The sequence below is a fragment of the Calypte anna genome, chromosome 2 (genome assembly GCF_003957555.1).
Source record: "Calypte anna isolate BGI_N300 chromosome 2, bCalAnn1_v1.p, whole genome shotgun sequence".
Classification (NCBI taxonomy): Eukaryota; Metazoa; Chordata; class Aves; order Apodiformes; family Trochilidae; genus Calypte; species Calypte anna.
The window spans coordinates 99,357,791-99,429,146 of record NC_044245.1 but is presented as its reverse complement, the minus strand read 5'-3'; the positions used below and the strand labels follow the sequence as shown (position 1 = coordinate 99,429,146).

At 42.2% G+C, this 71,356-nt stretch overlaps 1 protein-coding gene across 1 annotated transcript; it reads right to left on the bottom strand.

Annotated features, from left to right (window-relative positions):
* Positions 1-10,632: 10,632 nt before the first annotated feature.
* Positions 10,633-40,850, bottom strand: APCDD1 (APC down-regulated 1). Its single transcript, XM_030444321.1, has 5 exons — positions 40,787-40,850; positions 31,634-31,817; positions 29,737-30,268; positions 15,130-15,451; positions 10,633-11,712 (listed from the first exon to the last, which is right to left on the bottom strand). The coding sequence occupies exons 1-5, from the start codon at positions 40,842-40,844 to the stop codon at positions 11,264-11,266; spliced, it is 1,545 nt and encodes a 514-aa protein (XP_030300181.1). The 5' UTR covers positions 40,845-40,850; the 3' UTR covers positions 10,633-11,263.
* Between the last annotated feature and the right edge of the window lie 30,506 nt (positions 40,851-71,356).

The window sequence follows — 71,356 nt, the reverse complement described above, 5'->3', positions numbered from 1 at the left end:
CAGGCAACACTGAGGATGCTGTTGGTTTGTAAAATTTGTAATAATGGCCCAGAGTTTTCTTTTTCTGTTTGGACTCCCTGGGTGTTTATGCTTGAATTGAGTTGCCAGGGCAAACACTTGCTTCAGTCTGCAGCAGAAGATGGAATGAGAGCTATGGAGTTACAGAGCAACTTTAATAAACATTTACTGTAGTATTGAAATGCCCTGCTCTCCATATTTACAGCTGGGATGAAATTCTGTAGCTTGGGTTTGTGGTTGGGTTGGTTTGTTTTGTTTTTATCTACTTTGCTGTGAGCATAACAACAGTTCACTGCTTTTCTTCCTATGCTGGTTCTTGTTAAAGGGCTTTGTGAAGTGTGCCCTGCAAGGCATATGGGTGTGTGTGTAGCACTGACCACTGCTTTGAAGGAGACTCTGCTGATCTTGAGCTTTTGTGGCAGTGTGGCACATGCTAAATGTTGTACAAGAGGGAAGGGTAAATATGGGAGTCAGTTTTCATGAAAGTTTGAGCTCCTTTAGGAAGAAACTAAATTAATGATTATTAAATGAGACCAATTTCTTTATTTCCTGTTTGATTTTTTTTTTAGGGGCACTCATAATCTAAGAGTATAAAAGTTGGTCTGTTGTCTTTTTCCCTTTGAATGCAGTTTGCACGTTTGAGGAAAATTCCTGATTCTGGCAGCTGCATAAGCAGAGGTAGTGGTGGTGGTAATGCCTTTTTTTACCTCTTGGTTACAAATAGCTTAGGTAGAAATTTGCAAGGTAGTCTTGCAAAAGCAAAAGAGTTGATTCTTCTGTCTGGCTTTCTCATGTTTGCTAGATGATGAGGTTGGTGCCTCTTTTTTTCTGGGACAAGGGTGGATGTATTGGCATGGTGATAGATCTAGGAACTAATTTGGATGAAACACGCTTTGTAAGAGATGAAAAATGTGGTTTTAGTTCAATTGTGGTAGAACCATCACACACCATGTTAAAGTGCCATTTTATAAGGATGGCTTATCCTGGCTTTAGGTGAGGGGAAACTTTCCAATCTGATAGATTGGAAAGGGATGGTGTAGGCACAGCCCATGTTCTCTAGCACACACTCCTCATTTTCCCGTTTCTTACCAAGCCTTCCTTGAGCCACGTCAGAGTCTGTTTGTTTTATGATTTGTTCTGTGTGGTGGTTTTTGTTTTTGTTTTTTTTTAATTATTTCCAAGATAATTGTTCATGTTGCTTGGTAATCTTTTATAAGCTTCAAAGCACCTTCACAAGGGCTTGGCTGTTGCCTTGTGTGTTCCTGAAACCCAGTGTTGAACAGGCAGAAAATGTGGGTGTTGGAGAGGTGTTAAGCAGTGGGTTGTGCCCTGTGATTGTAATGTCTGACCTCTGCTAAAGGTAGTAGGGGGGAAAATAGATGCTAGGCATTTGGTAATGTTTTGTTTCTAGTCTTGGAACATGAAAGTGTGTCTGTATAGGAAAAAAATAAATATATGTCGAGCCAGTGCTGTTACTTTTCAAGTAAAAGGAAACAGTCCTAAATCAGTGGAACTACAGTATTACTGGAGGTTATATATTGCTGTGCCCATGGGAGTGGCAAAATGTCTTTCTGTTGCTACTTTGACCATCTAGATGCAGATGATAGACAGCTATGCTCTCATTTTCAGAGGGACTTCAGAAGAGCCAAGCAGTTTTTTAAAATGTAAGCATGCTTGATCCCTGTTCCAGCAATAGTAGACTCTTACAGAGGTTAAATCCACTCAAATGTTTTCACTCAAAATGAGGAAATGTTTTGCTGTTACTACTGCTTTTCAGACTGCAGTATGCTTCTGCACTGAGGACTTGTTTGAGGAATATTAATGATAGTCTAGTAATTAATTACAAAGTTGGTGCTCTGTTTCTTAATAGCTGAGAAGCATTGCTTTAAGTCATTCTGTAGGATAGACTAGTTTATAGAACCATGCTTTGGAAAGGCTTAGGAGGAGACTCCACAGAAAGGGAAAGTTGAACCCTGGGTCAAATGGAGCCCTTTAGAGCTGCAATTAGAGACACTAAAGTGCAGCTTCAATAGTGAAGTGAGTGGTTCACAAAAGTTGGAAGCTCATGCAGTGGCTAATTTTCCTTGATTGCTGTAATCACCTCGGTAGTTTAAAATTCTGAAATTATAAATAGGAGAGACACCTGACCCACATGCCAGGAGTAGTTCACGTCCAAGTAAAGAAAAAATGACTGTGGTAGTTAAGAGATGTTGTGAGAAGAGCAAGATGGATTGCTTCAGAGGGGGCTTTGTCTTTGGCTGTGTCTTCCCATGACAGCTGGAATGTCGTGTTCCTATGACATGAGAACATGCTGCTTTCTCCCCACACTTTGGAAACAGCTGTGGCCTTCGCCAGGAATGTGGATTTGTCTCCAGCCCTGGTGTAAAGCCTCAAACATGGTCACCTGTCTTGTAAACAGGAGAGTGCCAGGAGAAGGATTTTCAGTGTATTCATGCCCAGGATTGACTAACCTGGGATTTCCAATGCATCCTTCTAACTGCATGACACTTCTTTCAGACTTCACATTCTTGTGTAATACCTTGAAATACTTCAGCTATTGGGTCTCTCATTTCATGTCCCACCTTTCAATAAAATTCGGACAACTTGCTTTCCTGATGAGGTGGAATTAAGTCTTCAGCTTGCCTTCACAGCATCCAGATCACAAAGGCAAAGGAAGGGCTGTGCATTTGTGGAAAAACTGAACTTCATCAAAGAGACAAGGTTTATGTGATTGCATTATTGTGCTGCCTCTCCCTGGGTGAATTTTTAGATCTAATCCAAGCCATAGGTTGCTGTTTCACAGATACCAACTACAGGAAATGCAGAACTGAAAGACTTCTAGATGGTGCTGCCACCCAGGGCAGGCTTTTGCATAGAGCTGATACTTCTGCCTGCTGCTGTTTGGCATGGTGCTTGCCAAGCTGCCAGCATGGGCACAGATCAAAGTCTGGCAGCTGCTGGCAGTAGCCCAGCACTTGCTAGCAGTGTGGGTGAGAGACCAGGGTGTTCAAAGGGAGCAGGTTTGCAGGTGTGGAGGGGAAAAACAGGAGCTTCATGGGAGCAGGCTTCTGGAGAATGTGTGAGGTGGGACAGGAGCTGGATTTTTACCTGGGGACAGGAAGGAGGTGATGCAAAAAAATGTGAAGTAGTGGGGTGAGAAATGCTAAAAGCTGGAAGAAAATAAAACCCTGGATGTGTGCATCCTCACTGCCTCGGGCACTTAGGGGGTACTAATGGTTTAATGGTTGCAAATGGGATTCTGAACTTCAGAGGAGTTGTTACATTGAAACCTAGTCCAGTAATTAAAAATAAGCTAACTATGGTTTTATGAGTCCATTTCTAGAGCTGTATAGGAGTTGTACTTGTGGAAGTAGAGGTGTAGAAATAAAGCAGATAATGAGAAGTTCTTTTCAGCAACACAACGAGCAGCGTAGGGACAGGGACCTCCTGATCTCCTTGGCTGTTGCTCAGAGAGTACAGTGGGAAAAGAGGAATGCATGAGCAGTGCATGTGGAGCCACATCAGCATAGATTTCCCTGTGGGCAGGCATAATAGGGTTTTGGAAAGCTGTTGTGTCTCTCATATTTAAACATCTGTAAATAAATTGGTATTTACATCTGATCTGTGAACAGGAATCTTTCTGGGGTGACTGCAACCTGGTGGTTACTTGGAGACTGAGTTACCATAGGACTTGATGTTGCATCCTGTGTTTGTAATGACTTCAGTTGCCTCCACTAATCCATTTTCATAATTTAACTTCTACTAATTTTTGAGCTACTTGAAAATTGCTAATTTTCAGGGCGAGTGTGTGCAGAAACATTTCTTTCATTGCTGCCAAACGGAAGCTTTCTTGTCCAAAAACCTCTCTTCAGTGCAGCCTGAGCCTCTGCAAGTACTAATTTGAGACTACAGAGAAACAGCTTAAGCTGAGCATGCTGACATAAGGTGAATTTCCAACATTCAGAGGCATTTGCTATTGCTTTAAAACGGAAAGCTCTCAGCTGTCAATGCCAAAACTTCTTTTAGATGTAAAGAAATGAAGCTATTTTTATAGGAAATCCTTCCCAGTCTCATGCCTGATGGCTGCTAAGACCTGTGCTGTCCCTTTTGTGTAGCTCTACGTTGTAGTTACCTCCCAGTCCTAGTTAGAATTGTGGAAGCTAAAGCACTTGCTCTTACAGTAGGGTGAGCCAATAATAGTTTTGCAATTTAAAATTAGACTGTCAAAATGTAGTAGTATTTGCTAACATATGTAGCATATTTCAGAGTTCATGTAAGTCTTAGAACAGTGTCAGTACTGTTTGATGTCATGCATTAAAAATGTTGATAATTCTGTGAATAAAGTACTTGCATATGAGCTGCAATATATTTATCTTATATATATATATGTATATATAATGTTTTCCAGTTGCCATATATAGATACATACATCTTTTGAGAGACCAGAACATGCTGAAGAAGCACAAATTTTACAGTTTAGTAATGATATTTTCTGTCTAGTATTAATTGAAAGCAAGACATGCAGAAAGGATGCATACAGCTTAGACCCCATACTCTCATTTCCCCAGTATCCCTTACAGAACATGGGGAAGAGAATCCTTCAGTGCATATTTTATTGTGCCAAAAAAGTTTTGCCCTGGTTATATGGCCCTGGGCATGCAGAAAGGGCTGCAGGGGCAAAGCTTAATTTTGGCATTTTGACTGTTGAAGTATGTGCAGATGTTTTCTGAGTGTAGTTCCTGTGATTTCTTTTAATGCTGTCAGTTCCAGGGATGATGTGCCCTTCTGATAAGGAGAGAGCATCAGGGAGACTGAAACTGTAGTGTTGGACTGATCCTCAGGGAAAAAATACCTTGTGTAAGACGTGTATATTTTTTTATTATGATAAAATTATGATGGTATTTTTTATGATGATAAAATTTTATTATGATACTAGTGTATTATGGTATATTTATCATACCATGAGCCTATGGTGTGATAAAACCATAGAGAAACTCAATAGAGAAACTGCTTTAAAGGCCAAAATGTGTTCCCTGTTAATTTACCCAGTTGCCTCTCTGTGATGATAGTGTCACCCTCTTACCCTGGTGTAGTTGATGCCCACCTGGTGTAAATTAATTGCTACAGTCAGACCAAGGGTCTGTATAGACCCTTGTATAGTCAGACCGCCTCTGTACAACTTCAGTTCTCTGCTTATTGCTCTTGATAGAGAAGACTGAACCTCAAAGCTCCCTTAGCTGGATTACGGTTGTTTTTTGGGAGGGGGGAGGCTGTCAGAGGAGTTAAGGCTCCGCAGGTTGTAGCCAGCAGATGGCAATGTCCCCCCGGCCCACGCCGCTCCCGCCCGCCCCGATGCAGCCGCCGGGCTCCGGCTCCGGCTCCATCCCCGGAGTTCCTGGAGCCACCGGCTGCAGCCACCGGGGCCTGATGGAGTTCGGGTTCCCAGCTCAGCCTTGGACCTGAATATTTGAGTGTTTATGTCTCTCTCTCTCTCTCTCTCTCTCTCTGGGTATTTATTTAAAGAAATTCTTAGTGCACATGTTCGGCTAGCGAGCGTCTGTCCCCTGGATGAAGGTGCATGGGTCGGTCTGATCTAGGGCTTTTTCTGTGTATGGAATTGCTGAGTTAATTTAGGAGATCCTAATTCCTAACAACTCCCAACATTTCCCCCCCCCCCCCCCCCTTTTTCATCTCTGGGGACAGCACCGTTTTTCTCTGTTTTTGTGTTCCTCTTGGACAACTCTCTCATTGTCCAAGAGGCAATCTTGGGAATGGCAGCAAAGACAGATGGGATGCCCATCAGAAATGATGTTGGGAATCATGTCTGTCTGCTTTCAGGAGGCAATCATGGCTCCTGCTACTGGAAGACATGCAGGCTTTAATTGCTGCCCTCAGGGCTTGGTAGCACCACAGGTTAAATCCATCCAATTGACTGGTCTTATTCCCTGGAGCAGTCTTGTGAGGAAGAAGGGGTGGGGAGAGGATGCTTGATAATAGTTGCAAAGGCCAACAGCAACAGCTATTTCCTTAGCTATTGAGGGTACTTGTGATTTGATTCCTCACAGCCATAATTTTTGTTTATTTCCTTATTTATTTTCCAGCAGAAAATAGCAATTAAAAAGTCAGCAGTGATTTCACTGAAGAGGGGAAGGCTAGAAGGAAAAAATTGTTTGCAAATATTTGTAGTAAGAGGTAAAATTATGGAAAATCAACAGAACTTCAAATTTCAGAATTAATAGTGCTGGTTTTTATTATGTAGCCTTCCCTCTTGTATCAGGAGTGAGCAAATTATGCCATGTAGAATCTATTTATACCTGAATTCATCCATACCCACCACCACTTTGTGTGCATGGGAGGTCGCTTCTTCACAAGCTGTGGCTACTGCATTCAGCGTACTTTGTAATTTAGGGAATGCTTTCTGAAAACTGAAGTCATCTTTCAGGAATCTCCTGAGTTACTTGTCAAAACTCAGGAGCTAGTCAACTCCAAAGCTTTTGATAGTGATGGTGGAAGTCTCATTGACTGCATTTCACCTCTGCCTTGTGCAAGTAAGGCAGGAGCAAAACTGCACAACACTGAATCATAGAATCATAGAATCGACTGGGTTGGAAGGGACCAGGGATCATCAGGGACTGCTGCAGTTACCAGACCATGGCACTGAGTGCCACATCCAGTCTCTTTTTAAATATCTCCAGGGATGGAGAATCCACTACTTCCCTGGGCAGCCCATTCCAATGCCTGAACACTCTCTCTGTAAAGAAATTCTTTCTAATATCCAACCTAAGGAAAGCTGCTTTTATTATTCTGTGGCTTGCTTTCCCTTCTCAGTTCATATCAGGTTTTTTTCCTCCTGAAGTGTCCTTCATCTAATCCCTTGCTTGGGCTTGTAGCCCTTAGAGCAAATGAGGTGGAAGGGCAGAACAGTAATTGTAGTTTGCTTGCTCACAGCTCACTTGCAAAAAACCTTTAGTTTGTAATACAGCTGCTCTGACCGAAGTCCTCTATCAAGTCAGTGCTGTCATTACCTGCTGGCCACTTCCCCACCACTTTTTATTCAGAGAACCTGAAGATGTGTTTTGAAACCCAAATCATCTCAATTGTATCCATCAGAGCTGTTTTTAATGATGTCTTTTCAAGGAAAAAATGTTTTCTTGTGTATATAGTAAGAAATGAGCTTTTCTGTGCACACATTGCTTAACAGAGGGATTTTTGGTTATGGCTTTTTGAGACAGCTATCATATTTTTAAAGGTGGAAAGTCAACAGAACAGAAAGTTAGCATGCATAGGAGGCAAAGAAATCCTTACTTTTTTCTGTTAGGCTTTTTATTTCAATCAATAGTTTAACAAGTGCTTAAACTTCCCCAGCAGTTTAATCTGGAACATAGTTGAGAAGAAAAATATCTTCTATAACTTTAAAAAAATAAAAAGTTTGGTTTTTTGGTTGTTTTTTTTTTTTTTCTTTTAATCCTGCACTATAAGCAAGCACACTCCAACTCAAGCAAGACAGACATTATATCTTAAAAGACAGAATTCTGTTCATAACAATTACATTCAGGCAGCAGGCACAATATGTGAATGGCATAGAAACAGAGCAAGAACACTTGTTTTTCTCTGATCCCTTTTGTCCTGTTTCCTAAACAGAAGTTGTTAAAACAGTTTGGCCAAAACTTTTTCTGTTTACCATTTCTTCTGTCAAAATGGCTTTTTGAGCAGGGTATTACAGTGGTGCCGAGGGAAATGCTTCATCTTTCCTGGTGACATTGGCAGTTATTGAAGATACCAATGTTAATTGTTTTGCTTTTTAAAACTTTGGCATTTTAATAGGGGACAGATCACTCAGTTTGTAGGTCTTCCACTGCTAAACCACTTGTGTTTAACTGCTTTAGTAGCCAGGGCTGCCAGCACATGAGGTCAGGTTGGAGAAATAAAATGAATGGAATATATTGCATCACAAATGTAGAGGGGGCTGTGCAGCAGTTGGTTTAGTGTGTGACGAAACCAAAAGATGAAGGAAGCTTAGCTCCTAGTTCTGTGCCTCTAACCTAGGAGAAGCCTTTCAGAGAACACAGATTGGCAAATAAAGTGTGCACCCTGAAGACTTGTATCTTTGCCCAACTTGGCTTTTATTGGCTAATAGTAAAAGAGAGGAAAAAAAATATATAGGCACAAGGAGGGAAGCTGGTGTGACATATACTAAAATTGTATTTGTGGTCAACACAAAATAAACCAGAGGAGCCCCAAATCAGATTTCTGGCAGTGCATTATGAAGGCCTTTTCCAAGTGCCCTCTTTTGAACTATTTGTAGGTGACAGAATGGAAAAACAGAACAATTTGTACGTTGGGTCACATTTATGTTTGGTGTAAGTCTTGGAAAAGCTGGATTGCTGCAAGTCTGTGATGCAAAACACAAGTCGAGATATGAATGAGCTGCATGGAGGTAAAAACTAGACAAGTCTTTCTCTTGAAACTGCTGTAATGTTTCTGACATTATCCACTTTACAGAATAGCCATGAAGCACTAATAAATTGTAGATTATTACCCTGATGATTACAGAACATTGTGCTGCAGAGCAGTTCTTTGCTCTTGGCTTCAGTCCTGCATCGCATCTGTAGATTTCATCTGAGACTGTGGTGTGCATGGCACTTGCACAGGGAAGAAACAGGGTCTGACAACTCCAAGCCATTGATGTCTTTGCAGAGATGAGGCCACCTAATGGGGGAATAGCCAGTGGTGGTGGAAGAAGCTTGTGATTTGATGAACATCATGCTGTGCCCATCCTCATAAATAAAAACTAACATGGATTCACTCCTGCTGCTGTGTCTTCAACAGAAGTCACAACTGAAGCTAGGATTTGAAAAGATTTGTTTTAACTATCTTGTAATAGCTCAGTAATTCAGTTGTAAACATGCTGGTGTAAATCTGCTGAATAAAAAAACTAGTCTAGCTAAAGAAAATCAAATACCTTCTGGTTCCAAGCTTCTCTTTCAGAGGCATCATGTCTCCTTAATCTCTACTTAAAACGGCTCCTGATGCCTTCCTACCAGCAACTGATCCTGAGCTGAACCTTCAAGTAGTTTTGACTGTGTGGAGCACAAAACCTTCAGGAAATGCTGATCCGAGCAGCTGCTCATAGGGCTCAATTGATCACAGGGAGTTGGCTTTCAGCTCCTTCTAGCAGGCTGAAGGAGGATTTGCTATCAGATGGATGAATGAACACTTTCTCTAGTGACTACTGAACCTGCCCAAGCTCTGTTTGTAACTCTTAATGAGTTTTCTGTAACTTTTCATCTGAGGGAGAAACGTGAGGTGTGCAGTGTGATCTATCAGGGAGAATCTCTGTTCCTTCCCCCCCTTCCTCCTACTGTTTTAAAACCACGTGAACCAGTTTTGTTCCCACTCTGTGGAAATGTTCATCCAAAGCTGATCCCAGCTTGGAAAAACTGTCAAGAACTCATGGACTGAGGAGGTAGAGAGCCCGAGCATAACCATTTGCTACTCTAATGGCGTTTGCCTGCAATTTTGGTAGTGAGGTTCATGCAACCAGTTTTCAAATAATGCTTTTGGTACAGCACACAGTATGGAGTCTCAGCTCTGTATGGCTGAAGGACTGTCATTCAAGACACTTTTCCTGTGATGCTGAAAGTAACTTTCCCCCAAAATACTGGACTGGGCAGCTACAAGCTGCTCTACATTGATGAAGAAACACTGTGACCTTACTCCTGTTTCTTACACAGGTTCCACTCCTCTTGTCAGCCAAAATGAATGTATATCAGTAAAAGCCATAGCCTAAATACTTCATGGTTAAGCCCTGCCCTCATCTCACTCCACATTTAAGTGGGGGGAGCATGGTTCATCCATGAATTCTACTTCCCTGCTGGTTTTAAGCATCTCCCCTTCTGCCTCTCCAGAGTGACATCAGTGTGCACACAAGGATGTGTTTGTCACAGGGGGAAGCCCAAGGGTTTCCAAGGCAGGCTCTTGTTGAACAATGCTCTCTGAGGGCTGTGCCTGTCCACCTCCCCAGCAGTATCTCCCCAAGCCAGTGCTGATTTAAGCTTGGTCAAACCATGGCATGTGTTAGGACAGTCCAACAAGGAGAAAGGGGAAGGCGTAGCTGCATATGGGCTGTATTTGTGCAACTCTTGCTCTGCTCTCTGGTAAGACTGGGCCTGTCTCCCTCCACCAGCTGGATGTGGGGCTGTTTCCATCTGCTTTCTTGCCCTAATAGGGGCCACGCTGTGCTTGTCACCAAAACCCTTCACTTCTTCCTACGTGAGGTTGCTTCACTGAAAGTACACTGCTAAAAAGGGTTGCTGAACATGCTATACACTACGTGCTCCTTTACTTTGCCCCACCTGGCTGACACAACATCCAAGGCACAAATACTGCACGTGGAAAACAGAAGTTGTCCCTGCAGCCTTGTATTGGCAGCTTACCTGGACCATGTGCATATGGCAGAAAATAATGTTGCTTCTGTCTGGTTTATGGGGGCTTGGTTGTAGTTATTCACTAGATAAAAAGGAGGCCTTTAGAGCAATTGCATAGCTAAGGAAATTGAAGAAGAAAATACTAAACCACTGGTTATTTTTACAACTTAATGATTGTAAAAATAGCTTAAATTACTTGGAATATTTTTTTAATGAGAGGTATCAACTGTTTAGCACTATCTGAATAGAGGGCTGTTGATTTGCTGTTTCTTTTTTGTGTAACAAGCTACAACATACTGACAAGACAAATCTTTGTGGGTTTCCTCCTTGTATGCAATATCTACATCAGAGCTGTGAAGTCAGAAGGGGGAACCCACTCTCACAGTACTGGCACAACACTGAGCCCTTCCTCAGAGCTAAATTCTGATGAGAAACCAAGCGTTGGGGAGAAGAGTACCACACTGGTAAGATGGCAGAGACAACTGAAGCAGGATCATAACTTTCACCCCAGCAGCTGAAAAAAAAAATATAAAAGGAGACCCCCTTCCCTCCCCCCAGAAGTCTGCAGTCCTAAAGTGCAATTACTTTTGTGCAGTCATGTCAGGCCAGGGATCAGACTGGATGAAGTTCAAAGCACAAACATCAAACGAGTGCTGTTCAGGATTCAAGGAGGAGGGGGGAAGTAAGGAAAAGAACAACAGTTCTCAGGCATTCAAGTGCATCAAGAAAATAAACGTCCCTTTCTTTCAGAAGAAAAACAACCCCCAGTCTGGTGGAATCCTGGCTTTGTAGGAATGAAAAACCAGTTTTTTTCACTTCTAGCTGAGAATGTCCCAGTATGATACAGTATAAATAAACAACACTGAAGCAAGAGCTGAGGCGATGGGATATTTTCCCGGTGCCCTGCTATACAGCCTGATTTTATTCTCCTCTGGTGACTCTTCAGCTCTGGGCACTGATGAAGCACACTGAATTAAAGGCATCTGGTAGGAAGTGGCTCTCTTCTCGGGTCGGTCAGGGCTGGACCCGTCGCTGGGTCTCTGGCCATTGTACAGCAAGTACCTGCCCCAGGCATCCTGCTCCATTTTGAAGATCTCGTACTCGGTGTGAGGTAGGCGGATGCCGAGGGCGATGCAGCCGTTCGTGTGGGTGACATCTTGCTGAACCCCAACTTGCCAGGACCCCTGAGCTCCACACTCGTTCCCGTTGAAGACGTTGAGCAGAGAGGCCGTGGATATATCCATGGGAGTGACCTTCATGTGGTTCACTGCAAGAGGAAAAGAGGAGCTGTTAGCAGAGGGACAAAACCAAAAGCAAGGACAACGTGAAGATTGGGCTGTACCAGTCAAATCAGAATTGCCTTTGCTTGTTTCCTCTAAAATCTCATGGATTTTATGATGGAATCTAGATGGAATCTAAAATCTTCTCATATTGCAGGTGTGGCCAGTGAATCTATTTGCATCACTCTACATCTCTGACATAATTGCTTCTCTCACAGAACACGCACACACACAAACTCAGTTGAAGAAACCTGATGGCCACGTATTGCAGCCAGGGATTAAGCAGAGATTTTCCTAACAACCCTGTACAGATAAAGCCTGGTTGGTTATATCAGGAGATAGGTAAGAGAGGAAACAATAAAATTTTACTCGTGTTTCATTACCATTTGTATTAATCCATAAGTAGGGCTGTTTAAAATGTATTTTTCATGAATTTTTGACCCTGTTACCTTGGAAGGGTAATAAAATAATAAATTTTATTTGGAAAATTTGGAAAGTACCACAGCTGGGCTGTATTTCCATATTACCCATCCTTTTTTGCATGAATTATAAAGTATTGCTGAACTACAGGGAGCTGCTTTTCCTCATATCAAAACAGTGGCTGCACCTTGCAGTATATATAAATGCTTCAACTCCTGTAGCTCTAAGTTGCCTGTATTTCAAAAGAGGTTAAAGAACATAAAATTTTATTTTTCAGCCAAGTTTAAAAAGTTGGTAAAAGCCAAACTGAATGGACCTATGAAAGCTTAATGGAGATTTTCCCAGGTCAGCACTTGACACTGTGTGTGAAGAAAAGGGGATCTAGATGGATTGGTGCTAACCAAAACAGAAGTAAATGACCAGCCCCCATGTCTCCCAACACACCAGAATCTCAAATTAACTTGCAGGTCATTTTATATCAAGATTTGTTGGGAGTTTTATTCTGAGATCTTATAAATGGATATTTGACTCAATGGCTCCACAGTTCACATTATTTGTCCTACCTGGTGTAAAAGGAAATCTATAAAAAGTGAAGCCAAAATTTTTACCAAAAGCATATTAGTGACCTTGATCCGTGAGGTAAGCTGGCATACCATAAACCAGAAATTCAAGCAAAAACTGGATTTCACCCCAGAAGCTGATCTGGGACATGCTGCATGCAGCTGTAATGAGGAAAAACTCTGGGAGGCACAGGCATCTCCCACTTCCTATGAAAATCCCATTTCAGTAAATTATTTCTTACAGTTAGATGCTTTCTTAAATTGGAACCGTGCAAGAAGCTGAATGCTTCTCACATGGTAATTGAAATGAGGAGAAGAGCCTACGGAGTGCTTTGGGCTTCCAGAGGCTCCGCTGGGGCTGGCGCCATGGGGGGATGTTGTGTTTCTGAGATGTTTGTTTGTGTGAGTGGTTTAAGCCACTGAGCTCTTTCTAAGCAGGGTGCTATGGGATTGTTTGCATTGAAAAACTTCTCAGCAAGAGGAACCCAGCTGGCGTCACCACTGCGTGCTGCTTCCCAGAGTTCCCGAGGGGTTTTGCTTGGATGCATCTAAACTTCAGTGTGGTGGGACTAATCAGAGCTGTCCTTAGGGACATCCTTACTTGCCCTAGGGCCCTTTGGAAGCTGATGAGAAGACACGTGCTGCTGCTTGTATTGGGCTTGTGTGGCAAGATTTTGGTAGCAGGGGCACTACGGGGGGAACTTCTGTGAGAAGCTGCCAGAAGCTTCCCCCATGGCCGTCAGAGTCAGATGGCTCCAAACCAGACCTGCTGCTGGCCAAGTATAAGCCCATCAGCAATGGTGGCAGTGGCTCTGGTTTAATATATTTAAGAAAGGGGAAAAAAACCTGTGCAACAGCACCTAGAGAGAGGAGTGAGAGTATGAAAGGGAGACAGCTCTGCAGACACCAAGGTCAGTGAAGACAGCAGAGGTGCTCCAGGCACCTGAGCAGAGATTCCCTTGCAGGCCCCAGTAAAGGCCATGGTGAGGCAGGCTGACCCCCTGCAGCCCATGAGGGACCCCATGCTGGAGCAGGTGGATGCCTACAGAATCATAGAATCATAGAATCATAGAATAGGCTGGGTTGGAAGGGACCTCAGAGATCATCGAGTCCAACCCTTGATCAGCTACCGCCACAGTCACTAGACCATGGCACTGAGTGCCATATCGAGTCGCTTTTTAAATGTCTCCAGGGACGAAGAGTCCACCACCTCCCCAGGCAGCCCGTTCCAATGTCTGATCACCCTTTCTGTGAAAAAATTCTTTCTAATAGCCAATCTGAACTTCCCCTGGCACAATTTAAGACCATGCCCTCTTGTCTTTTTGAGAGTTGCCTGGGAAAAGAGACCAACCCCTGCCTGGCTCCATCCTCCTTTCAGGTAGTTGTAGAGAGCAATGAGGTCTCCCCTGAGCCTCCTCTTCCTCAGGCTGAACAGCCCCAAAAGCCTGTGAACAGAAGCCTGTGATCCTGTGATTCCTGTGATCCCACGGGAAGCCCACACTGGAGCAGACTTCTGGTAGGACCCACGGAGAGGAGCCCACTCTGGAGCAGGTTTGCTTGTAGAACTTGTGACCCTGTGGGGGACCCAGGCTGAAGCAGTTCATGAATAATTGTAGCCTATGGGAAGGACTCACATTGGAGAAGTTCATGGAGGACCATCTCCTGGGGAGCAGGAAAAGACTGTGAGGACTTCCTCACAGAGTAGCAGAGAAAATGTGTCTAAACTGACCATAACCCTGATTCCGTGTCCACCTGTGCTCCCTGTGGGGAGCAGGTAGAGAACTGGGAGTAAAGTTGAGAAGGGAGGAGGTGGAGGGAAGGTGTTTTAAGACTTGATTTTAATTTCTCATTACTGTAATTGAAAAATCTAATTTTCCCCAGTCAAGTCTGTTTTACTTAGTTAATCGGTGAGTGATCTCCCTGCCCTCGCATCCACAACTCTTTTGTCATATTTTCCCTCTCCTGTTCCGATGAGGAGGGGAGTGATGGAGTGGCTTGTCAGGCATGTGGCATCCAGCCAGGGTCACCCCATCACACTGCTGTATCTATCTTTGCCAGAAAATTATTTATACCACTTAGAACCTGAAGTGCTTTCTGAAGATGTTTTTTTCCTCTCTGCTGGAAGAGCCCTAGGACACAGTTCTGGTCTCAGATACTCTGCTTAGATGCTTGGATTCTGGCCACTGGACTCCAAGACTTATTTTCTTCTGTATTTAAAGATCCCTGCCTCAGTGGTGCAAAATCCTATGCAGCTGTTCAGTTTAGCTGGGCATTCACACAATGCCAGTGAATTTCCCAAGATACGACCAACTCCAGAAAATGACAGAATGAAATCATCAGCCATCAAATCATTACGAACAAACGCTTCTCTGGTCCATTGCTACGTGGCCACCTCCTCCCCCTTAGTGTTGTGACCCACTCTACCTTTGAACACAAACTCCGTGCCACCCATCACTTTGGAGGAGTGCACTCCCCGGCTGTAGCGTCCCTTGGCGTAGATGGTGAAGGTAGGGTGCTTGCAGATGGGGTCGGAGTAGTGGTAGTAGTGACCTTCCCAGGTGTTGTTGTTGTCGTGGAAGATGAAGTGGCGAGTGAGGAAGAGGACCTCGGGCCGCACCTCACAGCGCTGGCTCACCCACTCCCCGTGAAGCCCTATGGTCAGGTCTGCCTTGGGGGGTAGGATGGGAGGGTGGTGCTCATCGGAGCGGTAGATGATTCGGCATGCAATGCACGTGCGGTCGTGGTTCTGAAATGAAGCAGAGAGAAACCCTCGTTAGGCACTATCTGTGGCAGAGGGCAAGGCATCAGGCTGTCTGTTTCATCTTGAAATGACACCAGGTCAGCATTTTAAGGAATATGCTTATCTTTTTAATGCACTCTTGCAGATTCTCAGAGCACCCGAAACATGGCGCCTTTTATTTTTTTATGTGGAAGACAGCACAGCAAAGTTAAGAGATTAATTCCCTCATCTGCATTTCTCTGAAACAAACATTTTAGTTCAGCTTTCTATTTGAGCTAGAAAGGGCTGCCTTAATCCTTCAAATCATACAAGAAGCTGGCAGATGGTAGGGACTTGGCAACTCTTGTGTTAGAAATTGGTATGTTTGCTGACCTCTTATATTTCATCCTTTCAGTTGTCAACGTTGGGTACTGCAGGGGGATGTGGGTGTTATAAGTACATTTTTCAGTGAGGTAGCAGCTTGGGAGTACAGTAACCAGCAATTTTAACTTTTCTAAGCCCTAATACAAGCCTGTGAAGCATATGATAAGGTTGGCTGTTGCTGGACGTGGTGAAAGCTTTATGGCCCTCTTCAGAAGGAATGGTGGTGGTGGTGCCTCCCATGCTCTGAGGCAGCTCATTGCCAAGCACCAGCCCCACGAATTTATGATAAATGATTAGATCAAGAGGAAGAAATGAAAACCCACAAGGTAAAAGCAGTGCTTTCTCTTTAGCCAGTGCCCATTTGGGGCTGGTGATGTGCTGTTTGTTTACATCTTGGGATCTCTAGTCAGCTGGAGATGTGTGGGGCAGCTGTTCTCTCAGTTGTGAGCAGACTTAAACTGAAAGGCAAAGACCACACAAAGAGTTTGTACCTTCAGCTTTCAAGAACAAGCAATCCTTCCTGGAGAAAGGGGGATGTGCTGAGTGGGTTACTTACCTCCACTTTACTCAATTCAGAGTGCACCAAGTAAAGAGCTGAAGCTCTCCATGCAGCTATAAGGGAGATTTATACAAATGGTTTCTCTTTGTGCTCCATTCCAGCTCTCTTTTCTGACATCTCTGAGCTTGCTCCATAACTTAAATACTCATATTCATTGCTTGTAAAGTCCACGTGAGCTGCTATGGAGTCAGCATTTCTCTACTCACTACCTCCAATTCCCAGCACACTTTGCAGGTAACATTAACACAACCTTCATTAGTGCCCTGAGTTTCTCCAAACATACGACTATAGGTGATAGCTTCAGAGAATCAATATACAACACCCACATTATATCCCATTTACACATTTTGAACAGGATTTATATTTTTCTCCCATCCCAGACCAGACAGACACCAAAAGTCAGTGAAATAATGGGGAGTTCTCCTGTTCTACATCCCTGGAATGTAGAATAATGCTCTACATGCAAAATAACCACAAATGATGCATTTATAAATGCAAATGATGCATATAAATGATCTGGTTGATCTGAACCAGTGCTGGCCAACAGCCTTGCTCTGAAGAGAAAGGAAGTTGGATTGGTGACCTCCAGAGGATCCTTCCACCCCAAAACACATGGTCTTCTGGGAACATTAGTCATCATGCTATTAAAGTGGATGTGGTTTTTTCCCACTGTGGAGCTTGTTAACTAATTTTAAGATACATTTTTCTGCTAAATTCTGCAAGCAGGTGCAAGGGCCATTAATGTCTTAGTGAAAATACACAGAGCATTTAATTGAGTAATTCAACTGCAAATGGTGAAGTAAGCACAGATTTGTGCCATAGTAACTGACAACAGAGGCTGGTGAAAAACATCTGGTTCCCCTGAACACTGGAAGCACAGATAACTTATAAAGACTGTGAAACTGAGCAGTTTTCTGAAACTGCAAGTTTTAGTTTGCATTTCCTGATGGTCAAGAGAAGAGTGAAGATGCAGTTATGTTTTCTATTTTGCTCTAGATTTCTTGTGTGACCTTCCTGTGTGATTTAACCTCATTTCAGAAAATTACAACTCTTCTGTTTGAGACAGGACAGATAGCTAAATGGAGCCACTGAGCTGTCAGAAAGCAGTCATTACAAGGACCTACATGTGATTTAAAAGATAATAATAATAATTATTATAAAAATGTGTGTAGCTCTATTCCTGGAACAAACCTCCAAACACAATACCACAGAAGTCCAGTGTCCACCTTCCTCTTGACTACAATAACATCTCAGGAGGTTTCACCTGCAAGCTTGTTTGGGACTTACAAAACCGGTCTGCTGAATCCCTAGCTCCCTTCAGAGGGTGTCAGTCATCTGACCAGGGCCGGTTTACTGAGTGCTTTGTGGCTCAATCTTGCTGGCAGACAGATGACTTATGAATGGCTAGGAAACATGTTGGTGCTGGGGAAAGAAGGAGACTGCCTTGGCATGCCCTGGGCAGCGGCAGAGCCACCCCGTTTCACTTGAGCTCCATCTGTGAACAAGGGTGGAGAAGCTGAGCAGCCACCCTATCATGGGCAGTACTGCAAGAAAACTGCTGGAGGAGGTGTACAGTTCTGCTTGCTGCCAACAAAATCAGCAAAGGAACAAACATTTTTGAAGTGCAATGGAAAGAAGAGTTTGTCTTCTTGGAGATCAGCATCCAAAAGATGCCACCACACATGCAAGGATCCAGCAGAGGTTGCACTGTGGAAGATGCTGGTGTCTGCCAAGCAATCATTTCTTCATTGTGGTGGCTGTCATACTGTGGGGCAGGCTGGCATCACTAACACGTTAAGGGCTAATAAACTGCATCAATGACAGTAACTTTATTGCTGTCTCTGCCCCACTTGAATAATGTGAAGCAAGATAGCCAAGAAAGTGAGTAGAAGACAGTATTATAAAACTAAACGTAACTTAGATAAGCTGAATTGGTGAATAGTAAGAAACAGCATGTGGGAAAAAATTCACGGCTACAAGCAGCCCCTTTCTCTTTATCAGGGACAGGCTCATATCTTGAGGCACAAAGAGGAGTTCCTTCCTGAAACTTATAAAATTCATGCAACACGACTATGCTAGCTACCATTATCCTTCAAGTGGAGGTGACTCCATGGGCAAACTCAAGGAAGGTCCAAGGTAACACAAAAATTGAAGCTTAGCAGTATAAACACTCAGAATTCTGGAATAATTTTGGTTGGAAGGGACCTCTAAAGGTCATCTAGTCCAACCCCCCTGCAGTAAGCAGGGACATCCTCAACTAGATCAGGTTATTCAGAGCTTTGTGAAGCCTCACCTCGAATATCTCCAGGGATGAGACCTCATCTACCTCCCTGAGCAACCTGTTCCATTTTTCCACTACCCTCATACTTTTGTCTGTAGCTCATCTGGTTCTTTGACCTCTGTGGTCCATATCTTGAACTCCTGTAACTCTGTGAAGCCCTTCTAATTCCAAAGGCTTTGCACTGGCTCTGAAGGACTGACCAGTTGCACTGGTAAGAAAAGTCCAACCTCCTGTCTTCTCATTATTGATGATGTGCCCAGACAAAGGGACTGTGGTGAACAGGCACTTTTTGGAGAGACAGGGTGTGGGACAAAGAGAGGTTGGGGTGGTGAGAGGAAAACAGAAGTATCCCTTTCACTGGCTGGTTCAGGTGCCTCACAGAGAAGTATCTGGAATGCATTGCTTGAATCTAAGCTAAGCATTCTGCATTTTTTTTTTCTTTTTTTTTTTTTTTTTTCCTTTTTTTAAAATTCTTTTCTGGGTTACTAGCTTTCAGAGTTATGAACTGCTCAATGGAAGAACATGCCACATGTAAAATCCCTCAGTCTGACTTTTGTCCAAGCAATGGATGAAAGGTCTAGTTTTATTATGAGGCAATTGGACTTAATTATGGAGTAATTTATGGTTAACAATTGGCTATATTTGTCACTGTTACTTTTGCAGGTTGGCTGCTCTCGGATCTTAATTACACTAGCTAAGGCTTTGCAGACACTCCCTTTCCATGTGTCTCAGGGAAAGATGATTTTCTAAAAACAGATGTTCAAAGAAAATAGGGAACAGAGACAGAAGACAGCTGAGTCCGAACACAGTTTAGTTCTCTCTAATAAAAAGCTCATTTGGGCATGACATAAACTAAAAAGCAATAAAATGAGCAGTGGACAGCTTTTAACATATATTCTATGTTTTGATTACCTTAGGTGTACAACACAATATTTTAATAGTAGGATCTTACTAGGAGGACCAGCCCCTGAAATGGCTGCTGCCCAATGACTGGAAGATCCCATCCCATGTAGGATGTTTCCTTGCAGATCTGCAATGCTGAAGCGATGGTGCCTCAGCTCCTCATCCTCCTGGGTGTTTCTTTAAAGCCAATTTCTGAATTAATCCACGAGGCTTGAAATAAGCCTGGATCTCTGTCTGGAAACTCAAGTTTTTGTAGTTAGGGAGAAAGGAGTTTGTGATCTGAACATTTCCACCAACATTTTTCCTTGTCCCTCCCTCCTGCCTCAGTTGAAGTGGTAACAGGCCCAAAGAGCTCTGGAAGCCAAGCAGAGAGGTTTTTAATAATAATAATTAAAAAACCCCCAAACAATCAAAGATGAGGTTCCTTGATCTTCTTCCCAATTGCTCTGGATAGTCAGAAATATAAACCCTCTCAGCATAGTTTAATTTTCTCTTAAGTTCTAAGTGATCCTAGGGCTGTCTCGGACTAATTTGCCTATAATCAATTCATAGTGTTCTTTATGGCCCAGTCCAAAAAACTATCATGGAACTGGGATGCTCTCTGAGCAAGGTGAAATGAACTTCAAATAACATGAAAAAAGATTTTTTGGAAGGTGTTCTAGTTTTCTTCAAACACCTTTGTATTTTTTGATGCTGTTGGTACAGAATGAGACAGCCATGGACCAAACCCTTTTCAAATGTACAGAAAACCTGCCCTTTCTTTATGGTTCAAGCAGAAGCTGAAATTAGTGCTTACTATCAAGGAGAGGACCTGCAGGATATTCTGCGAGTTGTGTATTTAGTGCCAAAACTAATAAGCACTAATATTAAAGAGGAGGCTGAAAATATAATTATTTTCAATGAAACGCCTTATTCAACTGTATTTGCTCACTTCCATATCTATCTATCTATCTACCCATCTATCCATCTATCCTTTATACCCTGAACACGTCTGTATTCTTAATCAAAAAATCTTAAATCAATATTTGTCTGAAATAGAACAAATTTTAATTCAACCCTTCTCTTGTAAAATTACAAGAGGTGACTGTTCTGATATTTACATATTATCTGCTATTTACATAATGAAAACATAATAATATCTCAACTATAACTTACTAGTTTTTAAGTAAAGATTCATTGCTCAGACTACTTAGAGTCTGAGAGATGCAGTGCATTCTTAGCAGAACAGACTGAAAAATGAATGTGACATTTTAAATTAGATTCTTATTTTAAAAAGGACATGGGAAAATATTTAATTGGGTATATACAGACAGAAAGAAGAGACACAAAGCAAACTTTGCTTTCTGGCATTCAATTTTTCCCTGCAAAGCAAATGTATCTCTTCAAAAAAATGAGTAAAATGTTTTAAAGGGATTTTTTGATATTTTTAATGGAGATTTTTTTACCATTTTCTGACAGACTCTCTTCGTCATCTTTTATAGTTGCAAATAGTTGGTATTTATATTAAGAACACAAAAGCACTGACGGTAGTGATGTGTAGAAAGCTCCTAAACCATCCCAAAACATGGCATCTCCTGTTGGAGGAGGCCATGTGTGAGGGCAGATGTGGGACTGTGGCTGTTTGGAGCTCATCCAAGATAAGGAAAGGAAATGGACAATTCTGAGAAGAGTTGAACCCAATTAGTTTCCTCAGCAGCCATTCGTTTCATGTGTGCAAGGTCTTTAAACTTGCATGAAATCACACAGCATTTTCCCAAAGGAATTTTGGAAATCACTTCTCTTTTTTTTGCCTGGAGTCACTGTACAGTGGATGCATCCTTCCTGTATCTTAGCCTGGTTCAGAGATTCAAGCATCAGCTCTGCCTCAGCAGGACTGGAAAGCACAATCAGCTGTGCCTTTCTTGGCCACCTCTTTGGCCTCCTCTCTGCCCCACAGCAAGCCCAGTGTCAAACCAAAACCCAACCCCAAACCCTTGGCAGGGCAGGGACTTCTTTCTGTGACATATCCACTGGGGCTCAGCCCTTCTAGCTGTCACTTTATATTCAAAACCAGATATTCCATGCTACTCTCAGTTCACCCTTCCCTCCCCATGCCCTACACCGTTGCCTGGTCCACCACCCTGCTCAGTTACAACAACCTCAAAGCTGGTGAAGTCACTTACATCAAATTTCTGTAGCAATATCCTGCCTTATCAAGTCAAAATAATATTTCTACAATTCACTGCTTGTGCTGTCTGAGCCCCTGGGTCTGTGCTGGTGGCTTGTTTGGAAGAACCAGGATCTCAGCTGATACAGAACTACCTTTGGGCACCCTTTATGTGCACTGGTTATCAGTGTATGGCAAAAAGGATGGAGAACAGGTGGCATCTGTGTGGTATTGCAACAGCAATGGCTAGAACCCAGCCTTACTGCAGAAGTTTAGTGGTGGTTTAGTGAGGTTCCCACTGAGTGGAAAAGAGGAAACATAACCCCCATTTTTAAAAAGAGAAAAAAAGGAAAGCGAGGGAACTACGGGTCAGTCAGTCTTACACCTGTGCCTGGCAAGACCATGGAACAGATCCCCCTGGGAACTGTGCCAAGGCACATGGAAAATAGGTCATTGGTGGGAGACAACATGGCTTCACTGAAATCAAATGGTGCCTGGCAAATTTGGTGGCTTTCTTAAGATGGGGCTACAGCATTTGTTTTGGCAGGCTTGAGAGGGCCTGTGCAAGCTGCATGAAGTTCAGCAAAGCCAAGTGCAAAGTTGTGCACATGGATTAGGGCAATCTCAAGCATATTACAGTTTGGGCAGAGAATGGATGAGAACAACCTGGAGGAGAAGGACTTGGGAGTGGTGATGGCTGATGAGAGGCTCAACATGTGCTGGTAGTGTGCACTTACAGCCCAGAAAGCCAGCCCTGTCCTGGGCTGCAGCAGAACAAGTGTGACCAACTCCCAGGTTGAGAGGGGGTGATTCTGCCCCTCTACTCTGCTCTTACGAGACCCCACCTGGAGCACTGTGTCCAACTCTGGAGCCCTCAATGTAAGAAGGATGTGGAGCTCTTGGGGTGAGACAAGAGAAGGGCCACAAAGATGATCAGAGGGCTAGAGCACCTCTCCTATGAAGACAGGCTGAGAGAGTTGGGGTTGTTAGCATGGAGAAGAGAAGACTCCAGGGAGACCCTATAGCTGCTCTTCTGCACTACCAGGGGTCTACAGGAAAGCTGGGAAGAGAGGGACGTTCTACTAGGGCATATAGTGATAAGGTGGAGGTAAAGTTTTTTAGCTGAAAGAGGGTAGGTTTAGGTTTAGGTTAATTGTTAGGATAAAAACCTCTACTGTGAGGGTGAAACACTTGAACAGGTTGCCCAGGGAAGCTGTGGATGTCCCCTCCCTGGAAGTGTTCAGGGCCAGGTTGGATGGGGCTCTGAAAAACCTGGCCCTGTGGGAGGTGTCCCTACCCATGCAAAAGAGTTGGAACTAAATGATTTTTAAGATCCTTTCCAATCCAAACCATTCTGTGAGTCTATGATTCTCTGAGGTGTGTGGTTGATGGTCCAGGCACCAGGTTCCTTGAAAAGCTGGTTCAGGCCTGAACCATGTGTGCAGTACAGACCTAACCAGAGGTCTGGCATCTGGTAGGGTCTGACAGTCACAAAAGCTGTCATGTGAATGCATGTACCATCATGAGGGAGAGTACTGAGGAAGAGGGGAAAGAAAAGATGTGCTTAGTAATGATCTTTCACACCCTCCTGAATATTGTGTGTCAGCAGCAGGGCTAGGTGGGACTGGAATGAGGCATGCCTGGTCTGGATGCTTTAAACATCACCCTGCGAGAAAACAAGGTGCCAGCTGCCTGCTCCCAGCATGAAGACAAATGGAAACCCTTGGGAGAATATTAATTCAAGGAAATGCTTCCAACTCGGACAAAAAAGGTGGGATGTCTTTGCCTCAAATTGCCAAATAGCTAAGTCCACAGAAAGGACACTTTTACGAATTGCTCAGTATAGCATCAAGCTCTGCTTCTCCACCACTCCAGACAACTGCAGACCAAGACAACACTCTTACAAATGGCTGCAATCTCTCTCTACCACAAAAGTGATAATTTGCAGGCTTTCCATGACCTCATATGAAGCTGGGTTGGCTAACGTATATTATGCTGGCTCTGGGGAGTTGACATGCACGGTTGACACAGTGATAATTCAGCTTGCCAAAGGGAATGAAGAATAACAAAGATTTAAAACTTTAATTAAAAGTCTTGAAGCGAGTGAAATGCTGCAGAGGGTGGTAACTCCTTAGCAGGGTTGTCTGTTTGGGAATTTCTTATGGAGGGGAACAGAGGAGTTGCAAGAAGGAAGGAGGGTGAAAATAGGTTCAGATTTATGTACAAATGTGTACCATATATTTTAAGATATTGAGGAATGGTTTTTATTAACTGCTCCCATGAAGGGAGAGATAGTGAAGGGAAGGAATCCAAAGGCATTTGGATTCATTACATCATTACGGCCATTACACAACTGTCTGATCTTCAGTGTTGATTGTGTTGTCCAACCCTGCACAAAACTGAAATAAACACAACTGTTTTGAAATGCAAATGTCTTCTAGTTGTTCTTTTCTGATATGAACTAGGGCAGAAGACAAGAACAAAGAGAAAAGTGCCTTTGTTCTCAGATGAATGTGTTTCCATGTCATCTATCCTACTAAAACAATACACATTTATGGTGACATGGATATTTTGGGAAGTATCAACAAAAAAACCCTGAACCCTGGAAAACTCAAATATGAATGTCCATTTTAAGGAACAGAGTATTCCAAAACAAAGCATCACCAGGTGTTTATTGCTTTAAAAAGCAATCTATACATCCCTCTGAAACATGTACCAATATTACTCACAAGTCCTCCCTCCATCTCTAAGAAAAGATGAAGCAATTGTGGCTATATACCACCAAGAAAGGTGTCAGTAGTTCAGATACACGTGTATCTGAACATTCTGAAGGCCCAGGTTTTATTTTACTAGGCTAAAAGGCTCATTTAGATCTGTGGTGACATATATGTGTCAGGACAGGCTTTTATTTTACTAAGCTGAACAAAGGGTGAAGTTAACAAAAATGAAGAGGGTTTTATCAGATGTCTCTAGTGCTGGTGTGGACAGTAGATGAGTTCCAAGGAGCTCTCTACTGCCAGGCCACAGCCCACAGTGCTGCTGAGAGTGTCAGGGATCAGCCTCAGCAGCAACCTGTTTGCCTCTTCTTATGTCTGTGGTGCATCACATGCACAGCTGAGTGTTCATAAACCTGGAATTAAACTATTTGAAGACTCTCCTTAGTGTTCTTTCTTCTCTCTCCTGAAGATTTCTCTAACCAAGAGTCTTTTGCCAGTTACAATGAACAAAAGAAACCCTTCAAGTGTTGGCTTGATCTAGAAGTCTAGTGGCACTACTGACAAATAAGTTTTGTCCTCCAAAATTACACTTTTTGGTTGAGATAATGCTTTGCATATTTCTCTGAGGCACTTCACATGTTTAACACCTATTTATTAACTTATGCTCACATTTGCCTGGAAGCTTCTCAATTACACAACGTTCCCCTACAGATGAAGTCACTGAGGTTCAAAGAGATGAAGACTCAAATTCTGAAAAGCACAAAAAAGACCTAGTGCACTTTTTTTTTTTTTTTTTCACCACCTGGCTAAAGGAAAGGCCAAGCACCAGCCTCTGTATGTTGAATCTGTTAGCTGCAAACTCCAGGTACTGCTGGAAGTCAGTTTTCAGTGACAAACAAACTTCTAACAGAGAATCAAATAGGGAAAAAGTTCCACTGAAAGTGTGTGGCCAATAAATGTCTGACCATGGCAAAGGCAGAAAGAAGGTTATCCTAGCATGCTTGAGGCTTCTTGTGATGTTCCAGACCACCCAGTTTTATTCCTAAATAATGTTCTAACTAGAAGAACAGGTCACCACAGCCCTGCTCTGATCTTCCCTGCTACCCTGTCAGATGACAAAATAGCACAAAGAGCTTTTTGTTTACCAAATACTATTGCTGAGGCAATTAGATGAAAAATAAGTATCCCAGTATTACTGCTGTACACATTTCCAGTAGTTTGAGAGAAGATATCTCTGGAAACATCTTCTGTCCTTCTGCATAGTGAATGAATACTGCATTCAAGCCTTCCTTTGTGCTACACGTCCCTGAATGTAGTTGGAATTAAGGTATGATTTTTATGGCCAATCACTCAGACTTCTTGCTGCTGTCCTAACTGGGAATATTTCATAAAATACACTTGATGATGGCCAACCAGCTTCCCCATCCTGCCCTTTCCACCCAGGTGCTCTCTCACACTGCCTAAAGAAGCTGCATGTGCAATTTCTTCAATCTCTTGATAAAATTGCAATGTCAAGAGACATCAAAGATGTTCAGCCCTGCTCAAGCAAGTCCTAATGGATATTTTGAGTAACGTTTCAGAACTGGCAGGATAACACTACGCAGTGAACTGTTCATCAACTGCACACAGGAGCTGCCACATATTTTATGGGAGGAATTTGTTTAAGGTATGCTCTTATCTGAGAACTCATAAAGCCAGAGGAGATGACATATTGTGCATTTTTAAAAGCTCTCTGATTTTATATGAACACTTGAGATACGGTAATCTGTGAAGTTATTCAGATTTGTAGCTCAGTGTAAAGTTGTCTGGTTTTGGACAGCCCTTTTGATTTACCATCCTGTGGTGAAATCACAGCAGGAATCTGGAGAAAGTCCAATTCTATTTGTTTAAAGTCCTGATCATGTGGCTTTGGCATTCCTAGCATATCCAGCAATCATTTGCTTTTAATTACCATTCATTTCAACCACATAAGTAATGAATGTGGCTACCACATCCAACTTATGGGCTGTGTAAACTCTTGAGCTGGGTGGAACTTTCTTCTATATAGAGACTTAACTATAAATTTAACTCAAAATGTGAATCCTCTTAACTTATTTTAGACAGGCTTTTATAAGTTTAAAATAAAAATAAATAAAAAGGAAATGAAAAAAGCCTTAAATGAAAGATTCCACACAATACACCTGATTCACTTCAGAAGCAATTTCCTGGCCTCCTCAGCCTCTTGGTATGACTGTAGAAACCTTAAAAAAACAAGTTGATTTAACGTTTCTATTTATTCATGGTGTCCAGTTTCCACAGGAGTCTGTGACTTGTAGTTTTAAACTCAATTTAGCATTTAAACTCATTTTCAGCTGGGTCCCAGTGGAGCAACAATTAGAAAAGGAAAAGAGTTCAAAGAAGAAGGGTTATAACCTTTCAGCAGTATGTTTGCCTGGACTTAAAAAAAAAAAAAAAAAAAAAAAAGCACCTCTGTTACTACTATTCTTCCTACATGTGGCAAACACTAGGTCAGACAGCTGGGTTGCAAACCTATTGGTGTAGAGGACTTAATGGGTAAGTACAAACCAGCTCCCAGAAATATTTCATGGCAGCTAGCAAAGGTTCATCTTCTAGGGGTACTGTTATTTATATATTGCTGAAAACCTGGTATCAGCAGGCCCCACTTGTCCTGAGAAAAACAAACAGTCTCACATCAAATCTGAGCAAGAGGAACCTACCAAAACAAAAAAAAAACCCAAAGAGAAGCTGTGCTGTTGCACACTTAATGTGTCCTACAACCATGCATCTTTTGCTGTTGAAGGCTCCAGCTGAGCCTGGTGTCCCAGCAGTCCCCATGCTGTACATACACATTGTGAGAACCAAGCAGGTCTTGCAGGCAGTGGCTGGAGGAGAAACAGAGGTATCATAAGTCTCTAGAACTCATAACTGGCCAAACTGGCAGTCAAAAACTGTCCTGCAAGTCAGGACCTCAGGGTCCTGCTTATTAATCTACAGTGGTTTCAGCACAAAGAGCTGGAATCTGAATGTATTTTGGTGTATCCATAGTTAACCTGTGCTTTCTGTAGCAACAGCACTGTCTGTAGCCAACAGTGTTCTTAAGAATGGGCTTCCTGTGTCACAAATTCAGCCCTGAGGTTCAGCCCCTGCCAAGACCCAGCTACCAAAAAATCTTATGCAGAAGGACTGTACTTCATCAATATCTAACTGGTTGTTTTGTTTATTTTTCCTCTCTCCAAGTTCTCACAAATATACGATATGGGAGTCTTCCCTAGGATCCACAATGTAGGCTCTCCCCAGTCAGAGTGCACAGGTGGTACCCCTGGGCAGGACCCCTGGGCAGGACCTTCCGTGTGGGAATGTGGGATAATGGCGTGCAGGGTGACCCAGGGAAAAAGACTGAGGTGGCTCTGATTTTCCACATAGTAGTCTGGCCAGAATGGGTTGGATCATGCCTGAGATAATGGACTTTATGAACACAAATCGACAGTTTTCTGTGCTCTCCTGGTTCATTTTGCTAACATGGCTCAAGAGACTTCTTATGCAAAATTTCATACTGTAAATTTGAGTATAATATTTTAGAGGCATAATATTTTAGAAGGGAAAAAGTGATGCTATAGCATCAGAAGGGAACAGCAGGAAAATTGTTACCAGTGTTTCCTAAAATTACAGGAGGCTTGGAAAAAAAATCTTACTTTTTTAAAGCTGGTTGAAAGTACACCTATCATTCTAACTGTAATGAAATTATTACAAGGTAGAAGTGTGAGCATTTACTATGTTATCTATCAGGCCATAATAAGACAACTAGATTTGACCAGAAAAAATAATCAGCTAGGGAGAATGAAATGAAGATTTTGACTCTGCTTCACGGTCAAAGAAAGATCTACTATATTTCCCAGAAATAGCTGGTGTCAGATAATCTGTACATTTGTAGGTACAGATATCTGTGAGGAAGAGATTTAGGAAAGAACCCTCGCTCCCAAATAAACAAAGAAAAAGTCAATGTGCATGTCTGAATTACTTAAAAAAAAAGTAAAATTTTGATGAGGAATGTTCTGTGGTTCATCTGCTGCTGCTGCACACTCTCTGTTTTGGGAGGACACATTTAAAAAGAAAATGCAATTTTTCTTGATCACTTGAAGAATGCATAAGAATGACAGAAATGACAGCAGCTTTCATACAGAGACATAGGTGACTGTGGATTTTGTAGTCTAGGCCAGGCTACTAAAACGATTTCAGACAGATCACATAAAGTCCTGAACTACTGAAATTTGATGTTTATGAGAGGCAGATGCTACTCCAAGTGGACAGTTTGGAATGAAAGGGAAAGCCAAGTCTTTCTCATCAAAACTCTCCCTTCCCTTGCTGTGTTCCCTGCTACTGCTGATCTGCTGTACCTGAATTTTGAGTGGGGTGCAACGAAATAATTAAAAATGGTGATAACCCATTAGCTGGAAGTGATGCTGTGGCAGCGCCCAGCTGGAGCACACCAGCAGCAGCAGCAATGTGGTTCCAATCACTGCCTGCCTTTGAAATGTCACCAGGAAAGATCTATAGACAGCCCTCCTGCTACAGGCCATCAATGTCTACTCTTCCTGTTTGATTTTTATTTAACTTACTATGGGTTCATCAGTTCCCAATGAAGCTGAGGGCACTTTGAGGCCCCTTTGAAAACTGAATTATCAAATGGAGTTAGAGGCCCGTTCAAAATTCACCTGTTTTTCATTTCATTAGTATGTGTGCCTGCATCTGGATCCATGACCTGCACAGCCCATCAGGTTTTTTTACCTTCTTGCTGCCCTTTTCATGTGTCTACCTTGCAATTTCCTCTTTTTTTAATTCAGGTTATGGATCACACAACTTCCATATGCTGATACAATTTTATTTCCTTTCTCTCTGGAACTCCTGCAGCTACACAAGCAATCACATGCCTGTTTCTTTTATCCTTTCTCAGCCTTGTATCTAACTTGCCTTCTTTTCAGCTGCTACCCCACAGCCAATAAATATATAAAATATAAACCTCTGCATATAAAATATTTGATTCCACCTTCAGAGTGGCTTTTATTGACCTTAGTTCACCAGCCTATTTTTTGCTCATTTGATGCAGCCTCATCAACCCCAGAAGACTTACTGTTCTCACTAAACACGCTCTGTGATTTCTTTCTTTTTAATTTGCTGCATCACTTGTAAGGCTGAAATCCACCTCTTATTTTAGAAGCACATCTGTGCTTAAGATTACACTTGTGCACTGACTTAGAAGCACCGAATAACATGGGCTTTGCCACTACTATCTTACAAAGAAGGCATATATTTAGAGACACTTACCTTGGCATTTTGAAGAGGAGGCTGGTAACTAGAAGGCCGGTAGTACCTCCTCTGAGTAGCATCAGTATGAATGTCTCCAAGAAAGAGCTCCTCCACAAGGTGATCCAAATTGTGGTGCAGGTACTGCTTCTCCACCCGGATCAGCTGCAGCTCGTGCATGGCAAAATTCAGAGCTTTGGTGCATTCACAGCCGTTCTCTTCTCTCAGCAAATCGTAGCTCACATCCTGCTCCCAGGGACTGTCTTCTGGTATAAATCCAGGACACGTACGGTTCACCAGCTCACTCAATGTTTTGGCTATTGCCTCATTGTGACATATGATCTGTACGTTGCGGAGCTGGTAATCGGCCTCAGTACCCCCTCGGATGATCCAGGATGCTTGGCGGAGACGGATTTTGCCCCGAATCACTAATGTGTAGATGGGGTTTGTGCAGCGATTGCCACCATAATAAAACTGGTAGGCCTTAAATGTGTTATTGTGGTAGAACCTGTAAGATCTGGTGATGAACTCTGGGCCTGCTCTAACTTCGCAGCTGTGGGGAGACAGAAATTGAAGGAAACAAAATTTTAGCAAGGTGGCACATCACGTACACTGCAGGTAGCAAGACACAGCAAACCTGTATGGGTCCACAGAGACACTTGGGTGCTAACACCCCTATGGCTTAAGTGGAGGTAATTAGGAACTTGGCATCTATGGCCTGCCAATTAACCAACAGTTTACCCTGCTGTTAACCTGTTATTAATATACTGCTTTATGGTGATCATATCTAACTAAGGGCTCTGTCTTTTAAGGTTTGAACACGCTGAGTTATGTTTTGCTTTTCTTTTTCTTGTCTAGGGACCACCATGTGACTCAGTTCTTCTCTGAAAAAAGCAGCAGCTTATTAAACATCTATCTTTTGCACATCTCTTTTGCACGGCAGTTAATGAAAGGACTGATAACATCAGAAAGTGAAATGCTAACCAGCCACAGAGCAGTACAAAGAACTAGATTCTACAGATGCTGTACAAGCTTCTTGGTGGTGACCCACCAGCTCTGGCCTTCAGAGGACGTGTAGGATAGTGCCCTCTGCTTTACTACTCTCAGCAGGTGCCAAAGTTAATGTAAACTTCTGACTGCTAATGCAAGCCTTCTATTTGGTTTGAATTTGGATGAGGAAATATCAAAGTTTCATGTTTTTTCCTAAAGTGCTTTTTTTTTTTTTTTTTCTCTGAAGGTGTAAATGGAAGTTAAATTCCACTTCCTGTAGAAAATCCTTTTGTGCCTTCAAATTAGTCCCCCTTGTTGCATCCACACCACTTAACAGAAATACATTCCTTTCTGTTAAAATACCCTAGTCTTTCCTACTACAAGTCCCTTCAAATAAACCTGTGAATATTGCCTGCTGAGATACAGGAAGAAAAACAGCTCTCTGAATTACACATTGTCATAGAGAGAGTAAGAGAACTGGTGAAATACAGAGTCTTGATTTCTTTTGCTAATAAAACCTGTGCTAGACACATGGTCTGAAAACAAGGACTCATTCAATGGATCTAATACATATAGTCAAAGACAGTACAATGTTACATTTGAATAAGGATCCATTTTGGCAACTTAGGCTCCTTCCTATTCAAAGAGATATTTAAAGATATTTCACAGCATGCTGCCTAAAATCCAGACTATAAACTGATTCATCAAGACAGCTTTATAGCATGCTATTGTATGCATGTAAATTACAACAATACTACCCCTTTTCTGCATCAACATCCAAGAAGCAGCTGGAATTTGTAGCATCACCATATTAAAGGGCATATTTCTCTTGCTGCTTAAAATGGGAGTAGTTATCTTTTCCTCTTTACTTCCTTCCTCCCTTCCCTTCCACATATATCACTCAAGCATTTTGTTTCACCTTCCTTACCCAGTAGAGACCCAGTGTCCTTCGATATTAGGAGGCATCTGCACAGTGATCCGGGCACCATTGTGAAGGTGTTTCAGCATGTGATGACACTGTGACTCCTTGAAAGCCCTCCAGGCACTCTTCTCCAAGGACCGAGGGTGGGACCTGCTGTCCGGGTGAAGAAGAGCAGAACCTTCTCCCAGCCCTGTGACAGAAAAGTGTAAATTATCATGAGGCCCTACAGAGAAGGGCTTCAACGCAGTCAAGAAGGTTGTGAACATCTTGTTCACAATGTTATGTGTCTGGGAAAGTAGTTTTCAATTTTCTTTTCTCATCTGAAAAAAAAAATATATATAAAAAAAAGGGAAGCTCCTTGGCTCTGTCAGCCCACTAACAATCCACTAAAGAGATCTGCTTTATGAAGCGCACTGGGAAAAAAAGACTTGAACCAAAGTGCTGTGTTTACACACTCAGGAGATGTAGCTCTGTACCTGAGTTTTATAGACACCTCTGTAATCTCTGGTCAGGATAAACAAAAACCTGAACCACTGAACTTTTAGAAAGTTGCATCCAGATCCGGACATAAACTTTGTGGTTTCAACCCACCTCTAATTTGAACGCTTCTATAATAAACTTGCAAATAAAGGCTACTCTTTAAAGTCAAGAAAAAACAGATACTGAAAGCAGAGCCTTTGCACACAGGAAGCCTCTGTGATGACTGAGGTGGTCAATTAAAGGAAGATTCTTCTATTTTTATTTGAAAGGGAAAAAGGAATTTCAAAAGCCAATTTTATCTCCAGCACACAGTAATTTTGGTTTCTAGTAATGTATACATACAAAACCCACCAGCTCTCTCTCTACACAATATTAATTGAATGAAATGAATACGTAGCTTCAGAAGGAATGTGTCTTTGCTCTTTTAGGCACAGTCTGCTCTTAGACATGTTGGAAAATGTGGATCAAAAGAAAAAACACACATCTAGAGGTTAAGAGGTGACAAACACGAACCTTACATAATGGGTTGGAAACTGTATTACTTTGCCAGAAGGAATTTAAGAACCAGTGGGATAGAAAGCAAATACAGGGTGGGGTGGAGAGGCTTGGTGTGAGCCCAGGATGTCTGGGCAGCTGTCTTGGGTGAGGGAAGTCTTTCTAACACGTGTTCCCAGGGGCAGGGTCTAGGATTCACCCCATCTCTCTTTGTGCCCTCTTGGCTATTGGGGATCACCAGTGTGTGGTGCAACCCTATACTGCACCAAGATGCCCAGCACAAGATTCTACACTTTTTTCCCCAGGCTCCACCTAATGTTCAGGCACATGTTTGGGCAGCACGCAGTATTGCTACAGAAACTGCAAGAAAATCAGTATTGTTCAGTTTTAGGCTGATGCTGCTTCAAAACTTTGCCATTTCCTATTGCAAAAAAGAAAACCATGTCAGTGATTCATTATGTTGGCTAGATTTGGAAGAAACTTGGGTAACACCTGGGAACACAGCATAGCTAAAAATACAAATACATGTCAATCACTTCAAAGCAGCAAGTCCTGAAGCTAAATAAAGGCCAGGACTTATAAAACAGGCAGGGTAAAGAATACAATAAATACTTGAATGTAAACAGTGCTCACCACTGAATGATCTCAAAATCTTTACTGGAAAATCTGGTAGCTTTGTTGCAGGTTACAAGTAACCCATCTGAATGAGAATTTACTGCCTTACTTTCTAAAGGGTAATAAATACTCGGGATGCTTTGATATTTGAGCATATGGGCTGAGGTGCCCCTAAAGGAGCCTGTTTTTCAGAGGGTCAATGCTTGTCCATTTCTGGAAGTCAAGGCTTCTCAGGTATTTCTACACTGGTGAACAGAGTCACTCATGTTAGCACCAATCCACCCCTGGTCTTCAGCCAGAAACCATACAGCTGCTTCAGAAATGGTACAGCCACAGCTCTGCTTGGTCTGACAGCATCTTTGGATTGGCAGGATCTACTAGACAGGGTTATTGCTTCAGGTACATGGTGGTACAGCCTCCTGGGCTGAAGCCAGCACCTGTGTCTGCAGCTTACCTCACCTCACTCCAGAAAACTTAGGTTTATCTGAAACCTTGTGGGTATGGAGCAGATCTCAAAAACCATTGTGCTGCCAGGAGAACAAGTTCAGCCAGGTAGAGGTGAACTTGCCACGCTACTTATTTTTGTCATTATGAATGCCAGTGACTGAGAGCTTGACTTCTAACCCCCTTCTCTGTCTTTGAGACTCCACACAGTCAAAAAGCCCACAGAACTTCAGCAACTTATTCTAAAATGGAGTGAGTGATCCTGTCCGTGGGCTCAGAACATCTTTTAGGTCAAAAGTGACACCTCCTGCCAGATACTGGGTAGAGGCTGTAGCCATCAGTACTGAGTCTTTCAAGAGAAGCATATCCATCAGGATATCTCACACAGACAAATTATCTCACACTGAAGTATTTCAAAATTTACATTTCCACTTGAAGCTGTTAAATGTTTGAGATCTGCCACTGAGAAGAAGTTTTGAAATGCTTCAAGTGACTATTTCCAAGGCATATTTTTATACCATTTGCTTGTAAGCAGTTGTATTTTGCCTGTCTCATGTCATATGATTCGTAAATACCAACACACTTAAAAATGAATGATTTATTCATTAAGCATACTTGGGCATTTAATTTCTCCAAGCAAAAATCCTTCTGTGGGAGGATACCATCTTGTATCTGGATATATCAAAGGGGAAAACGCATTAACCACATGATACATTTCCAATTATTCCCTTGGGGAAATAACGAAAAGAAGGATTTTTGAAAAAGACTCAAATTTTTGTGGTATTACAGAGTGTCTTTTCTTTGATATAGCTTAAAAGCAATGGGGTCTCATCTCTCCCTGTCACATGTGTGTAGTTTTGTCTGTAACTTGGAAATGATAAAATGCAACCAGTGGATGAAAGGCAATTTGCATACTTCCCTGCCCCAGAGATCTGTACCTCCAGAGAGAGTATTTTTTTGGGAGGGTATTTGTTTGGGACTCTGTCCATCAAAGTGACAACTGAGCTCCTCAGTTTAGGTAATCAGTAGAACTTAATGAAGATTGCAGAGACAGAAGAAGGGATGTAGAAAACACTCACGTGGTAGGCAACATCATATAAATAGGACATGAGTATCAGAATACGAATGATGGTACAAAATTAAAAGGCAGCAACAGGACCTTTAGCTATGTTTGTGTTGCTGGGCCAAGTAAATAATTTAGCACAGGCTCCTTCCTTACCAAGTAATCATTTCAATGCTTTTATATTTACTGACATATGCCTATACATGTGACTACCATACAAGGGGACCATAACTTGCATCATCTGAAGATCAAACGCCCAGACTGGTGACACATTTCCCACATGGGGCAGTGAACCTACCACCATCTTCCTGCTCTTATCCTTGCAGGTGCTCAGCAGCAGTGCTGTGTCCCCCTGCTCCACCCTTGCAAGTGCACAAGGAGGTGTTCTGCAAAACTGAGGTCCCGCAGGGATGATGGCACTAAATCTAGAAGATCCATTTGGCACATGAAATGGGACATCACTGGGAGGCTCAAGGTTAAATTGTGCTTTCACAACATTGAAAAATGAGTTTCATAGCTCTTTCAAAGCCTTCTTTGGAGCACTGATGTAGTTGCAACATAGTTGGAGCCACTGCATTCATTCAAAGAGATCCAACTCCCTTACTCGCCACAGCACACACAGATGGTAGGTTCAGTACCCCCATAACAAGCCTCCTAAGTATCTCAGGCTCAACTAAGGTATCTCCAAGTCTCTCTGACTGACTTTCACATTTTTGTGTGTTACAAAGGAATCTTACCCACTTGTTAAAAATAAATAATTAAAATTCACCATGGTGTCATTCATGACAGACTTCAAACAAAAGACAATCTTTGCATGGCACTAATAGCAATACTTCTGTGATGCCTTTGGTTGGATTTAATTTTAGCTACACCACAGCCAGAGGTCATAAGATTTTTTCACCCACTCCATTGTGGCTGTTCAAGTGAAGGGCAAAGTCCAAAAAGAAAAGAAAAGTTCCAGAATCAATCAGAAATGCCAGCAAGAAAAACAAAGCAAAACAAATGCATTTTCTGATGGTTGATATCCAACACCTCTTTCATAACCAAGTCCTAATAGTATAGATCACTTCTTTACCAAACTAGTTGAAAATATTGTAAGAGGTGCTACAGCTACTTGGGGATCCCTATCCAGGCCTTCAAACATCACGCTTGAGATGGGAAAATGCAACCTCCATCTGAGAGGGAAAGTGGAGGTCTGCATAGCTTAAGCACCAGGAATACTTGGAAAGGAGCAGGCACTGCACTAGACAGAGGACTTCAGGCTCTCAGGTTTACCTAATAAAACTGTGTCTGATGTGGCACCAACCAGTCAAGATAAAAATAATTGTTGAGGGAAGATAGGTTACTTTCAAGTTCTTCAAAGATCTCTGCACATAGCTGGAAGTAAAATAGAAATCTTAAAACGGCAATCTCTTGGCAGCCAATTACCCAAATATGTTTCCAAAATGGCTGTGGCAAAGTTCTTTGCCAACACTTCTGCAAAAAACTGTGAGCTTCAAGAACAAATGTTTCAGTTTTCTGAAAAATAGTATGCAAATAATGTACAATTGCAACATAGATAATGATAAGTAGAGTTGTGCTTGAACACAAATTCTTATAACTTAATTCATGCCTAAACACTCTGGCCAAATTCTGTTCTAAACCACTCCAGACAGCAAAAATATAACAAATAATCTTAAATCTTGAACTGTTTAGATTGAATCAGTTTAATGAACACCTTTATCAGAATATAAACCACGGCTTCAAACATGTCCATGTGTAGTGCTTCAAACCAGACCCAAAGCTACTGGGTGTTCAGCAGGTTCACCTTTTGCTAGATGGGAGAATAAATGTTGCCTTAAAGTAGGATTTGAACCTAAATTTAGATGGGGCTTGCTCAGCAGGAATCACTTACTTTTTCTTTCATATATAGCAACATTTATCCAGAAGGGCACTCTTTTATTACAAATTAAAACAACCTCAAGTGATAGTAAAAGTTCAAAATATGTGATGGCTTCATCACTGATAGAAACATTTTAATATTCATGCTCTACTTCTGCAGCAAACTCTTCTCAAGTTACAACTCGTTTGAAACTCAAAAACCTTACAACAGATAAAGAGTAATTGGCTGGATTAAGTTTATAGCTCTCCTTATCTGGGCAGTTGCCCTGCACAATTAAATAAATAGACATTTGGATTAGGCTCTTTCTTCATGTGGGATAGTGTTAGATAACGCCCATGACAGGCTTTTAGCTACACTGCAAACTTACGTAATTTCCATAGAGAATATAATGTCCTGTTACCAAGCTGAGATCTGTGTTTACCAGTGTTTTCCCTGCACTTGAAACTTCAAAGAGGATTGGGACCTAAATTAGCTACTACAAACAAAAGGGTTGGGAAAGGAAAGCTGGCTTTTATGGCCATGGAAGCAGACAGGGCAATGATTTCCTTTCACATGTATCTGTTCCCTTTCTTGTGCAGGAAGCATTTCCAGGTAGAGCTTTCAAAGAGTCCTTGATTAGAGGGAAATGTTTCAGAGCATGGAAGATCCCAAAGAGAGATCACAACTACCTGTAGGTGGGAGCCCTAAAAAGAAACCCCTCAAGGGCTGACTGGCCCAGCATTGAGGTCCTCTGTTATCCTACAGCTCAGTCCTCACTCAAGGCCCCAACCACTATGAGGTCAGCGAACACAGTGCCAAGCAGCTATACAACTGACAGCTTCCACTAAATGGAAGTTCAGCTCTTAATTGACTACTGGTACCCAGGAAAGGTGAAAAGCCACTCACAGGAGTTTGTTTATGAAGCCCTAAAGGGTTAAAGCTCCCTTCCCTTCAGGGAAACAGGAACTCTGCCACTAGCATGAGTGGGCGCAGCACTGGCCTGTTGGTACAATTCAGTGCCATCAGTAGTTTGGTCTTCTCCACTTCGAAGGAAACATTTGCTCTCTGCCAGAGGCATCTGCCATGCAGCTTACAGACCTCTGCCCCATCCACTGCCCACATCTTGGCACTGGGGCTTATTCACCTGGAACTTCCTCTGATGCCTACAGGACTTGTGTCTGCTTAAAGACAACGCAAAAGATTCTTGCTATGTATAATCCCACCTTCTATCAGCCTTCCTTAAAGCATCCCATCGGTAATATCCCACTGGTCTTGCTTTGAATGGCTGAAGGGATTTGCCTTCAGCATGGATTTAATCATCTGGCAGCCTACATCCTACAGACAAAAATCACCCTTTCCCTTCATGACATTGTGCCACTGTCAGCCCACAGTCAAGCTGTGGAGAAGAGCAAAAAACCGAATTTACATTGGAAAAACTGTGAATAAAATTGAGTCCGTCTTCTAACTTTCCCTGCAAACTCTACAAGGAGTGGGTCTTTCCTTCTCTTTGTTGTCTTTCAAATTTCCAAATGGAGTTTTTTACTGAGGGAGCTGATCCAGCTCTCCAGCACAGGGCACAATATTTGTCAGTTTTTTGAAATAACTCTTCTATGTAACTAATTTAAGCAGTATTGCCAGAGAACTTCTAGGACCATAAATAGTTTTGCTCTGAAAAGCCTAGCATCATCTGTAATAGTACTATTTCCATTATATTACCAACAAATTATTTCACCTAAAGTTTCTCATTACTCTAATGGGAACATAATCAGAAATACGCTAAATTTTCTTCTCAGCATCTGCATTTGTAAAAAAAAAAAAAAAAAAAAAAAGTTTAAATTTGCAGAAGAAATTAGCCAAATTTGTTTTGAAACCACTTGAATGTAGCTCTTATTAATCAGGTTTTCTAGAGCTGAAAGATCTTAGCATCTGACATCTGAAACTTCTGTGGCTTTTTGTCTAAGCAAAGAAAACAGTGATAATGGACAACTTCCAGCTGCAAACCATTTTTTTTTTAAACTCCTGACATTTTACAGGTTTTATTTTGATTAATGAAGACAAAGTTTTTCCAATTTTCAGTTCAGTGATGTTAACATAGGCATTTCTTAGCTGTAATGAAAGCAGAAGCCTTAGCCTTACAGGACATTTCAACTTGTGCTGTAAAGCTTTAAGCCCTAAAAATCCTCAGCCACCCACCCACACTCACTCACTTTTAACCCTTAAATTGCCACATCCAGTAGAAATGCAAAAGAAAACATCACATGCTGTAAAGAGGCTTAACACTCTGATCCCCTGGGATTGCTGGTTATTCTTGCAAATTACCAATTTGGGCTAGCTGCCCACCAAAGGATGTTCCTGTTGACTCTGTGGCACAGAGGGAAAAGCTCTAGGCTAAGTTAAAGCTAACAAGGCAAATGCATTTGGATAGGCTACATTTCAGTGCCACTGATGTCACTGTCAAGTTTGTAAGAGGGCAGTAGCTTCCCAGTGCTTAAAACTCAGATCCAGACTCTGCACTACTGCGTTACTGAGGTGTACATCTTTATATACAGGGTGCCGAGTTACATCTTTCTGCAATAACTTAGGTTTATGCTATTTGGTGATGTATAACTGCAGATGGAAGAAATAGATGATTTTCCTCCTTCACCCTCTTTTGGCAGCTGCTGTTTTGATCTGATCACTGGCCCCAATTTGTTTCCTGCTCCAGCCAGGGTTCAGCTCTGCTCTGTAATTCCAAGCAGATGAGCTGGGGAGTCCAACCCTGTAATTACACCTCCTCTCTTTACCCTCTAACTCCAAACCTCCCATTTTGACTTTTACATCTCAGATCACAGAGTTTTACAGAACACCTCTGGCACCCCAGCAGGTCTGGCTCAACTAAAGACATTTCTACACTCTTCACATTTTTTTATGGCTGAGCTGTGAGAAAGGTATAAAACCCCCTCCTGGGGAACCAGGTCTCTTGCTCTTTCTTTCTCAAAACAAAATACACAATCAGCAGCCCATGCTCTTTATTATTTATTGAATCTGTGTGCTTAGCACTTCTACAAACAGAGACAGTCCCTGCTCCACAAAATCAGTCCCAGGAATAACGCTGAATTCCTTACAAAGCTCACAGATTTCACACTGAATCCATGTAGGCCACTTGCATTGTAACACTTAAAAAAAAATAAATCTTCATTTTACAAAATAAGCTTGGGGTCCTAAAAAATTTAACTGAAAAAGGCTGAATGCTACAAAGTACTGCAGAATTAGGAACACTCTTCAAAAACATGCTGTAAGTGTCGAGTCACTCAGAACAATATCACGTCTGGACTTTTCAAATCTGGCTGCCAAATGTTAGACATACCTAATCAAACCAGTGAACAGCCTCCTTTTCAGAAGTACTTCCAGAACAATGGCTTTCTGGAAAGATGGGTTATCTGTTTAAGTGCCTAACTATGGATTTACAAGCTGAACTTGCAAGTTTAAATATGCTGGCTTTTCTCACTAAAACTTTGCCTTCTGCGCAGTTTCAAAGAAACGTCAGCCCAGGGCTAAGCAGCGAAAAGTGTCAAAGCAGACTGGGCATAATGGCACACGGACTCTGTGCTCTGCCGCGAAATATTTTAGCTGGGTAGAAGACCCAGCGCCAGCAAACTCTGCTGCCTGAGGCTTCCCAGCAAATACCTCCACGTCAAAAACCTCTTTGCCTGCAGGTGAAACGCGGGTCCCATGGAATAACTTTGCCCAGCGTCTGGTAGAGCCAGCTCTTTGCCCGAAGGTGAGTAAAGCATCTTTGTTTGTAGGGTACCCGGGGCCAGATGCTCCATCCAAGCAGTTCCAGGCGCGAAACGAAAACACCGCCGACACGAACTTCGGAGCGGAGCACTTCCTGAGCGGACTTCCCACATCGGCCGCCTACCCCTCCGCACCTCATTCACAAGCTTTACGAAGGGGTGCTGCTAACCAGGGGGCTCAGGCGGAGCGAACAAGTTCTCTGCCAACTTCGGCACCCGTAGCAGAAAACCTCTGCCAGACTCCCCCGCCCGAGCAGCCGGGACACAGCGACCGCACTGAGGACGGGCGAGCGCATCCCCCCTTTCCCCTCGAGGTTTCGGGGTCCCCTCGCAACCCAGCCGGCTTTCGGGAAGCATCAGCAGGAACCACGCAGCGGGACCCTCAGGCAGCCGACCCACCCCCCGCTCCCCGTCCCCGCACTCACCGTGCAGCAGCAGGGCTGGGAACAGGTATCTCATCAGGCTTCCGTACGGGGCGGACATCTCCCCGCTTCGCTGAACTCCTTTCCCCGCTCTCCTTCGCTCCGGCCGCCGCCACCGCCACCTCCCGCCGCGCCGCCGCGGGCAGCCCACGGCCCGGCGCTGGGGAGCAGGCGGCTGGCGGGGCCGGGGACAGCCGGGCAACCTCCGGGTCCCGGGAACCACCGCACACCGCCGCTCCTGCTCCTGGTTCCGCTCCCGCTCCTCAGGGCTCCCGCCCCACACACCGCCGCCTCGGCCGGGCTCCGACTCGGCCGCCACCGCTCGGTGCCTAGGGATGCCCGCTCTGCCGCCGCGTCCCTCGCCGTCTCCGTGGTGAACAGTGAAGTCTCCGCTTCATATTTCCCCTTCCAGCAGGAGGAGGAGGAGGAGGGGTCGGGAGGTGGGGACTCCTCCCGGGGCGGGGAGGGAGGGAAGGGTAAGAGGGGGGCGGCCCCGCAGGACACCTCTCACACGGCGGGAGAAGGGGGCGCCCGGGACGGCGTAGGGGGAAAGCAGCGAGCACCAGGATGAGAAGGAGGGGGGCGGGCAGCCTGGGGGTGTGTGGGATGGGGAGTCGGGCTGGGGAACGCTTGGGAGGGTGTGCGGGGCTGGCTGGACCTTTCTCAGCTGCGGGTAGCGGCCCAGTCAAGGGCGGGAGGTGCCGGGGGTGCTGAGGCTCCCGGTTCCCCGAATCCCGCTTCCCCGGGAGTGCCAAGTAGGGGTTCGTCGCTTTCCCCGTAAACTGGAGAGGAAGAAAGTTGGCGTGTGCCCTTGCTTTGGAAAGAAACCTTTGTCTGATTGCGGCTTTCCACATAAACCGGGAATTTTAAAAGCTAAAAATAGACGCCCAGGTTGCCTTCTTTGGTGCTGAACCGTCCTGCAAGCTTCGTCTCCCCACGTCTGTTGATGATTAGCTTTGGTTTTTTTATTCTAGTCTTGTGCCTTGGTCATGCAAACTCTTCACGCATGCGCTTGAAGTTGTACATGTGGTTGGCTTGTGCCTTAGTTTAAGCACGAGGCTTTGGTTTGTGATGTCTTCTAGATATGAACATCATAGTTTCTAGTTTGCATTTGGACTTGAGGGCTCAGCTCATGGCAAAGAACGTGTAAGAAACAGGAGAAAATGTTGAGAAAACTGAGTTTTGCATACTCTTTACAGAGCTGCAGTGTTTACATGCTGCGTACTTGAAAAGAAATACACACCGTGATGATTCCTTCCAACTCCCTTGAGAATGAAGAATAAATTTAATCTTCCTCGCTTCCACAGGGAGGAAACTGGGAAAGAAACAAATAAGTGGTGAGTCAGAATTAGAGCTCCGGTGTTTTGGATTCTCAAGGTTGTGCTTGCGCCTTTACACAAACATTTTTCAAGCCCATAGGGGTAGTTTACAGAGCACTTGGTGGCGGTCTGTACAAGCCTGTTGTGGCCAGATACCCTCTCATTCACCTGGTCAGAGAAAACAGGATCCTTCAATTAAGAGGTGTCTGTGAATATGATCAGGTAACACAGAGAAAGGCTGTAGAAATACCCTTACCCTACATTGTTTGCTCATATTCACCCCATTCCTGTATATTTGCCCCAAAAAGTATTTGTCAAGCATCTGTGCTAAGGGAGGTGATTCTTGCCATAGATGCAATGTGTTTGAAATAAATGATTGTGTATCCACTTGGTTGTTTTCAGGATTAATCCAGGGCAAAAATTCTGATTTCGCCACTTGTAACAATCCTACAGTAGCAAAGACGTCCAAGCAGTTTTGATTTACCTGTGGATGTAACAAGTGAAACAGATCGAGTGAGAAAGGAAAACAACAATGTTTACTTAAATACAGTACAAGCATCTCAATTTCTGAGTCCTGGGGACCCATGGTGTACTGTGGTTGCCTCTCCTTTGAGAAGTTCATGCCAGGATGATCAGTGAGATAATGATGGGCATGCAAAGGAGTGGAGTAAGGAAAAGTGAAGGGCACCGTATGTGGGAGGGTGAATTTTGCCCTGTTGTGGTCCCCGAGCACCAGGTTATTACATAGAGGTCCTGCCTGATGGAAGAAGGCAGCTTGAAGAGTCTCCCATGTTCAGCAGGTGTACAGATAATACAATGTATAATGAAGTTATCCATTATTAACATGAGTGCAAAAGATAGACAAGCATCACCATGAACAGTAATGAAGGACTAGCAGTTTTGAGGTATAACTGTATAAAAGTTATACAGCAACATCCAAAAGAAGAGCGTTTTTCTATATATTCATTATGCTATATCATGCCCAGATCAAGCAACATGATTACCTACAAAAAGATGAGACTGAAGATTTCCTGCAAAAAGTCATTTATCACAACAGATTTATTCCCAGAAGCTTTTGATTTCTCTCTTAGGAAATGACAGCCCACCATGGCAGGATCACTAACAGCTTTTCATAAGAAGAAAGGGGAATGACTTTGCTGCTTCACTGGTCAGCTTGGTAAATGAGGTTCCACTTGTGATTTACTATCAGTGCAGCTTCAGATGTGGTAATGAAATAAAAGAAAATCAATACCCAATGGGTTCAGGCAATGGAAAACTTGCCAAAACCAACACTGACTATAGGTTTTTTCATCCTAATGCAAAATATTTTGTTTAAATATTCCTGATCCTACTTATTTAATTTCTGTGCCCATGTCCAGAATGTGCTGTAATGGGCAGCAGTGACAAATAACAGCTCTTTGCACTTTGATCTTAGCAGCATGTCACACCAGTGCTCATTAAAAATTGTATTAACTAAACTAACCATGACTTTCTGAACTGGGGCTTCCAGGGCTAGGTAATGTAGATACAATGCAAAATAATTTACAATAGCATCTCTCAGCCATATTCTCATCGGCGTCAAAGTATTTTTTAAAAAGGGAGTAGTCAGCAAAAGTTTGCACAGAAAGGAGCTGCTTAAAAAAAAAAATAAAATATGGGAAATGCACTTTGTGTCTGGGGCCCTTTGCAGAAAGTATTAAAATAGGAAGAAAACTAACTTGTTGGACTTGTTGTGTGGCACTTCAAAGATGTAGGCAGATCAGCATAGCACTTGCCTAGCTACAGTGCCGACTGGCTGGCTGGCTGGCTGCCAGTGCCAATCTGATGGTGAAAGATAATGAAAACAGAGAAGATGGGAAAGAATGGAAGCAGAGAGCACGTGGGACACCTCATGCTATAGACAAGAATGGGATGGGGCAGAACTCTTTGACTTGGTAATCCTTTGACAGTGCTGCAACTATGATTTGCTAATGACTATATTATGTTTTTTAAAAGGCAGTATGTAGGCTTGAATAAGTCAAAGGAGCAGGACATTAAGGTTTATTAGAAAGGAATGGGGTGACTAATTCGCAAAGAATCAAGTGTCTGTCAGATTTCTGTTTGTGACTTGTCTGTGACAAATTCATCAAAATAAGTGAAGATTTGGAGAGAAGTTTTTCCTGCATGTCGAGCTTGAGTCAGAATGTGCAAGGTGAACCTGGAGCCTTTTTGATACATAAAAAACCACATTAAGTCACTTCTTACTTTGGCTTCAGCTGTTTGAGGGAGAAGTTAATCTGTTCTATGATGTAAATAAATGGCAATATTTTTTTTCTCCTTTCAAGTTGGACTGAAAACACCAGTGGTTATGGGATACAGACAGGTTTATTAGTTTTTGTATCTATATTTTTTATATTTCTAGAATAAGGTGTTTAAGATGCTGATTTTTTTTTTCTTCTTCTTTCTTAAAAAAATATAACTGAAAGAGCTTTTGACAGTATTTTTTAGATGTTTGGCTGACATATTGTGTGGAGTAGTTCACCTTCCCCTTGATTTTCAGTGCAGCCACTGAAGCCAGAGGAATTTTATGATTAATTTAAGGGTTGCTGAATCTGGGCTTAGTTTTCTCAATCATGTACCTGGTGCAATGCTCACCTGCAAACTGTGGCTCTGTGATGGTGTAGGTTAGCACAGAATTCTCTTCCCTTTATTGCTCCTCCTTATTTAGGTAGATAACTAGTCTGAGAACTATGTTTTGGACATGTATTTATTTTCCTCAACTAAGACACAGTACACATGTCGAAGTTCTGGTAACAGGCATGGAAAATATAGACCAAACATAATAAAAAGGAAGGTCTTGTGGCCATCGTCAAGATAGGTTCTATTCCCCCAGTTTTTTTCAGGTGCATGCAGAGACATACATGCATGCACACACATGCACACACAGAGCTCCTCTGCTAGAATAGACTTGCTGGTTTCACAAAAATGTAGTTAACTGAAGCAGGTTTTTTTAGTTTTCCTAGAACAGTATGAAAAGGAGGTGGGAATAAAGGTATTAAAAGAACATGAAGAGTAGACCCTGCAGAGCTCGGGCCACCCGGGACAAAGAAATCAAAGAAAGATGTAAACAACTCAAACAAAGCAAATGGCTTTCCATAAAATAAGCTCTCTCCTTGTTTCTCCACTTGTTTCTGGCATTTCAAATGCACTTGTGATTTGATTGCTCTGAGCCAAAGAGAAACTTTTCTGTCTAGAATTGCTTCTACTACGAGCACAGACAATTTCACCGCTCTGTAGCTGCAAGCAGAGTTTCAGGGTTGGGTCCAGCCCCCGGTGAGCTCTGCAGGGGTCTTGCCACTGTGAGGGCTGGATCAGGCCCTGGATGAAGCTGTTGGAAAAGCCATCTGGAACAGCTTATTTTATGCTGACTGCATTCATCTGGAAGCGCAGCAAACATGGGCCAAAGGTATTTCTTCATCCACTGTACGTAAGAGCAGCCATCCTCACCCTCTCCAGCGCTGCTGATCTCATTCATGGCACTCAAATGCCATGGGAATGAGAGTGGTAAAAATGCCTTCCTAAGTGTTGCCTACACCTGCTATTGTTTGCATAGTGGCTCTCCGATGTTGTGGCTTAAAAAGCTGAAAAAAAAAAAAAAAAAAAAAAGCACCCAACCCCATGCATCCAAACATCCAAACATCCAAACCAGCAGACTGAATCTGTTGCAGTCTGGGTGAAACTGCCCTCCATAGAACTTCTTGCTCTGCAGCATTGTGCAACTGTCTGGAATAATGACAGTTTCCATTTCTGTAGACAAAAGAACACTTCTGGAAAAGTTTAAACACATGTATGGTGTTGTTCACTGATGCTCATGTTTTTTCCACCATGAAATTAAACTTTGATTTTGACTAATTTCTCAGAGAAAAGGGAAGTCCTGGCAATTTTTTATAAGCTATCCAAAGAAACAAGTTTCATTTCCAAAATTAAATATGGATTACTGCGACCTGTCAAGCTTGTGTGAGAGTCTCAAGTAGCAGCTAACGCACCTGGGAGCTACTTTCTTAGTTTATATTCTTGTAATCCCTCTGGGCCAATGCTTCTCCAGGTTAACAACATCCTTGTGGAAGTGGGATTTTTATCCCTTGCAGAGCACTGTCCTTGGTCTTCCTTCTGTTTGGCAGACTTCAGCAGTGGGGGAAAAATACACAGGGAAGAGACAAAGAGTGGGCAATTGGATTTATTTCAGGCAGCCCGCTTAAGAGAGGGATCAGGGCCCCAACAATGAGAAGAGGAAGCCCTCCTGCCCTTTTGCCCAAAGATGACCTGAAAGGACTAGGTGGGTCCTTAGTGTTGCCTTGAGGGATCAGGTGGGAACTTCTCTTTCATTGTTTTGTTCAGCACTTGTGATGGGTCTTTTGTAATGTGCCTTAGATACATAGATGGCCAAACACAATTTGCATGTGTGACCCTATCTCAGGCTTCCCTTAGGTTTTCATAGTGATCTTTTGGCCATCTTCTCTCCAGTCTCAATCTTGAGCTAAGTTTGATTATTTCTCAGTGTGGTGTTACAGCAGCCACATTCAGTTGTGTTCTCAAATCACAGGTATCACAGCCTTGGAGGTCTGCTGATATGTCAAACAAATTAACATGGCCACATTTTTTCTCCATTCATTACAATGCTGACTCCTGTTCAAAACATTAACTCAGGGTCCTGGCTCTCAAACCCACTTTATATGTTCCAGCACAAGTGCATTGTATCAAAGCTTCTTCCCAAAGGGGGCTAATCAGCATCTTTCAGCAAAATAATGGCACTTCCACACACTTTCAAGCAATGACATGGTCATAGAGTCATCATGGCCACTGAGGACACAATTGGCTCCAAAAAACCCATAGGAACATATGTCTTCCCAAGTAGCTTGAAAATAAGGAGGAGGAAAAAAATTAAGCAGCAAGAAGTCTTGGAGTGTTACCATTCTTAGTCTCAGCATCCAGGGTGGAACAGAGTCCAGGGGAAAACCTCTGTTCTGGCTTGTTGTGCATGGCTAGCAGTGCCCATTATTTGGTTTCTAAGGGCCCCATTTTGCCCAGTAGTGAGGAAAAAAAAAAATCTGTAGGTAACTTTGTGGGCTAAAAGAAACTCATTAAATATGAATGGTTACCCAGGGTGAGAGTTCATCCACAGATTGAATGGCGTTAATATGGCTTTGAAAATGATATGTCACAGAATGTTTGAGGTTGGAAGGGGCCTCTGGAGGACATCTGGTTCAAACTCCCTGGAGAACCGTGGCCACCCAGAGCCAGATGCCCAACAAAGTGTCCAGGTAGCTTTTGATTACATCCAAAGTGGGAAACTTCATAGCTTATATGGGGCAACATGTATATACACAATCTCAGGGTATTCCCAATCAGCTGCAGTAAATTTTTGATTGCTTCCATCATTTCCATCTATTTACCAATTTAAAATGTATGTTATATACATATATTTGTATAGGTGGTGTATATAAATATACAATAGGTGTATATGTATAAAATATGTCAATTTTTTTATATGTATAAGGTCTTTGGAATGTCTGGATAGTGAATTATCCAAGCACATGCTTTTCAATTCCATAGACAGCCAGCTTGCTGACTGCATGAATGAATCTGCAATCTTCCCATAAAATTCTGTCTGCAGCTGTAAGGTGTTCTGTAGGCTACTTAAAATCTGTTTATCTGCTGAGAAAATATTACCTACAGCTCCTTGAAGAGAAGCTCCAAGTTTCCCAGAGCAGTTGCAGCCATAGGCAATAGAAGAGAAGAGAAGAGAAGAGAGAAGAGAAAAGATAAGAGAAGATAAGAGAAGAGAAGAGAGAAAGAAGAAGGAAAAAAAAGACACTAAAAAGTTGAATTACGGCTTATTTCTTTCTTCTCTCATTTCTGCACTTGATGCAGGATGTAGGAATATAGCAAGGGTGGTGTATGGCATTCCCGTGTTTTTTGGAGCTGAGGGTATTTAGCCTCCAAAAACCATCTAGTGAGTAACTGTTCTGAGTAAGAGAGGGCTGGTCTATCTCCTGTTGAACCTTTATCTATTACAAACCACTGCACTGAGCAGTTGTGTGGCCTCTGTGTTCAGAGGATATCTCACACAGCCTCTCCTGCCTTTTAATTATGGTCTGGGCAAAGCTACAATTAACTTGTGTCAAACAGCACAGAAGTACCGTCTCCTCCTGCCATGGGAACAATGAACAGCAAGGAAGAAGCCTTTTGTCCCCATCCCAACAACCAGCTGCAGCCCTAGGAGCTCCATCAGCCCCCTCCCCAGCCTTTCTCCCTGCTCCTTCCCTCCTGGCCTCACCCCAGCAAGGGACACGATCTATGGAGAATTTTAAGAAGCACCTGCCCAAAGGGACACACTCACATCCCCAGTTGCCTGGTGTGTTAAGGGGCTGTGTGCATGGGATGCTTGAGGAAGAAAAGAGAGAGAAGAGATGTGGGCTATGGAGAAGGCAGCCAAGGTGTGCTGACCCTCACACTGCTTTTCCTCTGTTGGACAGATGCACACACACACACACAAATAAATACCCAGTGGGACTGTTTTTCCCTTGGGAATAATCGCAGGTAGTCCAATTATCACCACACTTATGTGCAGCTGGCTCATGGCAATGATCTCAAAGCTACCAAGTTGCTAAAAATATCCCCTTAAGCCTGCTTTTTAATTACTGAATTGTTCTCCATCACCGTACAGGGAAAAGAAAAATAAAATACATTTGGTAGTAATTGTCTGACATAAAGGAGTCTACACACTGAGCCCTCTGCTCACCATGTAAGTATGGTAAACTCCCTGAGATATTTTTAAAGGAGCATTTTGCAAAGGTTGCCTCCAATATCAGTTAAGGGGCAGATAGCTGCTGCCACTTCCACTTTGGTCTCTACTGTCCCAGATATGGAGGAAGCTCATGTGATCAGAACGAGCCTCTGGCTGGTGACTGCAGTGATACACATATGGAGAACAGAGTTTACTCAGAGTGCTGTTGTGTGTGAAATGGGACCAAGATGCCTGTGATAAATGGAGATTTTTGGAAGGAAAATAGAGGTGAAGTTCATACAAATTCCCCAGGTCACGTCAGACATGCCCCATGGATTTTCACAGAGAGACTTGAAGAGTAGGTAGAAGGTAACATTTCACTTACCAGTATAAACCAGAATGGCTTTCTGTATCTATTTTCTGGTTTTATTGCAGTATATTATGAATATAGATGGTAGCATGGCTACTAAGTCTTCTGATGGTGCCACCACAACAAGGACCACATGCTAGAGCAGCCTATGGGCTACCACTTTCAAGGAATATGAGAAAGAGAAGTAGTGATGGCTGGGTGTAAAGGACCCTCTGCAACATACTCCATGGCTCATGGACTCTCTCCTCTCTTGAACATCACAAATTCGAGAGAAGTACAGTTTAAATGATCACATGCTTCCACAGTGAGACATTACCAAACTGCTATTGCTCATCTCATTCCTGTCTGACATGAGTCTGTAGCTATTGATGAGCTCTTCAGACTTACTTTTACTTATTAATACTTGCTTTTTGGGCACTTTGACAGTGTAGAAGTTTGATCTGAAGACCTGTGTAATCCTTGTTCACTAGTGTAATGTCCAAGATGTAAGATCTGGGGATACTTTCTGGTATGATAGGCAGGATAACTTGTATCTTTGGAGAAAAAAGATGCAGTGATTCTTAAACTTGGCAGCAATCAGTCTGCTTTTTTATCAACCTGGTGATGATGAAGAAAATATTTATCTCGTGCTTTTTCAATCTGCAAGCAGACCTAGTACCACCTAGTACGTTGTTCCATGGTTTGTCCAGGTTTATACAGTTCAGTGTCCTATTGCAGTCAGCAGGAGTTTCACCTTTGGTTTCAACAGAATTGGGATAGGTTGTGGGGCCAGTGACAAATCCTTTATAGTTTAGTCTGAAAGCAAGTGCAAACAACAAAAAGAAATGTCTTAATAAAGATAATTTGCATGTTGAAACTTCCATTGCGTAAATGTGCCATTAATATCATTAATATCTTCCTGGAGATAAGATGCAATGAACTTCTTTGAAGATGAATTGCTCAACTCACCCCTGGCATGACTTCAGTGGAATCTCACCCACATCTGACAGTGATTTATTTCGTCTGCAGCGCTTTCCTCTGGGAGTCCAAGATGTCTATCTTTTCAAATCCATACAATCTAACATCAGAGAACTCAGAAGCAGGACTCTCAAGTTCCAGTACTAGCTTAGCCATGAACTAGTATTATCCTGGTTCTCTCATTTAATTTCTGTGGGCCATGGCTTATTCATAAATCTCAGAGGCATACTTATTTCTTGCAAAACTTTTCAGAATCTCACTTTGAAAGGTGTACTCATGAAAAATTTAAATTACCACAAATTAAATGCTTCTAAAATAATTTGCAAGTATAGTAGAAGATTCATTTCCACTAAAAGGGAAGGAGGGGATGCTCCCTGAGGGTGTTGTAGAAAAATTTGATTGTGCCTAATATGATAGAATAGCAAAGAAATATTCTCGGGCTGTTTGCAAGAGAAAGAGGCCCTGTCCTCATCTTCCTGGGTTGTTTTATTGGTGTTTGTTAGTGTATTTAAAAGTTAAAAGTGTTCACTTCTGTTGTAGGAGAAGTAGCAATGGTTCAGGCTTGAGCATGAGTTGTGATGGGCTGCATTTAAAATTTGTTACTTTTGACATGAAACAAAACATTTTCTGTACAAATGCTGGTTTAGGAAAAAAATTCCAACATTTTAATCCTTATGTTAAGTGAAAAGTTTGTTTTCTTTAATCCACTTGATGTGGATGCATCCTTGTAGTTTGCTAGGAGCTGTTTGGGTCTGAAATGGTTTTAAGTGTTGATTTTCAAAGTCCTACCTTTAAGGTCTGCTTTGCATCTTGTTTCCAAGGTGGTATGAATAATAAGAGTTGACATGGAGACACACTTCCACAGCCTAAGTTTCAAGGAAATTTGCCATTATTGCAGCAATGCAACACGGACTTTAGGAGTGGATGGAGCTCTCCTTGGCCTTCTGCTTTTGTAATTTCACTCTTTTTGTACCTTGGCTTTATGTTATATGAATGCAGGGTCCTTTTTTCTTTCCTGAAAAGAGGGAGTATGATGATAACACTAAAGAACCCCTGGTCAAGCTTGACCTCTTGCATAACAAGAGGTTTCCAATTAATAGTGCAATCACTTGTTGCTGAAGTCAAAGGAGCCATGATTTACCTAGATAGTCTCAGACAACTGGAGAGAAGCAGAGACAGTTCAAAACACTCAGAGGTAAAAAATATTTTATTATGATATGGGGAAGTAACACTCTCAGAGACATGGTGACACTTAAATTTTGGAGACATAGGCTAACAAGTAAAGTTTTATAAGCTTTTAAAAAAATTATCTGCTGCTAAAGAATACTTTGTAAACAGTTGCAGCTGAAGAAACAGTAATCAGAATGGGGAATGGTTTACCATATCAACTACATTATATTCCACTGTTACTATTTCTTTTCTGTATACGAATATTAGTGTTAAAATACTTAAACTGTATATTAAAACTGTTCATATATGTGTTTGTATATATATATATATACACAAAAATACACACACATACATACACACACATATATATCTATGCCAAATCCTTTTATGTCTAAACTCTAGATTGTGTCACAAGATTAAACAGCATGGTTTTGTAAAACTAAACTAAAATAAAACATCTGTTTGGAAAGACCTAGCATTGTAAGAAATTTTTGCAGGCTCTATCTGGGTTCAATAAACATTAGCCCACATAAGGTTTTATAATTATTTTGACTCAAATAATCTCATCACACACATTCAGAAACTGAAGCTGAAAGGTGTCTTGACCTTAAGTAAATGCTTCTCCTGAACTGCAGTCATTAAATTTGCATAACGTTCTCTGTGGCAATCTGTTTTTGTCATGGGGTTGTAATTTTCTGAGTTGTCTTAGCCAGGTCCTACTTTAAGATAAAATATGTTTTTCAAAGATTTCAGCAAGCAAGAATTATTTTTTCACAATTTTTGTGAAATGCAAGAGAAAAAGTTCATCTTACATGACAGAAAATATCCTCTGGAATCTAGTGAAATCTGGGGCTAAAACAGAGGATCTGGAGATCATGATCTGGAGAAGTTCTGAAGTCCTTCAATGACTCCATCTGAGGTATCCACATTAGTGGGCATTTAAAAAAGAATCCACATGATTTATTCCAGGTCTTACAGTCAGGTATGGGTACACAGCTTTCTGAGATGCATGACACTGATTTGTCTATAAGACATCATTGCTTCTCAGATGGAAATTATTCCAGATACTATTCACTTTTGTTTCCTGGGCAGCAGAGGATTTATTTACCCGTCCAGGACAATCACTTTATGATCTACCAAAGATGAACACTTTGTAAGTGCCACACTTTCTTACTGCAATTTATACAGGTTGGCTTCCTGATGTACTAACCAGCAGTAACTCAAAAGTGCAGCTGGTGGATGTAGTGAGACAGGACCAGGTGCCCTGAGTTATTGATGAGTGGGTGTGGGTTCACCTGTGTCTGGCCTCCCTCCTGAGCATGTGCAGGAGCAGGGGGCCAATAAGAGAGCAGCTGACACCCACGGAGAGGGCTCTCACTCTTCAGTGAGGATGGAGAAGCCCCCAGCTCGAGGAGCCCCAGGAGCAGGCAAGAAGGGGTAGATCCTGGAGCCCCAGGAACAGCCCTAGGACATTGTCCAGGAATGGGCTAAACCCCGAGGCCTCAGGATCAGCCCTAGGAGCAAGAAGGGCTCCTCCCGCTACATTTGGTGGAGAATGCGGGCAGCATACAGACATCTAAAGAAGCAGCAGTGTGAGGAGCTGGCAACAGGAACGTTATCCCTGATTTGAAAAAATGCCTGGGCTAACACTCTCCCTGAAAGGTATGACCAGCAAGCTCTTTGGATTGGAGACCCCTGAGCAGAGGGAAGCCAAGATAAAGATTCTCTCTTTGGAAACCCCTGAGCAGAGGGAAGCCAGGAGGATGGAATCCCATGGAGGAAAAAAAATAAAAGTAAAATAAAAGTAAAAGTATGGAATCCCATGGAGGGACCAGAAACCCATGAGGAACCAGAAATCTCTTTGGAAACCCCTGAGCAAAGGGAAGCCAAGATAAGGATTCTCTCTTTGGAAGCCCCTGAGCAGAGGGAAGCCAAGAGAAGAGCAGATACAGGAGGGAGAAGAACAACTCAAAAGGTAGAGACTTTGTGAAAAAGTGCCTGGGCTGACATTGAACGGTTGCCTGAGAAGCTTGGGTTAAATCCCATAAGTTATAAGTGTATTTTTGTGTAAAAAATCCTGTATGTGTGTGTAAAAATCCTGTAGTGTGTCAGTAGAAAAAAAATGTGTCTATAAGTGTGTATTGTAAAAATCCTGTACTCGGCGCCCCCTCGATGCTCTTAGCCGAGTGTCCAGCGGGGCCCGAAGAAAAATCCTCTATGTCTGTATTCTGTAATCAGTGTTAAAATATTTGTAAGCTAGGGCAAATCAGGAAAGCTTTGCTGTAAGAAAAAAAAAAAAAAGGGGGAAATGTAGAGAAATAAGATAAACCAGGTGCCTCGAATTGCCAGTGAGTGGGTGTGAGTCCACCTGTGTCTGATTAGGACAGGCCCCTATTGGGCATGAGCAAGATCAGGGGACCAATAAAGGTGGGACACACACCCACAGAGTAAAGCTCAGCTCACTCTGGTGCGAGGCATGGAGAGGCCAGCAGCTCGTCGAGCCTCTGGAGCAAGAAAGGCTCTTCCTGCTACACTTCTACCCTGGAAGTGCTGTGTGGTGGCTGGAGTCCTGGAAGAGACCAGCAGCTCGTTGAGCTTCAGGAGCAAGAATGGCTCCTCCCGCTACAGGTGGAGGTCTGCTTCTCCTCTGGAAATTAGATGACTTCATGTTACACTATAATTTTTCAGTCCTTTCTGGATTGCCCTCAGATAAGGTAGGTCATATATAAATACTTGCTTGAAGTGCAGGGAAGGGACAGAGAAGATAGTTGTCTTTTCATCAATTTACCAAAATCTCTGTTGGAGCAAAGAAATGCGGTCCCTGAAAAACCAAATCATAGAATCATAGAATTGGCTGGGTTGGAAGGGACCTCAGAGATCAAGTCCAACCCTTGATCCACTACCACTGCAGTTACCAGACCATGGCACTGAGTGCCACATCCAGTCTCTTTTTAAATATCTCCAGGGATGGAGAATCCACCACTTCAGTGGGCAGCCCATTCCAATGCTTGATCACTCTCTAGGTAGAGAAATTCTAATATCCAACCTAAACCTCCCCTGGCACAACTTAAGACCGTGCCCTCTTGTCTTGCTGAGAGTTGCCTGGGAAAAGAGACCAACCCCCACCTGGCTACACCCTCCTTTCAGGGAGTTGTAGAGAGTGATGAGGTCTCCCCTGAGCCTCCTCTTCTCCAGGCTGAACAGCCCCAGCTCTCTCAGCTCTTCCTCACAGGACTTGTGCTGGATCCCTTCACAGCCTCCTTGCTCTTCTCTGGACCTGCTCCAGGACCTCAATATCCTTCCTAAACCAAGGGGCCCAGAACTGGACACAGGACTGCCCAGCCTGGAGCTCCCCATGGGGTTGTTGTGGCCAAAGTGCAGGACCCGGCACTTGGCCTTGTTGAACCTCATCCCATTGGAATCAGCCCAACTCTCCAGTCTGTCCAAGTCCCTCTGCAGAGCCCTCCTGCCTTCCAGCTGATCGACACTCCCCCCCGGCTTAGTGTCCTCTGCAAATTTTCTGATGATGGACTCAATCCCCTCATCTAAATCATCAATAAAGATATTAAACAGAACCGGGCCCAACACTGATCCCTGGGGGACACCACTAGTGACTTGCCGCCAACTGGATGCAGCCCCATTCAGCACCACTCTCTGGGCCCAGCCCTCCCGCCAGTTCCTAACCTAGCACAGAGTGCTCCTGTCCAAGCTGCGGGCTGACAGCTTTTTCAGGAGAATGCTGTGGGAGACGATGTCAAAGGCCTTGCTGAAGTCCAGGTAGACCACATCCACAGCCTTCCCCTCATCCACCAGGCAGTCAACAGATCATAAAAGGAGATCAGGTTGGTCAGACAGGACCTGTCCTTCCTAAACCCGTGCTGGCTGGGTCTGATCCCTTGCCCATCCTGCAGGTGCTGTGTGATTGCACTGAGGATGATCTGCTCCATAACCCTGCCAGGCACTGAGGTCAGGCTGACAGACCTGTAGTTTTCCAGGTTCTCCTTCCGGCCCTTTTTGTGGATTGGCGTGACATTCGCCAACTTCCAATCATCTGGGATGTCCCCCGTGAGCCAGGACTGTTGGTAGATGATAGAGAGAGGCTTGGTGAGCTCTTCTGCCAGCTCCCTCATCACCCTTGGGTGGATCCCATCTGGTCCCATAGACTTGTGGGGATCCAAGCAGTTCAATAGGTCACTGACTGTTTCCTTCTGGATCTTCACACTCTATCTGCTTGAATAGAAATGAAAGCAGGAAAACAACAAAATTGCAGGTGTGAAAATTTTCACATTTTTCCAGCTATAATTGTTCCCTAGTAAAACACACAAACTGGGAAGTGCGATGGGTCCAGTTGTGTGGGTGTTTAAGAGTGAGTGGTGATGCAGTGTGCCTTTTGCCTTTTGTAAATAGGCTCAGTCAGGCTGAGGGGCCTTTGTAGCTGTTTCCTCTCTGTGGGAGTCATTTTGCACACTGGTTTTTGCACCCTACCTTTGGGCCTTGGAAAGGTGATAATTTTTAAAGTGGCTCTGAGATCTTAGGGACCTTTCTAGGAGGTCTTCGTAGAAGGTCATTCAGTCTTCCACACAAGGCTCTGACATTGAAATGATGAAATGATATTGGACCCTGTCCTGGACCTTTTAGATGTACAGATACAGAGGAAACAAAAATGAAAAGAAGCTTTTAGAAGAGTAGAGACCTAAACATATGTCATATGGGCTATACTTGCAGGTGGGGTCCTTTAACATTGTTATGCATCCAAATAATTGCAATAGGCTTCTAATTCTTTCCCTACATTCATGTCCCCTCAATCATGCAGACTAAACAATCAAAGCACAGAATTCCTGTTTTTTAATTTTAGGCCCCCTTCTTTCCCATATGCTTTGTGTTTTGGTTAGGCAAGGGGCTAAGATTTTAGAGACAGCTTATTAGTATCCATGTGGATGCAATTTAACTGTCTGTTATTCCAGTCATGTTTTTATTTGAAATTGTAGAAGATAGTGGTATAATACTGAAAAGAAACAAAGAAACAAAATTTAAGATGTTATTCCCCTCAGAAAAGACACATTATTCTACGAAATGGTGGACCACTGTGCAAAATAAATCATGATATTAAAGAAAAAGAATTAAAAAGGAGAACCAGTAAATAATAACAAGATTTAAGTGTCCAGCTAGGCACCACAGACAAAGTTTAGGCTTCATTCTTGCATGTGCTTGAGTTTTTGAATAATCTTATATATTTGGGGAGCATCTATACTTGTGTCTGGAGGTCCTGGTTCTGTAGGAACAACCCAGCTATGTAGAACAAGCTGAAAGATCCATTTCACTCTCAGAGCTGTAGGTAAGTGGCACAAAAGCGTTGAATTAAATTCAATCAGATGAAAATGTTCTTGTAATAACCTTAAGGACTAAGCTAAGCATTATCACCTACATTCAGAAAAAGATTAAGCACGCTGTCTGTTTTCATGCATGCACTCTGGTAGGTCAGCCAGCTGAATTAATTTTGGCCAAGGTCTGTTTCCTGTCTTTGTTAAAACTTATTGGATCCAACAGTGTAACATACGTGCTTTTTGGGCGGAATGAAGCAAGATCCCATATCCACATGGTTTATTTCTGACACAGTCTCATCTTATATATATTTGTAAACATTACTCTTTCCTTTCTGGAAACTCCTAACATTGTGCATAATTTCATCAGTTTCTAGCGCAGCCATGTCTGACACGATCTCACTGGGGCATGCAGCACACGCAGATGAAGCACTAGCAGAGGCCATCCTCAGCTGTGCTCTCTCAGGAGGATGAGTTTGCCTTTACTTACAGGGCTTTTGGGCTATGGGGAGGCCAGCTTTGGAGTGGTGGAAAGGGCAGAGCTGTGCCTGTCTGCAGAGGACCAGCAGTACCCCCAGGGCACCTTCCTGGGAAGGCCAGCCAAGAGCTGCTCATCCCCAATCCCTGGATGCACTGCTGGCATCCCCGGGCCAGGACCAACCTGCCTTCCCCATCGGAGCTGGGAACTTCAGGCCACGTACTCAGGGGTGAGGTCTGTGATTTAATGATCAGGCACTGAAGGAACAGAGATGGGTTTTTTGCTTTTCTTCACTTGTTCCCACCCAGGACATCAGCTGCTGCTTCTGGCCAGCAGAAGCTGGTCACTGGGTGAACCAGAGCAGGGAACTCATCTGCCCAAAAAAATAACCACTGCTCAGCCCAGTCACTTTTCAGCATGAGGTTATCATGCCTATGCCACCACCAGGGGCATTAGGGAGGAGTGGGCAAGGTGGTATCCCAAGAGTCACAGCTTATGGAAAAAGGTATGGGAGATGTGGAGCACCATGAGTCCCAGGACTGCAGGGAAGTGCAAGTGAAACCAACTTAAAGCTGACCCGGGGCTGTTTGATTGTTTCTTCTCTAGGACACTGTATGTATGGTGGGTGAAGTGAGACAGTTTTAGGTTCAGTACTTTTGCTATTTAAATTAAAAATAATTCCATCATTTAAGGTGCATTTTGAACAGTTTTTTTGTTTACATCTTTGTTCTTAAATCAGTTTTCCAGAGTTGAGTATAGAAAGAAAAAAATATATTGTGTTTTTTAATCTCTTTTATGACTTTTTTCTTTCCAGTGGAAGAGAAATCTTAAACAAAGGTAACAGAGAGAGAATCAAGAATTTTCTTCTTCTTTCAAAGCAGCAAATGTCGAAGCTTTTAAAATATAATGAAAAAAGAAATCAGTTGGTATTGTTTAAAAAACACAAACATCAAAACTCCATGTTTACAAAAATCACAGTTTCTGATAGAAGCAAACTCTTTAATTGAAAAAATGCCTTCCATCTCACTGACTGAATTATACAATGGTTTGGTGACAGATCCAGAAATGAAACCTAGAAAATTTAGTTCTTCATGTCAAACAGGTCACATTACCCCACTCTTTTCCAAGCAGAGCCAATTCTTAGTGCAGGATGTCTCAGTAATGTGGCAGACCACTTTTTATCAGTCTTGTGAAAAGCTGAAGCTTGGGTTGAGTCCAAGATAAGTGTTACTGACCCTTTTTAAACTGAATATTTATTAAGCAAGCCCTGACAATTTTTAGTTTGACCCTGTCAAATTTAACAACCTGGAGTGTTGCTGGATGTTCTGTTGTTGCTGCATTAGTGTTTATGCTTTCAGTGTGTATAAATAAATTTTAAAATATCTGTTTTGAAGAAAAGGGGAAAGGTTTGCTTGCAAGTAAACAAGATAAAAAGTTCACAGGTCCTAAGTTTTTTATTGCAGTAGTTAGACAAGCTTGAAAATATCATAGTTCATCCTGACAATAAAATATATTTACCCATTTCTTCCATAAAATCTAAAGTTTTGTGCTGTAAGAAGGTGGTTTTTTCTTTTTTTTTTAAAAATTACTTTTCTTTATCCTGAGTATCTTAGAGGACAACGTAATCCAAGGAAGGTCTTGAAATATCATGTAGGCATTTATATAGGCTGTAAAGAAGGATTATTTTCTTTTTTTTTTTTTCTTTTTCTTAATTGAAACAGTTCTCTTTAGCTTTCCATTTATAAGTTTCATACAACCCAACCTATCCTTTAGTCATTCTGCTCTGACACATCATGCCAATTAAGTGCCCAAAGCATGGGGAATCAGGTATTCTGTGGATTAATTTATCCATTTTTTTACACACCTTCTGTACATTACAGTGTAATTACAAACAACTGTGTGTCATCAACCCTGTGCAGTCCCTCTTGACTTCAGTATGGGTGCAGTTCCTTACTGATGGAATGGATGTTCCTCAGATGACTCCACAGAAGACTTACCTACAGAAATGTCCTATTCTGTGGTAAAGATGAAGGACAGAATTGTTGGAAGAAAGTTGTCTAAAGCAAACAGTTTTTCTCACAAGGAGAGGGTTGTCAGGTGACTTGAATATGAGATGCTAGAAATTGTGACAAAAATCCATCCAGAAAAGTAGTTTTCAGTATTAAAGACAGAAAATAAGAACGTAGGAAGGGTGGTGCTTGTCAGACCAGGCACCTGTGTAACCTAGGGACCTGTCTCTCATGTTGGTGAGCCACTGATGTGTGAAAGACCAGGACTGGTCCCTGGTGTGTGGAACTTGCTTGGTGTGCTCTCCTGCCAGCCAGCCACTGGGGGCTCAGACCATCTCTAAGCTGGAAGATGCATCTGTAAAATGCAGCAGCCCTCTGCAAACCTTTGTTTTGTTACTTGGGTTGATTTTTGGAAACCATTGGTAACCACAACATCCCAAGACAAAGTACCCCAGAGCTTAGTTACATGTTGTGTGAAGAGCTGCTGCTTTTCTCTTGTTTTCAACTTCCCACCTTCTTGCTTCATGCCATGCCCCCAGTTCCTGCCCAGAGGGGACAGTGCTGCCATTGTGCCCAGCTTGCTCCTTCTGTGACACACACAGGTGATTTATGGACCTCTGTCATACCCCAGCTTGGTCATTTTGGTTCCAGCCTATTCTGTTTAGTGATTCCTGGTTGGGTGGCTGTTCCACACCTTTGATCATCCTTCTGACCTTTCCCTGAACCTTCCCCAGTTCAAATACATCCTTTCTGGAAATGGAGGAGCAGAACTGCATGGGGTATTCAAGGTGCAGGCATGTGAGGAATAGGGGCAGTGGTTTAATAATAGCAACTTGTTTTGGTTTTTTTTTTTTTTTTTTTTTTTTTTTTTTTTTTTTTTTTTTTCTTTTTTTTAAAGACCCACTCTTTGATTTTCCATACTGATGGTTTCTTGGTACTAAACCTATATTTATGTGAAAATAACTACATAAAGGATTGTACTTTAGAGGGGTAATTGGCTTAGAGGCTGTCATTTTAGACTACACCAGCCTAGCTGAACAGTACTAATACAAAATATAAAAAGTTTGGTTTTTTTTAAGAAATACAGGAGAGGATGACTTTTAAAAAAATACATAATGAAAATAAACATTTTTAAGGCAATTCATCCAAGTTTTCTTTTCACACTTTTGTTTGAAAACATTCTGTGAGAAAGTTTTTTTCATGTTTCTCTATTTTATTAAGAAATATATTGGTTTAGAGATGATTCAGGAACTTTCAGGTTGTGAGCCTTACATTCAGACCTTGGAAAAGACTTTGAACTAATGAAATAAAATGAATCTGGAAGATAATAACTGGAGTTTGCTGTGGGAGATTGTGCTGGGTGAATTTTTGGACTTCTTTGAGTATGTCAATGAAGTGGTTGGTGGATAAAGAAAAATGAGTTGGTGAAATTTATTTAGACTTTGGAAGACTTTTGACAGCAGCTATTAAAAATTAAGTAGACACCAGCTAAATGTCAAGGAGTTGTTATTACTGAAAAAAAAAAACTCAGGAAGGAATCAATTTCCTTGAGTGATCAGTTTTCATTATTGCAAAATTCTAAGAGCAGGGTCTGACAGGTTCCATACTAGGGCCAATGTTTAGTGTATGTGTTAATAAGTGGGAAATGGCAGTGATCCCAGAGGCTGTAAGTCAGCAGATGGTCCCCAAATAATTCAGTTTACCCAAGGTAGAAGAAGTAGGTGGGAAAACAAAGACTGGGAAAAATTGGTGAACCTTAAGAAATCCAGATGAATGAGCTACTTGTAACAAATGAAGTTCAGTATTGCTAAATCCAGTTTACAAATGCAGTAATGTTATTAAAACAACAGCTAAATGCAGTGCAAATGTACAGAAGTGCTCCCTACACTGTAGACATTTCTATGTTACAGGAATTCAAGGAAAAAAGTCAAAAATCTCTATTTAGCATGCAGCTACCAAGCTGCTACAAGTATGATACGCAGTATGGAAAGTGCTACCCACACAAGAAGCAGAAACTCGTCAGGTAGTCAAATCATTCCTTTTTAATTTAAGAAGTCCCTGAACCACACAGATTTGAAAGACAAAACATTCATAAAGTGCATAATTTTGAAGAATCTGCTTCCCTTTGCAAAATTATAGTTTTGGTAACTGCTAGAAAAGTGTTCTGACTGGCCAAAACCCCCACTTTGACTAAATTAGGTTAATTATCATTATAAGTTGTTTGAAGATTATAGATAGCTATCTTTCAGTGTACCCACACTACCAGTAAGTTTGAGAAAGTTCTCACATCACAGGTTTAGTTTACTTAAGAGTCATGGAATTATTTCTATTTTGTGACTGACCAGAGTAGTAATATAGTGCTTCTTTTCATAGACTTAAGGGATAAAGCACGTTTTAAATCTCTTTTTCCTCAACATTCAACTTTGTGTATATCAGCCTCCTACAAACATTTGAGCTAGTAAAACCCCATATCATAAATAATCAGAAAAATACTATAGATAAGAACAAATAACAGCCAGGAAACATTTGTTTAGAAAGCTGATCACATATTTGCAACTTTTTTCTTCCCCCTCCTCATATTCATTCTCCTGTGTAGGCACAGAGGTAGAGTTATTTCTTTATGAAGGCAAGACTTATAGTGAATTTCAACCCCTTCTACAAACATCAAGTGATAAATTAAAAGCAATTAATTATTACATTGCTGTCATCTGAAGTACACTTGCCCATACTGTGAAGTAGGCAGGGCATAGTTAGTTTTTGATACGGTGCCAATATTGTATCAAAGGAGCAAAATAAATGGTAGAGATGGAATTTGAGCAACAGTCTTAAGAGCAACACGTTGAAGAACATCTTGGGTCTTTTTGTGACTGCAAGTGGCAAGGGGCAGCATTTCACCCAGCCCCCAGCAGTGATTCACTGAGTCAGGGAGGGGATGGGAAGAAGGTGCAGAGGGCTTCAGCATTTGCATCAGAAGTTGGTCAGAAGTCCTGCAGTATTGCATGGGCCCCTTCCAGCTGCTTTTTAATGTGGAGGGAGGTGTGTCATGCATCAGAGGGAAGTCACAGTGAGCTGTGAACGGAGCAGTAAGTCAGCTATTGTCTTCTTCCCTTTTCTTTCTTTTTTTTTTGTTTTTTTTTTTTTTTTGTTTTTTTTTTTGTTTTTTTTTTTGGTTTTTTTTTGTTTTTTTTTGTTTTGTTTTGTTTTTGTTTTTGTTTTGTTTTGTTTTGTTTTGTTTTTTCTTTTTTTCTGCTCAGGTCGTTTTGCCACAGCATGAATCAATGGATTCCATTTGTCAGTATTCAGGGTTGATGCAGTATCTTTCATTACATCTTGATTGACTTTTCAGTCCTTGCTTTTTTGCTCTGCAGCTGCTCGTGATTCTTTGCTGTAAGTTGTCACAGATGTAGACTTTGACTCACATGCTTGCAAAGTGAATCAGTGGCAACATCTGTTCCCCCAGAGGGATGGGTGCACCAGCCTCAAACCACCCACGGCGTCAGTGCCTATGGTAGTTGGCATTTCCTGGTTTGTATTCTGGCAAGCATGTTGGTTAAGGTGGAGAAAAAGAATAAATCAATCCATGCTTCTGTGCTTTTATGCATGGGTGTGAAATCTCCCCTGTATTAGAAAAGACAGGCTCAGAGAGAGGGAGTCAGGTGGCTTTATTACTAACATGCAGCTGAAAGTTCCAGTTCAATCCAAGGTTCTCTAGACGTTCATTGTAGTCAGAGATGGCATTTTTCATGTGGCAGATATTCCAATACCCTGTAATGGATTGTTTGTTATTACAATAAACATATTTCTTTAGGATGCATTTTCACCTCTGTTGCTTTAGTGGACCTGCCTACATGTACCTGAAGTTCACCTGTACATATAGTCCATGAAGAACTGAACATGAATCCTGATCGAGTTCTACCAATCTGTGGTGGTATCTGCAGTCTGATGAATGAAAATCTGGAATTTTGAGCAGTTCAGAAGAGTAGAACCAAGAAGAAGAGAGCATGTGTGAAACTGATTAAGCATCAGTTTCAGTCCATATATGATCCAAGTCCATACTTCTGTGATTAGTTATGTGTTCTCCTTTAAAAACAACCTCTGATAAAGATCATACAATTGAAAAATCTCCAACTTCAGTGGTAAAATGGAGGTAAGTCAGAAATGAATGGCATTAATCTCTAATTCTGAGCTATTGTGGGCTGTGGATGCAGGCTGGCCAGGGGGATACTGTGTGGGCATCTTGGCCAACATGTATTTTGAGGATTTAAACATCTCATTTAGGACATCTGTTTTAGGACAGAGATGCATAATGCTGAGGCCTTTATTCTCTGAGGCAAAATCTTGGGTGGAAACATCTTCATCTCTGGTGTGTACATATTTGTTATATGAACAGGCAGCCTGAGATCTCCTTGGTTTGCTGGCAGCAGCTGTGTTGGGGATTCACAAGGGAGTTACCTCCTTGCCTCCTTAGGACACTGGTTTACAAACAAGAGGTCATGGTACCTAAGAAGTGTCTTGATGTGAACTTAACTTTGGGAGTAGGGCTTGAAATCAGAAGTGGGGTCATGAGCCTGGAAGTGCACTGGGAAGTGAGGTCATGAGTGGAAACATTTGAGAAGCTGCTCTAAGAGCTGTGTTTAGTGATCAGGTGCCCTTGGCCTCTCACATCCTCCAGTCGCTGTGTCCTTAAAGCTTCTACAGAGGATTAAAATCCCACTTCCTGATCCATGAGAATATTCGCTTGAATCCCATTTCTTTGTTACAGTTCAAAACACTTACCAGCAGGCTAACAACAACCTCCTTTGTCAATGTGAGGAAAAACCTGGGAACTTTGTGATCAAGGACTATTTCTCATTTTCATGAAAGCAACAGGAAAAGGTTGAGCCACAGGGGAGACATTTAGAGTCAAATAATAGAACTTGCCATTACAGCAAAGCTGTAATGCATATACACACACCAAGCAGTGGAGCTTAGAAATCACAGTCTTGTAGCACCAGCTACAAGACCAGCTTCTCTGTGAAAATGGTCATGAATAAGAAATTATATTTAAAACTATTTCTAATTTAAAAAGACTATTTGCTTATATGTGTTGTTCTCATGAATCCAGAGGGTGACTAGTTTTTCTCAGTCTAAATAAAAAGCCAGTCTTGTATTTTCCTTCAGTATGGTGCTAATAGAGAGACTAATGTAAAGCATGTGAAAAAGGTGGTGAGATGTTCAATTTGTTTTAAAGCATTAGAAAGGGATATGGTGCACTATTCTATGCAAGCAATATAATAGTCTTATATGATACTCAGTCCTTTTACTGCACAATATTTATGACCATGTAGTTTATGCTTTATTAGAAATGTTTTCCTGAATGTGCAATAAGATCCTTATCTGTACATATTAACAATGTCCCCTTATAAGGAGGCTTTAGAGAGGGTCTAATGATCTTCAGGAGAGGCAAGAAAGATGCATGATTTCCTTAGAACTGCATCTGTTCTATAAACAATGTTCCTCTCCAGATCGGAAAGTTTAAATGATTCCTCTTAAGCAAGAAACAATAGGAATATCTTGGAGTTTGCCAGGTTTTGAATAATTATTTCAATTGAAAGTGTTGGGCTGTGTTCCCATTCCTACACTGCAATGTCTTGCAGGCACAGAGAAGGGGAATTATTTGTGGAATGCAGCATCAGCCAAGTCTCAACACACACACTGGAAGGAACTGGCCTAGGCTCACCTGGGTTTGTGTGCAGGGGAGTGTTGAAGTGTAGGAGTTTGGACTAGTTTTTCTTTTTAATTATTTTCATTAATGTTAAAGAATAGCAGATCCAAACTGCCCATTAGTTGCTTTTTTCACCTTTCTCTAAGTCAGAATAACTGTGGCTGACGATGGCATTTATGTTACTTACAGCATGGGACAGATTCTTCCTCTCCTGTCCTCTCCTGTCCTCTCCTGTCCTCTCCTGTCCTGTCCTGTCCTGTCCTGTCCTGTCCTGTCCTGTCCTGTCCTCTCCTCTCCTCTCCTCTCCTCTCCTCTCCTCTCCTCTCCTCTCCTCTCCTCCTCTCTTCTCCTCTCCTTACCTGTATCACAATAATCATATTGTTTTCCACGTAGACGTGCTTGGCACAATTTTTCCTATTGCAGCAATTTGTTTTTGTACCCTGGAGTTGTTACAGCAGCTGAGCAAATGAGATCTAGCAATTGATTGAATGTATCATTAGAGCTGTATGAAGAATGGTGACTAGGTTAAAAAAAAAAAAAAAAAATGTTTGGATTAAAGTGAACCTAGACTTTTAAATTTTTTTTTTCTCCCCAAGGAAGAATAAAAGCTCCCAAAATTACATTTTCTGTTGGACAAAACATTCTGTTCAACCCAAAATGAAACATTTCCTTTTCCAAGCATTTGCAAGAGAAACAAAGGAAATGAAGGGATAGATTCACAAAACTGGAAAATGAAAAGGGGAAGTTGGACACTTTTAACCTATTCCCAGAGAGCTCTTCTGTTTTGTCACTTTTCGACTTTGTATAAATATTTATCGGAACACAGAAAGGAGCCCAGAGTAGTGTTCCAACTTGCAGGCTACCTACGCCTTCTCCTTGTATCTATTCCCCTTGAAGATTGCAACAAATATTTAACAAAAAGTAGAGCCGAAGGCAGCACCTGCACTCCCATCCTGTTCTGGTAAAGAGGAAGGGTGAGTTTATGCACGCCTGCTTTGAACAGGGTAGTGTTTAACCACTTCTGACATATACAGCTCAATTTTCTTCTGCTACTAAGCCCCTGAATCAAAAAAGCACTGAATTTTCTCATATCTCTGCAGTGAACATTCAAGCTCTCATGTTACGGTGGGGTTTACTCAGTCACTGCTGTTGATGCTCTTCTACCCTGCCTGGGATTTCTAGAAAAGCAGACCATTAGAGCAGATGAATCTATCCTGATGGGCAGGATGCTCAGCTGAAAGGTGGGAAACCTCTAGTTTAGTAATTTCTTAAATTATTTAATTATTAATGAAACTAGTCAGCAGGACAAAATGAGACAGATAACCTGCCCTGAATGTGAGAAGGATTGATAGTGAACTTCTGGGAGGTGAGGGCTAATGGTTACATCTCCTCTGGCAGAGTAAGGAAATTGTTATTTTCTCACAATCAACTGAATTCTCAAGCTGCTATATGACTAGTTAAAAGAACACCACAACTAATGTTTTCCTGAGTCTGGCTTTTTAAGCTTTTCTTCAAGTCCTAACGATTTGTTGAATTTGACCAATCTGCCCTTTGCTACGTGTATTCCATGTCAGATATTTCACACGCACAAAAAAAATGTCCTTGAACATGTGTGAATTTACAGCTTGAGTCCAGAATAAACAGTGGACTGAATGAAGCCTTTAAGGTGAAATTCAGCTTTTCTTTCAGAAAGCTCTAGAAATCAAGGCTATACATGGCATTTCTCTCAGCCCAAATAGAGCTATAGCAGAGTGGTCTATGGGTGATGAAGGACTTTGAATTGTAGATTTTACATAGATAGATGCAATATCCTTCAGGTACAGCTGATCAAAACCTTTCATTTCACACAAAGTCAGATACTCAGATTCCTTCGTGGGAGTTTAAACATTTTAAAAACTCTTTAAAGTGATCGAACATTTTTAAAGTAAAAAAATATTGTTTTGAAACAAAAAAGGGAAACAATATTGAAAATATTAAATGAAACTCTTTGCCCTCTCATTCATCTTTCTGAGATCTTATTGCCAAAACTATTAATTAAATCTGATCTATCCTTCCCTTGCCCCCTTGTAAAAAGTGTTTTTCAGCAAGAAAAATACTCCCTGAGAATAAATAACTTAATCTGCCCTGGAACTCTTATGCTGTACTCTTTTCTCTACCTCACACATGCTGCATTTGCTGTTGTTTGAATGCTCAAATGACTGCCCTGATATTCACTTACCCATTTTGTTGCACACAGAAATCCACCAGTCATAGTCTTCAAAAAGTTCAAAAATCTAGGGCAAAAATATACTATGGCTGCTGCAGAACCTGCCCAGCTGCCCCAGTAGCAGTGGGGCAGTGAGAAGTGATATTTTTTTTTGCACTGAGCAGTGTTAATTTAGCTGCTGATAATGCCATGAGATGCTACCTTCAGTCACCTGCATCTGCTGGGTCTTCTCTTTCTGCCTCCTTATGGACCACCACTCTGGTTCTGCTGAAATTTCAGATTAGGTCAGTGTGCTTGCAGGGGAAATTGGATTATTTTTTGCACATTTCTATAGTGGTTTTCCTTTCTTCCGTCAAAAAACATTTTTTACCTGTGAAAGAAGGAGTTAATAAAAATAGGCTTTCTGCTCTTGAAATGTCAGCCACAGCTTCTCATCACCCCATGAAAAGCCCTCTTGTTTCCTTGCTCAGCTCCTCCTGAACTTCAAACGGTCCTATAATCCCTTTGACCTTAGAAGGTCAAAGATGTATAAAAAGTATCATTCTTTGTGTAAAAGCATATTAATCATTCTTACCTAGTCCTTCATTCTCTTTTGAGGACCTTATGATATTTTAATTTAAGAACCACCTTCTAGCATTAACATATATAATTTCAACTCTTTTCTTAAGCAGGTGAAAGAGGGGAAATCCTTTCTGCCCTTGCTTTGGTGACTCCCTGACTACAGGCATCTCATTTATTTTCATAATTCATTTAATTGCATCATTTAAAACATTAATATTCACTCAAAATACACATAGGTCTGAACAATTGTACTATAAATGTTGTTTAATTAAAATGCTTTAATGAGTGGAGGTAGATTTTAAAGCATGCAGCTCTCCATTTCTATGAATTTGGCAGGACTTGAAAGTCCTAGGATTAAATTCTGATGTCAATGCAAATCGGAAGCTTAATTTAAGTCAATAAAAAAAATAATCTCTGGACTTTCACCTGACGACAGAATTAATCTCCCTTGAAGAGTTGTATCCTGCAGTGAAAGGGGAAAGAGAACAGGCAAAATGAAAACCCCAGGAGAAATGAAGCAGTTTACAGCCAAACTTAATTAACTGTGTGAAGCCTGTCAAAGGTCAAGGCAAGATCACGGCAGGAGACACAAGAGCAAGACTGAAACAGCATTGGCAGCAGGAGAGTGAGGCCAAAGACCCTCCCTTGACCTGCTGGCCATGCTTCTTTTGATGTAGCCCAGGATACATTTGGTTTTCTGGGCTGCAAGCACACATTTCCAGCTCATGTTGGGCTTCTCATCATCCAGCATCACCCCAAAGGCCTTTTCCTTGGAGCTGGTCTCAATCGATTCTCTTCCCAATCTGTAATATGACTGATATTGCACTGAGCCATGTGTATGTGGCCTTGTTGAACTTCATGTGGTTTGCATTGGCTTACTTCTCAATCCTGTCCCTCTGGATGACATCCCTTCCCTCCATCATGTTGACCACACCACACAGGTTGGTGTTGGCAGCAAACATCCTTAAGGTGCACTCAGTTTCACCATCTCTGTTGCTGACAAAGATGTTAAACAACACCAGTCCCAGTACTGACCCCTGAGGAAAACCATTCATCACTGACCTTCACTTGTATGTTTCCTAGTATCAGACCTTGAAATTCCCACCAGCAACCCCAGAGGGATAAATACCACAGAGTGCTCTTTCCTTGAGTCCTTGCAGGGTGCAGCTCTGGGTCCCTAAGCTGTCTCTACAGATATTTATTTTCTGTACTGAGAAGATTCAGATACTTTTGTCCTGAAAAAGTTCAGGCATATCTCCTGAGATCCATATTTAACCTCCTCCTTTCTTCACAAAACCTGGCTTTTATCTGTCCCCCTGTTATGCACTATTTTGGCAAATGAGACAACTGACTGTACAGGAGGGGTTTTTCCCAGTACTTTTCTTATGTATAAGGACTCAAAATCACATCATGGGAGCTGTGTATTTACTATTCCTGGTCAACAGTACTTCCTTTGCTCAAGGTTTGGTGCCCTAATCCTTCAAAAGGTACAATCTAGGGTGTCCCAGGCATTATCCCTGCCTGGCTCAGACATCTGATACTGGGCATGAATTTCTCCAACTTACCACCCCTGATTTTGACAGAAGGGGGTCAACAGTTCATGTCTGATTTGTGATCCCAGGCCAGGATTTGATGGGAAACGATTGAAAACAAAACCTCCCTTAAGGGAGAAAGGATAGTACCCTCCTCTGAAGACTTGTTGAGAAAACTATGTATTTGCTTGTAAGTTTATTGAAGGCAAAAAAAAAGACAACAACAACCTAAGCATAAACCCAGTCCAGGTGCCTTACCTGGTATTATGGGTTTTAAGGTACTGGCAAGCTCCAATGTTGCTAATGAACATCTCAGGTTTCCTGCTGGGTCATAGAGAATCAGGGCATTTATATTTTAGCAAAGAGCATTTCCAGATACATGTGTGAAAGAAAGAACTGAAATTGCAAGAGATTGTATGAACGTTAAATAATCTGTTGTTTGTATCCTTGGGAACAATGCATGATTTATTCTAGGTACTTTGATGTGCAGGAAGGGTCCTGTCTAAGCCCTCTTGCATCAGTGGAAGCTCTAACATGCTGCCTGCCTTCTCCTTGCTCAAATCTTTCCCAAATCCAAGAAATGTGAACACAGCCGGAGATGTGTGCCACATGCCAAGTTCTGACCTGTTTCTGGTGAGTATGAGACGGAGGTCAAGAGAAGGATTTGAGGCACTCTCCTTATCCAAGCCCTTTGCTTTCATTTCACTCCTCTTCTATAGCTGGAGCAAAGTAAATAAGCCTGCCTATGAGGAAAGGTTTTCATGTGTTACAAAGAAGCTGTCTGGAGGAAGTTGACAGCTCATTGGTATCCAGGAAGGGGTGCATTTCCTTCTTTAGAAACATCTCAGAATAAGGCTACAGAAGTAATAAAATATTAAACCGCCACCTATTTAGTTTCTTGTGCAGTCTCTCAGAAGAGAAGTGGGGGAGAAAGTCAAAGAATCATCACTGTGTCAGTGCATACAGATTGGATTACTTCCAATGGAAAGATGGAAGCCAGTCTGTGAATATCTTTTACGGGTAAGGAGGAAAATCACTCAGCTTCTTGCTGTTAGATACACAAACATCTACCCAGCCCTACTTCCTTTGCTGCAAAGGCCAACATCTTGCTGGATTTCACTGTTTCACAGGTATTAGGTGATGATGAAAGGTCTAATATAGGCTCTAGAACTTTTTTAATGTTGCCTGTGACTTTGAAAAGTATACATTTGTGCAACATGGTGAAGAATGTGTGTGTAGTATCTGCTTTGTTCTTATTTGATTTCCTAATATATAAATCCTCTTACACCCATTTTTTGAGTACTCTGTGTATGGGAAACTTTTTTTCTGAATAGTCAAGACTTTAAAAAAAGCAGCTAAAGCTAATTTTGCCAGAGCGGTTTCCAGTTGATTCTGAGGTTGGTGGTATGGAAAAGGCCAGTACTTTTTCCACCCGTCCAACCCACAGTTTACAACATTGTCTAATTGAATCTGTTGGAGTGTGCTGTAGCACTCACACTTCCAAAGATCTTGGGCATGCAGATAGGAATCATCCCACCTTCTCCCTTTGATGGTGCTGGAAAGAGTCAGCAGATCCATCCATGCAGACAAGAGAACTATATTTGTCAGTGAGCCTGGACTTCTCTTGCTCCTGAAATAGTAGTCCAGGTGAACAGGCACCTTCGGTTCAGGAGATGCAGACAAAAGGAAAGGTGATGCTCTCATGGCTGCTTGGTGTCCATCCACTCTGTGAGATTGCCAAAAATTCATCTGTGTGACAAAGACTGTATGTTGTGCAAAATGGGTCTAATAACCCCATAAGAATCCTTTCCTGGTCAAAACACTTGTTGAACTATGAAGATCAGGATGGAAATGGGAATGTCAGCTGAGGTAACACAGGAGAGTGTCTCAAAAGATACGATGCTACTAGAAGGGTATTTGATATTTCAATTATTAGCACTGTCTTGGGGTGATACAGTCCATTGCCTGAGTGGGAAATGCTTTTTGTAACAAAATATGGAAAAAGACATCTCTTACTTGGAATGTGCAAAGTGGATCTGGGATATCTACTGATAATTCAAGGCCTCTACTAGCTTCAAAATCTTCAGTACAGGAATGTAAAAAGAAAGGCAAACAATTTCACCCCAAAAAGTCTCCCTATACAGGGAGAGTTTTACACATGGAAGAGATGGGATGGTTTA

Excerpts from the sequence above, each read along its gene's own strand:
- APCDD1 (XM_030444321.1), bottom strand. The coding sequence starts at position 40,844 with ATGTCCGCCCCGTACGGAAGCCTGATGAGATACCTGTTCCCAGCCCTG. Across the intron at positions 31,818-40,786 it reads CCCAGCCCTGCTGCTGCACG|GGCTGGGAGAAGGTTCTGCT; the intron begins GTGAGTGCGGGG and ends TTTCTGTCACAG. Across the intron at positions 11,713-15,129 it reads CACGGAGTTTGTGTTCAAAG|TGAACCACATGAAGGTCACT; the intron begins GTAGAGTGGGTC and ends TTCCTCTTGCAG.